General features: G+C 32.1%; 4 long non-coding RNA genes across 5 annotated transcripts; 1 reads left to right on the forward strand and 3 right to left on the reverse strand.

Annotated features, from left to right (window-relative positions):
* Positions 1 to 8641: 8641 nt before the first annotated feature.
* On the reverse strand, positions 8642 to 11094 carry LOC130015738 (uncharacterized). Its single transcript, XR_008791087.1, has 3 exons — positions 10907 to 11094; positions 9269 to 9341; positions 8642 to 8866 (listed from the first exon to the last, which is right to left on the reverse strand). It is a non-coding gene; the product is annotated as an uncharacterized LOC130015738 (long non-coding RNA).
* A 4475-nt stretch (positions 11095 to 15569) lies between these two features.
* On the reverse strand, positions 15570 to 16550 carry LOC130015737 (uncharacterized). Its single transcript, XR_008791083.1, has 2 exons — positions 16197 to 16550; positions 15570 to 15794 (listed from the first exon to the last, which is right to left on the reverse strand). It is a non-coding gene; the product is annotated as an uncharacterized LOC130015737 (long non-coding RNA).
* Positions 16551 to 22496: 5946 nt separating this feature from the next.
* LOC126655141 (uncharacterized) lies at positions 22497 to 24854 on the reverse strand. The gene is made up of 3 exons (XR_007632946.1): positions 24762 to 24854; positions 23124 to 23196; positions 22497 to 22721 (listed from the first exon to the last, which is right to left on the reverse strand). It is a non-coding gene; the product is annotated as an uncharacterized LOC126655141 (long non-coding RNA).
* A 222-nt stretch (positions 24855 to 25076) lies between these two features.
* Positions 25077 to 28199, forward strand: LOC126655025 (uncharacterized). 2 transcript variants are annotated; one of them, XR_007632852.2, is made up of 3 exons: positions 25217 to 25454; positions 27177 to 27271; positions 27982 to 28199. It is a non-coding gene; the product is annotated as an uncharacterized LOC126655025 (long non-coding RNA). The 2 variants fall into 2 exon arrangements; XR_007632851.2 differs by having other exon boundaries at positions 25077 to 25454; positions 27177 to 28199.
* The last annotated feature ends 43890 nt before the right edge of the window (positions 28200 to 72089 follow it).

A 72089-nucleotide genomic window follows, 5' to 3' on the forward strand; every position in this document is an offset into this window, starting at 1 on the left:
TTCTAATATTAGTGATGTTGGTTTTTCATTATTTTCTGAATCTAGCAATCATGATATGGATGCTTGTTTATGGCATGCTAGATTAGGACATATTGCGCAAGATAGAATGAATATATTGGCACGTGATGGTCTTTTAGGATCAAGCACAAAATTCATTTTTCCCATTTGTGAGTTTTGCTTATAAGAAAAAACAACTAGAAAACCTTTTGGAAAGGGTAAACGAGCTGAATTTCCTTTGCAACTTATACATTCAGACATTTACGGACTAATGAATGTTAGAGCAAGACATGGTGCTTCATATTTCATTACCTTTATAGATGACTTCACTCGATATGGTCATGTCTATTTGAGCACCCATAAATCTGAAGCATTAGATTGTTTTAAAAAGTATTTAAATGAGGTCGAGAATCAATTAAATAAAACGGTGAAAGCCTTAAGGACTGATCGAGGTCGAGAGTATATATCAGACCAATTTAAAGAATTGTTTGAAGAAAAAAGTATAATGAGGCAATTAACTACTCCTAGAACTCCGCAACAAAATGGTGTTGCCGAGCGTAGGAATAGAACTTTGCTTGAAATGGTTAGGTCTATGATGGCTCAAGCTAATCTCCCAATTTATTTTTGAGGTGATGCATTATTGACAACAGCCTATGTACTTAACCGAGTACCTTCAAAATGAGTATCCTCAACACCTTATGAGTTATGGGCTAAAATAAAACCCAATTTGAGTGAGTTGCGTCCTTGGGGATCTGCAGAATACATTCTTGATTCTTCCCACAAATTTGATAAATTAGGACTAAGAGGGAAGAAATGTATCTTTATTCGATACTTAGAAAACTCATTAATGGTGAGGATAATAATGGAAGAAAAACTTAAATTGAGTCCAGAGATGTCACTTTCATAGAAAGATAATTTTTCTACAAAGGAAAATGTGGATAGAGATTATCATCTTTATGCGATTCAAGAAGAAGGAGAAGTTGATTTAAATCAACAAATAGTTGAACCTCAAAGTGAGGTACCTAATCCTATTTTTGATAGTGGGAGAACACAAGGGTTGCTTTACCCATCTCAATTGAGTGGGAGAGTTGAGGAATCCGAACCAATTTCAATCGGTGAATATGATAGTTCTCACTTACGAATGAATATACGTCAGAAAACTCTGAAAAGGCGTTTTGCTATAGAAAATGAAGCCTATATCGTTACTCCTACTGATGATAATGAACCCAAAACAATAAAAGAGGCACTTGAGTGTCCTGCGAAGGAACAATGAAAAGTTGCATTGGAAGAAGAAATGAAATCTATGAAAGTAAATCAAGTTTTGAACTTGGTTGACTTACCGCATTGATGCTTAAAATAAAGCGTAAAGCGGATGGTTCCATTGATAGATATAAAGATCGCTTAGTAGCAAAAGGTTATACTCAACAAGAGCGAATAGAATATGAGGAAACTTTTTCACCTGTAGTCAGATTTTCCTTAATTCGCCTTATTTTGACAGTTGTGGCAAATTTAGATTTAGAATTGCATCAAATGGATGTTAAAACAGTTCCTTAATGGAGAACTAGATGAAGAAATCCACATGGAGCAGCCTATAGGTTTCGTTGTTAAAGGTCAATAGCGCAAAGTATGCAAGCTGTAAAGATCAATTTATGTCATGAAACATTCATCGAGACAGTGGTACCTTAAATTTTACAAGGCTATTTTAACCTGTAATTTTAAAATGATTGAAGAAGATCACTGTGTTTATATCAAAAGATCTGAAGAAAAATTTTCAATTCTATCTCTTTATGTTGATGATATTTTGATTGTTGGAAATGACAAAGAGTATTTCATAACCATTAAGAAATGGTTATCCACAAACTTTGACATGAAATATATGGGCGAGGCAGACTACATATTGGGAGTTAAAATAAAAGGAGATCGCTCTAAGAAACTTTTGGCTCTGTCACAAGAGGATAATATCCAAAAGGTTTTGGAGCGCTTCAATATGAGTACTTGCAAGCCAGTGGATACTCCAGTATCAAAATATGATGCTTTACGTATAACAATGTGTCCTAACAATCCGCAAGAACAAAAAGAGATGTCCACTATACCATATGCTGGTGTTGTAGGAAGTCTAATGTATGCTATGATGTGCACTCGTCCAGACATATGTTTTGCTGTTGGGCTAGTCGGCCGGTATTTATCCAATCCCGGACGTGAGCATTAGAATGCGGTGAAAAGGATATCCAGATATCTAAATGGCACCAAGAATTACTGTTTATGTTATCAAGGATCTGAAATGCGTCTCATTGGATACTCAGACGCTGATTGGGGAGAAGATCTTGATCAAGGTAAATCAACTTCTGGTTTTGTTTTCTTACTTAATAAAGGCGCCATCTCTTGGTGTAGTAAGAAATAAACGAGCATAGCTTTATCAACTATGGAAGCTGAATTCATAGCATGTTCTACAGCACTGCAAGAAGCTTTTTGGTTAAGAATATTTTTTGGAAATTTAGGTTATTAAAAATTAGAATGAAGGTTCTATTACAATTCATTGTGATAATCAAGCAGAAATTGCTTACACCAAAGATCAAAAATTCCATAGTAGAACCAAACACATTGATACCAAGGATAACTACGTTAGAGACATAATCGCTAAAAGAGAAGTGGTAGTATAATACATTTTTATGCATCAAATGGTAGCTAATCCCCTTACTAAACCAATCCCAAGAGATGTATTCCTTGCACATGTTAAATCTCTTGGATTAATTAGAATTTAGATAACTGTATTTATCTATGAATATTTCGTTGAGCTTGTATTGTTCTTGTAAGACGTTTGCAAAAATGAGTATTATGTTTTTGTCATTAATTTTCTTTTATATCATACATATCACATATATTATTTGTTAAAAGCTCAACAATGACGTCACACAGAGTTTAGATCGGCTCACTCACACGATCGGTCGCCTCTAGCGCTAGAAGAGCGAGTGGAGATGAAATATGATGTTAGGTTTATCGCCTCAAGAAAATGAGATGAGGTTATATACTATATTTATAACCGTTTTTGATTGCCCGAATCCAAGTGATCTGTGATAGCCGGATGCGAGTTCTCATTATTACCTGCTAAGAGTAAGAGTTTTGAGAACTCAAGTTAGGCGTTAAGAAATAACTGAACTAAGATCTGTACAGTATTTTATTTGACATCGAAGATATAAAGAATACTGTAGCACATGATTTATACCATGTGTGCTAGGACGACCAAGAAGATAGTGGGAGAATGATTCCCTTCTTCTTCACTGTGTGAGACCATATAAGGATGAATATATTCCTTATGATTGTACCCTTATACGTTTTACTACTATTTACGTTTTATTCATGGTGTTTGCTATCTTAGCTTCCTACCTATGGTTATGGATGATTTGACCTATTGAACATGTCTAGAAAAGCAACTATGTATAAAATTGTAAATTTAGAGTGACAAAGGAAGATTTGATTCAATGCATTCATTGGCGCCAATCTTGTCGTATTTTTAAAGAAATGTGACTTGATAATGAATACACAAATATATATGTTTATTTTAACATACTCCATGAGGGATTAGAGTTTATCATTTCAAAAAGGATAAATCTAGTGTAGGCGAGAATTGTTATAATTTATTTTTAAGGGTAGAAGCTGTTATGTTATTCCTAACAGATGCATAGCCATAAGCTCCCAAGTGCAGGTATACTCGCTAGGTCGCACGATCTGTGTACTAGTATGAAATTGTGATTATATTTTTTTTATAGAAAATCTTGCAATGAGGTCTAAACCGTCATGTGCAAGTGGGAGATATTGATATATGGGTCGGGTCGCCCATGACAGATTGACCCGAACCCAATTACCCAATATGGGTTTGCATGGGAGAGTGTTGCGACTTTTAATGAAAGGTTGCAACTCCATGAAAGGTGGTAACTTATTGGATAGCTACACCTATTCATGGAACCCAATTGATGTTTATATTTATATGTATTCTATTACATAGCAAACTAATTAATTGATTCATAATCAAACACCCCCAAAATATATATCAATTAAAGAGTAAATAAGGTGGTGGATAACAAGTATTTTTCCTAGTAAAAATACTTAAGGCTTAGTGACATAAATCATTCAAACTTGTGCAATCAACAAGAGGTATGTCTAGAACGATTCTATATTATTTCCGCACATTCCAACAATTCTTGTTTCGAAAGTCGGCAATGGTGTTAAAGTATAAACATAAGTATGTTTTACTTCATAGCGCTGCAGTAGTCAGTAGATGTCAATATAAGAATAATGTTTTGTATCGAACAGTATTTTGCTGTTAACTCTGATATGATAAATGTATGTTCACAGCTTATATAAAGCACTCTTTTTATCCGTTTGATTTCTTTGCCAATTATACATGAGTGGAATTGGTTATTGTTTTATGTATTGTACGATTTGAAACAGGGCAATACTTGAATGAGATATCGCATTATAAGACCCTATTTTCTAAAATTTTTTTGCATCGGTTTCAGGAAGAGATTTGATATTTTCAAACCTATGATCGTATTGCTTAAAGAGTTTTTCTGAAAACATTTTACATATGAATATATGTTTGATTTGTGAAAATGTTTTACTCGTTTTTAGGCATGCTACGGGTTTCAGAGCTACCCCTCCCATTCCCTATCGCTTTTCTAGTCCCTCGATTTTGGGTCGTGACACTTACTGTTTTCATCTATGTTTAAATTCTGGTAATTTATACTGTGAACTGCATGAATGTCGAGATGAGATAAAACGAATACATCCAGCAAAAACAAACGTAACTGTTAAGCCAAGTATAAGAGTTTCAGTTGAATGTCCACGAACCTGGTCTTTTGGTCGGCGTACGATAATCTTACCTATAAGCGAGTGATGTTATTCAGTCAGTATAAAAGCATTCCTAACTTAGCTAGGTGGCGACTCCATATTTTCTCAAAGCCCAGTCCGGAATAGAGTCCTGTCATATGTCTGGGCGAGCGGCCCCCGAACCCCGCTCCGCTCACAATAATATCAATCAAGGAAGAAAAAAATATACAAAACAAAAATACCAAATGTAATTTTAAAGGGTTCATTTTAATCGCGTCTTTTAATAGGTATCATATTAATTCAGCACTTTTCATTTCTTTTGCAAATCTATCACCGATGTGAAACTCCAGTGTCTTCCTCCTCCCAAATAAATTGCATAAATTGCATAATCCGATAAATATCCTAATTAAAACAAAACGCCTTTCTCTTTCTCTTTTCTGGTTTGTTCCGTTAGTCGAGTCAATAAAAATACATTGGATTTTCACATCGGTGATAAACTTGCAAAAAAATGAAAGGTGGTAAATTTATATCGCACTTTTCAAAGGTCGTGATTAAATGATAAAACGTGTAAATGTGATGATTTTATATGAAATTAACTCTAATTTTAATTGAGATATATATTTTAGTCATTGAGGACTTTCTTTTATATATTTATTAAGTTACAAAAAATTAATATTAAAGCTATTGAAAAAAATGACCAAAGTTAATTAATAGGATTGGAATTCCCTCAAGTTCATTTTGAATTTGAGGGAGCCATATTCACGATCTACACCATTCATTTGAACTTGAACGATGTAAATCAAAACAATACAATTTTAATTAAATTAATCTAACATGAACCTCTCAAGTTTATTTGAGGGAATCCCAATACTAATTAATATAGTGATCCTCCGTTGTCAAATTAAAATTTAAAACAATACAAAAAGAAAAAAATATAAAGAAAAGAAACAGACTGCTAGGGTTTAACTTATTTTCCAAATTAATATATATGTAGATACTGATGTTTAAAATAATTTAATGGAAGAGTAAGGAATCCGGTTGACTTTTTAGGGGTGATCTTATTCAAAGTCCCCAAAAAGATATGGCCATGAATATTCTAATTTACAATTAGTTTCAGATCAACGAGTAATTGTATTTTATTGTTGTTCATTATAATATTTGTTGTTCTATTATTTGATTATAAATTTCTTTTTGATGAGGAGTAGTTAAGAATATCTTTTATTATATATTCATATTAGTTGTTGCATATCAATTCCCACATGCAATTATATTGAAGTAACAATTATTGTCAAGATTCATACTCCCTTCAAATCATAATATTTGTCGCATTTGCCTTTGGCACAAGAATTTAAAAAATAATTAATATATCTTAATTTGTAAACACTTTTACTAAATTATTCCTACATTGAAAATTGTTTATATTTATGACTACCATTTTTATTTATTTATTGTATTTTTTCAATAAATTAATGGGGGTAAACATGAAAAAATAGCAATTAATGCTCTGTTAATATTATAACATGACAAATATTATGTACCAAAAAATTTCTCAAATGCGACAAATATTATAGACCGGAGTGAGTATATAATAAAAAATTAATGAGAGTTGAGAGTTTCAAAATAAAATAATTACATATTTGAAAGGTCATTTAATGCAATAGGCAAACAAATTGAAACAAAAAAAATATTTTTATTTAGATGATATATAATTTATTAATGTACTAATAAAGTGCAATTTTTTAATGTGTTATGGAAATAAGTTTTAATAAATAAAAAATTAGAGTGTATTTGTGATATATATAAAAATAATAATTAAAGATTCAATTAATAATTACTTCACTTATTATTAATTTTATTTTACTATTTATCCTTCATCTAATTAACTAGTAAAAAATTAATTGCCAATGTGGGCTTATCTTGAATGGCTAAGGCATCTCTAAGTGCATCAAGAGGTTGTGGGTTCGAACCACGTCTCGTTAACTAACAAACTAACAACTGATACTCTAAATAGTCGATTACCATCTTAGACAAAAAAAAGTAAAAAAAAATTTAAACCATAAAACCCTTTAAAATTAGACATACCAATATATAAAAATATCAATAGAGGGAGGAAGAGAAAAATTTCATGATGTAAAATCTTTTTAAGTTTATTTTTTCTATTTATTTTAATAATTTTATAAATATATAATAATTTATAAATAATACAAATTTATGTTTTTAAAAATTACTATTATTTATATTAATTTAATCAATTATTTATAAATTATAAAAAATAACAGAATATCACGGACTCCCAGCTCATTAAAATAATTTATTTATTATGAGAAAGAGCGTGCATGTGTGTACACACATACATTTGTGTGTGTTGGCAAATGAATTATGTTTCGACAACTAACTCGTTTTCTAAATATATTATAATCTTTGAATTTGCATGTCTTGTCCACCATTTTTGTAATATTTTTTAATTATATTCACAACTCATTCAGAAGCAGCATAACACAATATTATGCATTCATGTGTACAAAGCCTATCCTACTTGACATATATAAAATCATATAACATCATCTGAAACTAGTCCTGAATATATTTGTGTAGATAACAAAAAAACATAAACTAAACGGCCTAATGCCATTAAAAAAAAAACCGACCTTATAGTCCCTTTTCGATCCTACTTTAACGTTAAAAATTTGTCAATTTTACTTTATTTCGCATTTTTGTGTTTCACTTGTATCCTGAGATATTAAATTGACGTTTTTTTCATTTGAAAAAAATTCAGAAACCGTTCTCCATGTATAACATATATTAATTGTACATTTTTAAAATTTATTTAGATTTAGTTAAATTAATTAAAAATTTAAATTAGTTTGAATTTGATTATGATTTTTAGTTAGTTTTTAAAAATAAAAGACTTATTTGTACTTTTTTTGAATGGAAATAAATTTAATTTTATCTTTAAATATAGTTAATTGAATGATTTCATCATTTAAGTTAAAAAAATTAACAAAAACTAAAAATTTGGTACAATTGAAACGATAAAGTGTAAAATAGGGTAAAATTGACAAGTTTTCAACGTTAAGATAGGATCGAAAAAGGGTTAAACGGTCGGGGTTTTTTTTAAGTTATTAGGTCTAAAATAAACTATAAATTTTAAAGTTATGACATATTTAGCCAACATCTATAATTATGGATATATAAATTCATCTGTCCCATATATTATTTTAGTTAATAATTATTTTAATTGAACCTTTTCAAGTAATTTAGTGTTTGTTTCAAATGTTTCAAAATTAAATAATAATTTTCACTCTCAACAATTATTTTAAATGTTTGGTAAACTATTATAAAGAGCATTTATTAATCTTTTAAATCTCAAATAGTTTTTAGAGTTCTTTCCTGACGGATGATAGATTATCTAATTTTATATGATAATATTTTTTATTAACAGTTCTAATTAGTATTTAAAAATGGGGGGTCCATGAAGATGTCTATTTCACTCAACCTTATGGCTACGTGGTCGTTTTACTGAAAATGGAATCGCCATCTTGCAGGGTTCGGCATGTCTTTTCTACTAATTAAACATATCAATCGTTTATGTATTTATAAGATATCGTACATCAGTTCAAAAACATTCGAGTTCGTAGTCACAATTAACTACTTATAAAATTTATTAATTTTATTGATTTACCGGTAATACACCAAGTAGGCTGTCACAACCCAATTTCGTGGATTGTGACCGGCGCTAGGGTATGGGTATGGTCGTACCAAAACCCGTAGCAAGCCTTGCGGAAAAACAATAAACAATATAAATAATTTAAATATCTGAAAGGTTCAACAGCATGCCTTATATATAAATAAATAATATTCCAGAGTGAACATGGCAAATATAAATAGTCGCTCAATCGACAATCCCAAAGTACAATAATAAGTAATGTATAAACTAGTTCTACTGCGGTCTAAGAGTTCGAAAAATAGAAACTAGTTTAATAACATAAAAACCTCCGAGGAATCAAAAGAATCGGAGTGGACCAGCTCTCAAATCATAAACCTGGAAAATTTGGGAAAACAACGGGGTCAGATATACTGAGATGAGTTTGCAATACTATTTACATTTATTAAGTTTAAAACCCTTAAATCAAAACAGTTTATACTAATATAGTATGATTATGGAAAACAGTATTGAAATGATCCCAGCGTAAGTATGTCATAGCATACCGATAAACCCAGAGTAGACGGGAACCAATCCTCGACATATAAATATACCAGCGTAAGCAAGACTTTAGTCTGCCGTTTCCCAGAGTACTTACCGGTGCACACAGTCTCGATACAAGCCTATCGAGTAGCTCGTTTCAATCCAGATCCATAATCGTTTAAAACAACTCGAAAACATTTATAATACTAATATAAATTGCGGTACTTAATAAAGCGGTAAATAGCACTACAAACTCACTGCTTGCTTATCCACGTGATCTTGGCAAACAGCTAACCCTCCGTAGACTCCGAAGCACGAGCAGTCGACGGGTCTAAAATAATAAATAGGTTAATATCTGAACGACCCCTAACTCTAAGATTACTAGACACCACGTAGGACTAGCACAATTAAATAACCAGATAAATCACAGAGAAACACAATTCTCAAATAAATTATAATGCCGTAAATAAATCAAGCCTATTGAGCTCATATATACCATATAATCCGGAAGGGTAAAGTCAAATAATAATAAATAGAAATATTATATCCAATTTACTAATTCCAACGTAGCGAGTCAACTGAGTTAACACGGAGCTCAGTTTCTTCTCACATGTCGGGCAACCAATGTATAACCCGATCCAACCATTTTATATAAAAAAAATATAATCCACAGATTATAATATCGAAAATAATAATTTTAATAAAATGATAATTCATAATTGAAACGAAATTCAATAGCTTTATACTCAAGTAATCAATATTTAAAATAAATTTCTTAACCCAAATGATTTAAAAAAATAATTTAAAAGATAAAATGTAAATTAGTCAAATTGGCACACGAAGCCAATAATTTAAAATTAACATTACACAAGTAACTATTCATTTAAAAGATTACAAATTGTCGTTTTCAAAATATAATAATTTAAAAAATTTAAATTATAATCGATACTAATATTATTTTTAGATTTAAAATAATATTAGCAATTGACCAATAACAGTTGAATTAATAATCGAACGCATGACAAAAATTAAAATCAACCACCCAAGTTTTATAGAACAATTATTATGAACAAGAATGCAAATGCTGCCAACCACCAATTCATTAAGCAAGGTTCAAAATTATTATATGAAACCCACTAACAGTGACATTAACCAATAATAATCCAACCAACGTGAAATCTAAACCAACAATTGAATTATCAAACAATTGAATAATCAAAGTGCTAATTTCAAGGTACCAAATCAGCCCTAGGTCATACATTTACAACCGCATAAACTTGTCCAAAACAACGAGGAATCATGGCATGACATGCAATTCAATATAATACTTAAATTTAATCAACGATTCCAAACACCCAAAATATAACCAATAGTATACATGCTAATCCCACCCTCAAACATATATTGAATTATGATTAAATAATAAATTGGATTAAAATATAGTAAATTAAACTTAAAATACTTGTTTATACTATTTATAAATTCTAGGTTTTAAAACGTTAAACAGAAGAAACATTATTACTTTCCTCTAAATTAAATGACTAACCCAAATAAAATGAAACAAAAATTATTATCGGTATTTGTGCTAAAATGATAAATTGCAGTATAAACTTTTAGGTGAAAAGTGTTGAAATTTTAGGGACTAAAACTTCAATTTATACAAAAACAAATTGTAATGGATTCAACAATTTTCTTTTGTTTCTGTAAATCTTCATTTGCCATACCCATAAATAACAACCATTCGTATTCTACATGAATAAGACAAAAATTGGCAAATGAATACAGTAGATTAAAACAGCAAACTTTATAAGGATTATACAAAATTCAATTACATTGCTTAATATATATATTTAAATCACTATAATAATATAACGAAAAATGTGGTGAAGATAATACCTTTAAAAAGCTTCATTCTTGTCCCTTTTTCAAATTATAATTTTAGCTAATAATAACTTTGTGTTTTCCATATTTTGACGGCTACATTCATTCTTTTATGTTGTTTTTTTTATTCTTTTGTTTTCTTCGAAGAAAGCACTAGCCTTCTTTAAATACATCTCATTAAAATTAGGGTTTTGTTTAGAAAAAATAAAATGACAACCTTATCCCTTATCTTTTATTATTATTATTAAACTTTATTTTATCTTATTTATATTATTATTATAATTTTACTTTTTATTATTATTATTATTATTATTATTTTCGGGATTACACAACAAATGCTGAATTTTTTATAAGGCCCACAAATGACGACAGACCAAAACCAGAATTTATTCAACAAGTCAAATAAGACAACTGAAGCACAAAAACAACAAACCTAACGGCGGAACGTATATAAAAAAAACAAAAAAAAATACGGGATATTACATTCTCCCTAACTTAAAAACAAAATCGTCCTCGATTTTAACACAAAACCTAACAAGCACAAACCAACAAAATAGAGCGCATATAACAACCAAAATAAACACACAAGCAATAATTCCAACGTATCACAAGGATAGCAAAATATAGCATTTTTGCATAACAAGCTTTGTCTCCATAGTGTACTCCTCAACCGAGTGATCAACCCAACTGAAACCAAATGTATACCTTGAAATTCCAACTGATAAAGATCATGCATAATTAACAACTCAACACCAAGTATCCCGTATCAAAAACATTTAAATAAACCTGTTATAGCAAACGAACTACCTACTCTAATATATCAACTAGATATGACTCTCCACAAGACGAACAATCTTAACGAATCAAGAATCACGATATTACAGATCTACACTCTAAGAATACACCAATTTAACTCATGATAACAAAAGTTCCAAATTGTTAAACAACAAAATCATCCTGAAAGACTCTTACAATCCTTCAAAAGTATAAGGCCCGCAACTACACGGTAACTAAACATTGACCATATTCCACATATATTACACAGCCTAATATCACGTCGCATGCACAAAAGGTTCAACAACCGACCAAAACGATATCCAAATATTTCACAATAAAAAAAATTTCAATTAACAGAATCGACCATCCAACCCTTACTGGCGAAACTTATTAACCGCGATTCCCGTTCCTTGAATCAGCTAACTCATATATCCTAACCAAACTCAAATTCTCACAATCATTCCAACAATTTACTATAACCTCGTAAACAATAAGAGATCACTTAGATCAAATTCACCACTAACCGAGTCATTGGTTATGCTCAAGTCAAACTTACAGAAAAACAAAATTTTCAAAACACAAAACATTATGTTAATATTTTCCACTTCTCTTTTAAAGACGTTAACATCTTATACCTCTCTTTATATCAAAAAAAATGCTTTCACTGTTGGAAAACCTCAAGTTTTGTAAACACGTTAAAATTTTCAAAATATTCGTATTTTGAATTCGCAGTTACACCTTACTTTTAAATAAGTTTACAAATCTATAAAATCGATCAGTTGACAAAATTATTATTTTTTTAATTCAAACTTGATAAAATTTTATCCATTTGTCAAAATGGAAAAATAGTTGTAAGCAAAATCTCTTTGTTCACACAATATTTTTATACGAGTATACCAAATATTTAAACAAAATCAAATATGTAGAAACAAACTTCTTTGAAAATCACAGTGTATACACACACGTAGAGTTTAACCAAATCTCTTAATCCAAAAACCCTCAAATCATAAATCGGAAGTTAACACGTAAGCCTCTCAATCACCTCAAAATCCTATCACACTATTGCAACAAAAACTCGAATGCAACCTTATATCTAACACAAATTCCTACGAATCACAATTATTCAAATAACATAAAACTGATCATAGCAACACAATCATCCTTAATTCACCACAATCATCACAGAGTATTTGTCCAGCTACCTTTCGGTAAAAACATTAAAACCATTTGAAATCCATTAACTTTATAAATAAATCTATCAAAGTGTGACTCGCGAGTTCGTTTCAAAATATTTTTCTCAAATACACTTTATCGATAAAAATCCATTTTACATAATTGTGCGCCAGGGTGATGACATCTCTCATCCCCAAAGAGTTGCATCCAACTCTAATCATTTCTATGCACGTGATGCATGTCCTATTATGCATGGACCAATTATTTATTTTCTTTTTATTTAGTGAATATACTCAATGCTCAATGCAATTCCCTATCCGTGACATACAAAAATGCATGTTCATGATATGTCTGGGCACAATTACGTGATAAAAACATTTTAAATACTTTAACAAATTTTCATCTGAAATCAATTCCTCGATAAAATATTTGCTAGACATTACCCTCTATGAGATGTGCACTCGATAGCCTCAAAATATTTCTCAAACTCTATACTTGCAACCCACCAAATCATATAATACTATCATAACAATTCAAACTGTGTACTTCATAAAATTCCCCTATGCGAATATAATATCCAAATTAACCTCAACCAAACTGAAATTATACTTAAAGAGAAACGACATATAACATTTGTATCTACAAAACTCACCTTCAATTACGGAATTGCGCCGTCCAACACGACGAACGCACTAGTGTATTGATACACCAATTTATCTCCTCGGGCCAGAATTTCCAATATTCTTATCTAGGATAATCAGAAACCGCCAACTGTTCCCGATAGTCACTTTCCTCATCTTCTTCGATATCACTTCCCAAATGCCCTCGATCCATAAATCGATATATTAAACCAGACATTAGCCAAACAAAAATAAAATAATACACAGGGGCTAAACAAAGGTTCGACTTAAAATTCAATACCAATCATCAAGGTTAAGCCAAATCAACGCCTGATAGCAACAACATCTTGTGCTATCCGCACAACGAGGAAAACAAGATAAAGCAACTAACATAGCAAAACTTAACAAATATACGAAGCATACTAACACGGAACTACACCAACAAGTTATGGTTTCCAGTTAACCATAAATAAACCAAGCATGCCTTAACCCGCATTCAACCCAATCATCTTGCCATATAACAGTTCATAAACATGATAGGCAACTAACATGCTATTAAAAAAACGAGCATGTAACATCCAATTTGATCATTAAATATCTACCGACATGGCCAACCATATAACCTAATGATATCTCAAATATCAAAATAAAATATGCCACAGCATACTCAGAATTGTTATAATAAATCAACATTTGGTAATGGCATCAATCAAAAGGTAAGCTTTGAGAACTCTTTTCAAACATAAATCAATTCCGCAATAGTTTTCAAGTTCTAATCGAGCTCCACAGTTTTAAAATCATTTTTTTTTTTCTGAAAAATTTCTATATATAAAACAATGATTATATTTCCCAAAACATCTGAATCTGTAAAATCACCGAGTTAGCAAATCAATTTCCAAACTCAACTCCCAATTTGAGTGACCAAGTCACACCTAAAATAACCTTATAAAACGTATTCAAATTTTATAAATTCAGAAAAACATTTAAATAAAATCTCAATTTTGTTTTAAAAATAGGAGCTCACTTAACCCAAGCATCAAACATCAATTCAAAAACAAAAGTGTGAAAAATGTAAACAACAACAACCATTTTGTATACAACTAAACCAGTCAACCATAAAGTACCAAACATATGACCATCGATGCTCAACGTCGACATACCACTCGGTAAAATAACAACAATATTAAATCCTCAAAATGGTGAATCATCTCATAAATATTATTATTTGAAAATAATCATTTGTCAACACCAAGTCAAACGTAAGATTCTGAAATATGTGAAATTCATTTTACTTGCAAAGTATCCAAAAATCATTTTTTTATTATAACCATACTTCTCTTCCGATTCTCGTGTCAAAACACAAATCAAATTAAAAAAAAAATCAATAAAACCATCAAACCAGCGTGTGTTCAAACAACATAAAGGCACAAAACATGCTTAATGTTTTAACATGAAAATCCTTTAAAAGAAACATAAGGTCAACGCCTAACATATCCTCATATGTGCCAACATATAAAACAACCAACAAACACGGCCAAAGCCAAACTGTACTCACCAAGAGGTGAAAGCAATCCAATTATTACCAAAATCATCCAACGCACAAAATCAACAAATAATCACCCAAGGTAAATATTATATAAGGCACAATAGCCAATAAAACATCACTCGAGGTAAACACCATACACAACAGCCAACAGAACATCACCTGAAGTAAACACCATAAGGCAAAACAGCCAACAAAACATAACCTAAAGTATAATATAATCATACCAAAATAAAAATCAGTAAAACATAAGACCGACGCACAACGTTCCTATAGGTGAAGGTAGAAAGTTTTTAAAATGAAACGATGACGTTCAAGAGACAAGACACGAATCCTAATTCCGCAGTAGTTCCTAAGACTCAACATCAACTTATCATGCACAAAAAAAAATATTAAACACATAACATGCAAAAAGGCCTTGGTTTGAAACCAAAGCTCTGATACCAACTTTGTCACAACCCAATTTCGTGGATTGTGACCGGCGCTAGGGTATGGGTATGGTCGTACCAAAACCCGTAGCAAGCCTTGCGGAAAAACAATAAACAATATAAATAATTTAAATATCTGAAAGGTTCAACAGCATGCCTTATATATAAATAAATAATATTCCAGAGTGAACATGGCAAATATAAATAGTCGCTCAATCGACAATCCCAAAGTACAATAATAAGTAATGTATAAACTAGTTCTACTGCGGTCTAAGAGTTCGAAAAATAGAAACTAGTTTAATAACATAAAAACCTCCGAGGAATCAAAAGAATCGGAGTGGACCAGCTCTCAAATCATAAACCTGGAAAATTTGGGAAAACAACGGGGTCAGATATACTGAGATGAGTTTGCAATACTATTTACATTTATTAAGTTTAAAACCCTTAAATCAAAACAGTTTATACTAATATAGTATGATTATGGAAAACAGTATTGAAATGATCCCAGCGTAAGTATGTCATAGCATACCGATAAACCCAGAGTAGACGGGAACCAATCCTCGACATATAAATATACCAGCGTAAGCAAGACTTTAGTCTGCCGTTTCCCAGAGTACTTACCGGTGCACACAGTCTCGATACAAGCCTATCGAGTAGCTCGTTTCAATCCAGATCCATAATCGTTTAAAACAACTCGAAAACATTTATAATACTAATATAAATTGCGGTACTTAATAAAGCGGTAAATAGCACTACAAACTCACTGCTTGCTTATCCACGTGATCTTGGCAAACAGCTAACCCTCCGTAGACTCCGAAGCACGAGCAGTCGACGGGTCTAAAATAATAAATAGGTTAATATCTGAACGACCCCTAACTCTAAGATTACTAGACACCACGTAGGACTAGCACAATTAAATAACCAGATAAATCACAGAGAAACACAATTCTCAAATAAATTATAATGCCGTAAATAAATCAAGCCTATTGAGCTCATATATACCATATAATCCGGAAGGGTAAAGTCAAATAATAATAAATAGAAATATTATATCCAATTTACTAATTCCAACGTAGCGAGTCAACTGAGTTAACACGGAGCTCAGTTTCTTCTCACATGTCGGGCAACCAATGTATAACCCGATCCAACCATTTTATATAAAAAAATATAATCCACAGATTATAATAACGAAAATAATAATTTTAATAAAATGATAATTCATAATTGAAACGAAATTCAATAGCTTTATACTCAAGTAATCAATATTTAAAATAAATTTCTTAACCCAAATGATTTAAAAAAATAATTTAAAAGATAAAATGTAAATTAGTCAAATTGGCACACGAAGCCAATAATTTAAAATTAACATTACACAAGTAACTATTCATTTAAAAGATTACAAATTGTCGTTTTCAAAATATAATAATTTAAAAAATTTAAATTATAATCGATACTAATATTATTTTTAGATTTAAAATAATATTAGCAATTGACCAATAACAGTTGAATTAATAATCGAACGCATGACAAAAATTAAAATCAACCACCCAAGTTTTATAGAACAATTATTATGAACAAGAATGCAAATGCTGCCAACCACCAATTCATTAAGCAAGGTTCAAAATTATTATATGAAACCCACTAACAGTGACATTAACCAATAATAATCCAACCAACGTGAAATCTAAACCAACAATTGAATTATCAAACAATTGAATAATCAAAGTGCTAATTTCAAGGTACCAAATCAGCCCTAGGTCATACATTTACAACCGCATAAACTTGTCCAAAACAACGAGGAATCATGGCATGACATGCAATTCAATATAATACTTAAATTTAATCAACGATTCCAAACACCCAAAATATAACCAATAGTATACATGCTAATCCCACCCTCAAACATATATTGAATTATGATTAAATAATAAATTGGATTAAAATATAGTAAATTAAACTTAAAATACTTGTTTATACTATTTATAAATTCTAGGTTTTAAAACGTTAAACAGAAGAAACATTATTACTTTCCTCTAAATTAAATGACTAACCCAAATAAAATGAAACAAAAATTATTATCGGTATTTGTGCTAAAATGATAAATTGCAGTATAAACTTTTAGGTGAAAAGTGTTGAAATTTTAGGGACTAAAACTTCAATTTATACAAAAACAAATTGTAATGGATTCAACAATTTTCTTTTGTTTCTGTAAATCTTCATTTGCCATACCCATAAATAACAACCATTCGTATTCTACATGAATAAGACAAAAATTGGCAAATGAATACAGTAGATTAAAACAGCAAACTTTATAAGGATTATACAAAATTCAATTACATTGCTTAATATATATATTTAAATCACTATAATAATATAACGAAAAATGTGGTGAAGATAATACCTTTAAAAAGCTTCATTCTTGTCCCTTTTTCAAATTATAGTTTTAGCTAATAATAACTTTGTGTTTTCCATATTTTGACGGCTACATTCATTCTTTTATGTTGTTTTTTTTATTCTTTTGTTTTCTTCGAAGAAAGCACTAGCCTTCTTTAAATACATCTCATTAAAATTAGGGTTTTGTTTAGAAAAAATAAAATGACAACCTTATCCCTTATCTTTTATTATTATTAGTAAACTTTATTTTATCTTATTTATATTATTATTATAATTTTACTTTTTATTATTATTATTATTATTATTATTTTCGGGATTACACAACAAATGCTGAATTTTTTATAAGGCCCACAAATGACGACAGACCAAAACCAGAATTTATTCAACAAGTCAAATAAGACAACTGAAGCACAAAAACAACAAACCTAACGGCGGAACGTATATAAAAAAAACAAAAAAAAATACGGGATATTACATTCTCCCTAACTTAAAAACAAAATCGTCCTCGATTTTAACACAAAACCTAACAAGCACAAACCAACAAAATAGAGCGCATATAACAACCAAAATAAACACACAAGCAATAATTCCAACGTATCACAAGGATAGCAAAATATAGCATTTTTGCATAACAAGCTTTGTCTCCATAGTGTACTCCTCAACCGAGTGATCAACCCAACTGAAACCAAATGTATACCTTGAAATTCCAACTGATAAAGATCATGCATAATTAACAACTCAACACCAAGTATCCCGTATCAAAAACATTTAAATAAACCTGTTATAGCAAACGAACTACCTACTCTAATATATCAACTAGATATGACTCTCCACAAGACGAACAATCTTAACGAATCAAGAATCACGATATTACAGATCTACACTCTAAGAATACACCAATTTAACTCATGATAACAAAAGTTCCAAATTGTTAAACAACAAAATCATCCTGAAAGACTCTTACAATCCTTCAAAAGTATAAGGCCCGCAACTACACGGTAACTAAACATTGACCATATTCCACATATATTACACAGCCTAATATCACGTCGCATGCACAAAAGGTTCAACAACCGACCAAAACGATATCCAAATATTTCACAATAAAAAAAATTTCAATTAACAGAATCGACCATCCAACCCTTACTGGCGAAACTTATTAACCGCGATTCCCGTTCCTTGAATCAGCTAACTCATATATCCTAACCAAACTCAAATTCTCACAATCATTCCAACAATTTACTATAACCTCGTAAACAATAAGAGATCACTTAGATCAAATTCACCACTAACCGAGTCATTGGTTATGCTCAAGTCAAACTTACAGAAAAACAAAATTTTCAAAACACAAAACATTATGTTAATATTTTCCACTTCTCTTTTAAAGACGTTAACATCTTATACCTCTCTTTATATCAAAAAAAATGCTTTCACTGTTGGAAAACCTCAAGTTTTGTAAACACGTTAAAATTTTCAAAATATTCGTATTTTGAATTCGCAGTTACACCTTACTTTTAAATAAGTTTACAAATCTATAAAATCGATCAGTTGACAAAATTATTATTTTTTTAATTCAAACTTGATAAAATTTTATCCATTTGTCAAAATGGAAAAATAGTTGTAAGCAAAATCTCTTTGTTCACACAATATTTTTATACGAGTATACCAAATATTTAAACAAAATCAAATATGTAGAAACAAACTTCTTTGAAAATCACAGTGTATACACACACGTAGAGTTTAACCAAATCTCTTAATCCAAAAACCCTCAAATCATAAATCGGAAGTTAACACGTAAGCCTCTCAATCACCTCAAAATCCTATCACACTATTGCAACAAAAACTCGAATGCAACCTTATATCTAACACAAATTCCTACGAATCACAATTATTCAAATAACATAAAACTGATCATAGCAACACAATCATCCTTAATTCACCACAATCATCACAGAGTATTTGTCCAGCTACCTTTCGGTAAAAACATTAAAACCATTTGAAATCCATTAACTTTATAAATAAATCTATCAAAGTGTGACTCGCGAGTTCGTTTCAAAATATTTTTCTCAAATACACTTTATCGATAAAAATCCATTTTACATAATTGTGCGCCAGGGTGATGACATCTCTCATCCCCAAAGAGTTGCATCCAACTCTAATCATTTCTATGCACGTGATGCATGTCCTATTATGCATGGACCAATTATTTATTTTCTTTTTATTTAGTGAATATACTCAATGCTCAATGCAATTCCCTATCCGTGACATACAAAAATGCATGTTCATGATATGTCTGGGCACAATTACGTGATAAAAACATTTTAAATACTTTAACAAATTTTCATCTGAAATCAATTCCTCGATAAAATATTTGCTAGACATTACCCTCTATGAGATGTGCACTCGATAGCCTCAAAATATTTCTCAAACTCTATACTTGCAACCCACCAAATCATATAATACTATCATAACAATTCAAACTGTGTACTTCATAAAATTCCCCTATGCGAATATAATATCCAAATTAACCTCAACCAAACTGAAATTATACTTAAAGAGAAACGACATATAACATTTGTATCTACAAAACTCACCTTCAATTACGGAATTGCGCCGTCCAACACGACGAACGCACTAGTGTATTGATACACCAATTTATCTCCTCGGGCCAGAATTTCCAATATTCTTATCTAGGATAATCAGAAACCGCCAACTGTTCCCGATAGTCACTTTCCTCATCTTCTTCGATATCACTTCCCAAATGCCCTCGATCCATAAATCGATATATTAAACCAGACATTAGCCAAACAAAAATAAAATAATACACAGGGGCTAAACAAAGGTTCGACTTAAAATTCAATACCAATCATCAAGGTTAAGCCAAATCAACGCCTGATAGCAACAACATCTTGTGCTATCCGCACAACGAGGAAAACAAGATAAAGCAACTAACATAGCAAAACTTAACAAATATACGAAGCATACTAACACGGAACTACACCAACAAGTTATGGTTTCCAGTTAACCATAAATAAACCAAGCATGCCTTAACCCGCATTCAACCCAATCATCTTGCCATATAACAGTTCATAAACATGATAGGCAACTAACATGCTATTAAAAAAACGAGCATGTAACATCCAATTTGATCATTAAATATCTACCGACATGGCCAACCATATAACCTAATGATATCTCAAATATCAAAATAAAATATGCCACAGCATACTCAGAATTGTTATAATAAATCAACATTTGGTAATGGCATCAATCAAAAGGTAAGCTTTGAGAACTCTTTTCAAACATAAATCAATTCCGCAATAGTTTTCAAGTTCTAATCGAGCTCCACAGTTTTAAAATCATTTTTTTTTTCTGAAAAATTTCTATATATAAAACAATGATTATATTTCCCAAAACATCTGAATCTGTAAAATCACCGAGTTAGCAAATCAATTTCCAAACTCAACTCCCAATTTGAGTGACCAAGTCACACCTAAAATAACCTTATAAAACGTATTCAAATTTTATAAATTCAGAAAAACATTTAAATAAAATCTCAATTTTGTTTTAAAAATAGGAGCTCACTTAACCCAAGCATCAAACATCAATTCAAAAACAAAAGTGTGAAAAATGTAAACAACAACAACCATTTTGTATACAACTAAACCAGTCAACCATAAAGTACCAAACATATGACCATCGATGCTCAACGTCGACATACCACTCGGTAAAATAACAACAATATTAAATCCTCAAAATGGTGAATCATCTCATAAATATTATTATTTGAAAATAATCATTTGTCAACACCAAGTCAAACGTAAGATTCTGAAATATGTGAAATTCATTTTACTTGCAAAGTATCCAAAAATCATTTTTTTATTATAACCATACTTCTCTTCCGATTCTCGTGTCAAAACACAAATCAAATTAAAAAAAAAATCAATAAAACCATCAAACCAGCGTGTGTTCAAACAACATAAAGGCACAAAACATGCTTAATGTTTTAACATGAAAATCCTTTAAAAGAAACATAAGGTCAACGCCTAACATATCCTCATATGTGCCAACATATAAAACAACCAACAAACACGGCCAAAGCCAAACTGTACTCACCAAGAGGTGAAAGCAATCCAATTATTACCAAAATCATCCAACGCACAAAATCAACAAATAATCACCCAAGGTAAATATTATATAAGGCACAATAGCCAATAAAACATCACTCGAGGTAAACACCATACACAACAGCCAACAGAACATCACCTGAAGTAAACACCATAAGGCAAAACAGCCAACAAAACATAACCTAAAGTATAATATAATCATACCAAAATAAAAATCAGTAAAACATAAGACCGACGCACAACGTTCCTATAGGTGAAGGTAGAAAGTTTTTAAAATGAAACGATGACGTTCAAGAGACAAGACACGAATCCTAATTCCGCAGTAGTTCCTAAGACTCAACATCAACTTATCATGCACAAAAAAAAAATATTAAACACATAACATGCAAAAAGGCCTTGGTTTGAAACCAAAGCTCTGATACCAACTTTGTCACAACCCAATTTCGTGGATTGTGACCGGCGCTAGGGTATGGGTATGGTCGTACCAAAACCCGTAGCAAGCCTTGCGGAAAAACAATAAACAATATAAATAATTTAAATATCTGAAAGGTTCAACAGCATGCCTTATATATAAATAAATAATATTCCAGAGTGAACATGGCAAATATAAATAGTCGCTCAATCGACAATCCCAAAGTACAATAATAAGTAATGTATAAACTAGTTCTACTGCGGTCTAAGAGTTCGAAAAATAGAAACTAGTTTAATAACATAAAAACCTCCGAGGAATCAAAAGAATCGGAGTGGACCAGCTCTCAAATCATAAACCTGGAAAATTTGGGAAAACAACGGGGTCAGATATACTGAGATGAGTTTGCAATACTATTTACATTTATTAAGTTTAAAACCCTTAAATCAAAACAGTTTATACTAATATAGTATGATTATGGAAAACAGTATTGAAATGATCCCAGCGTAAGTATGTCATAGCATACCGATAAACCCAGAGTAGACGGGAACCAATCCTCGACATATAAATATACCAGCGTAAGCAAGACTTTAGTCTGCCGTTTCCCAGAGTACTTACCGGTGCACACAGTCTCGATACAAGCCTATCGAGTAGCTCGTTTCAATCCAGATCCATAATCGTTTAAAACAACTCGAAAACATTTATAATACTAATATAAATTGCGGTACTTAATAAAGCGGTAAATAGCACTACAAACTCACTGCTTGCTTATCCACGTGATCTTGGCAAACAGCTAACCCTCCGTAGACTCCGAAGCACGAGCAGTCGACGGGTCTAAAATAATAAATAGGTTAATATCTGAACGACCCCTAACTCTAAGATTACTAGACACCACGTAGGACTAGCACAATTAAATAACCAGATAAATCACAGAGAAACACAATTCTCAAATAAATTATAATGCCGTAAATAAATCAAGCCTATTGAGCTCATATATACCATATAATCCGGAAGGGTAAAGTCAAATAATAATAAATAGAAATATTATATCCAATTTACTAATTCCAACGTAGCGAGTCAACTGAGTTAACACGGAGCTCAGTTTCTTCTCACATGTCGGGCAACCAATGTATAACCCGATCCAACCATTTTATATAAAAAAAATATAATCCACAGATTATAATATCGAAAATAATAATTTTAATAAAATGATAATTCATAATTGAAACGAAATTCAATAGCTTTATACTCAAGTAATCAATATTTAAAATAAATTTCTTAACCCAAATGATTTAAAAAAATAATTTAAAAGATAAAATGTAAATTAGTCAAATTGGCACACGAAGCCAATAATTTAAAATTAACATTACACAAGTAACTATTCATTTAAAAGATTACAAATTGTCGTTTTCAAAATATAATAATTTAAAAAATTTAAATTATAATCGATACTAATATTATTTTTAGATTTAAAATAATATTAGCAATTGACCAATAACAGTTGAATTAATAATCGAACGCATGACAAAAATTAAAATCAACCACCCAAGTTTTATAGAACAATTATTATGAACAAGAATGCAAATGCTGCCAACCACCAATTCATTAAGCAAGGTTCAAAATTATTATATGAAACCCACTAACAGTGACATTAACCAATAATAATCCAACCAACGTGAAATCTAAACCAACAATTGAATTATCAAACAATTGAATAATCAAAGTGCTAATTTCAAGGTACCAAATCAGCCCTAGGTCATACATTTACAACCGCATAAACTTGTCCAAAACAACGAGGAATCATGGCATGACATGCAATTCAATATAATACTTAAATTTAATCAACGATTCCAAACACCCAAAATATAACCAATAGTATACATGCTAATCCCACCCTCAAACATATATTGAATTATGATTAAATAATAAATTGGATTAAAATATAGTAAATTAAACTTAAAATACTTGTTTATACTATTTATAAATTCTAGGTTTTAAAACGTTAAACAGAAGAAACATTATTACTTTCCTCTAAATTAAATGACTAACCCAAATAAAATGAAACAAAAATTATTATCGGTATTTGTGCTAAAATGATAAATTGCAGTATAAACTTTTAGGTGAAAAGTGTTGAAATTTTAGGGACTAAAACTTCAATTTATACAAAAACAAATTGTAATGGATTCAACAATTTTCTTTTGTTTCTGTAAATCTTCATTTGCCATACCCATAAATAACAACCATTCGTATTCTACATGAATAAGACAAAAATTGGCAAATGAATACAGTAGATTAAAACAGCAAACTTTATAAGGATTATACAAAATTCAATTACATTGCTTAATATATATATTTAAATCACTATAATAATATAACGAAAAATGTGGTGAAGATAATACCTTTAAAAAGCTTCATTCTTGTCCCTTTTTCAAATTATAATTTTAGCTAATAATAACTTTGTGTTTTCCATATTTTGACGGCTACATTCATTCTTTTATGTTGTTTTTTTTGTTCTTTTGTTTTCTTCGAAGAAAGCACTAGCCTTCTTTAAATACATCTCATTAAAATTAGGGTCAATTGATAAGAATTTGGACCAAAATAAATTGGACTTACCGAAAAAAAAAAATTAAGTGAAAAATTATTATTCAGAAGATTGGATTTGAGAGGAATTAAAATTAAATAAATAATTGGATATAAGTAAATAAATAATGCGGAGTCCATTATTTATCGCTAAATAAATATCGTCAAGGTTCCGTTTGATTTTAAAAGGAATTGGAATTAAATTGAAGTAATTAGAAGTTGAGGAGTGTAGTTGTAAGAAATGCCAAAGTTGAGCATGATTGTGGACATTTTCCCTACCCAAAGCAATAAGAAAATCACATATGGAAACCCACCTCCTCATTTGTATAGCATATCCACAATCAGATATGAAATTTATCAAACCAAACCTCTATTCCTTTAGAATTGCCGAAGCCTTCAATTCCTCTCCTTCACTATGAACAAAACCTACGGCAACCATCAAAGTTCCACCGTCCGGCCACCGTTTGTTATGATTTTAGCTTGATTGTATAGCTAACATCTGATGGATTAAGGTAAGCTCTTAACCTTTCAATTTGATTAAGGTTTGATTGATATTTTTAGAGTTTAAGTGGAGTTAATTTGTTGCTATATAGTTGTTGGAATTCAGTGTTAAAATTGCAGTTTTGTATTGATTTTGGGTGAGGTTTGCGGGCTGTTGTGGCTAGAGGTTTTAGGGAATTGGTTAAGGGTAAAGGCTAGCACGTCGGGGTGAGAATAGGGAGTCGGAACGGCAGCCAGTTGCTGCTGTAAAAAAGCAGCAAATTGTTGCTGCAAGTTGCAGCAACATCGCTGCAAAACTGCTGCAACTCGCAGCACTTACGGCAGCGATAAAGGGGGCTGTTTAAACGGTCCCCGACCAGCTAGGATAGGTTTTTTCGAACGTACATCGAGTCTTGAGGATAACGTAATTATATTGATGTTGAAATCATAGTTTAAAAGGGATTAAAACTGAGTTTATAAAATAGAGAAAGTGCAGCTCCAAAACAGTTTGTGACATCGACTTTTGACCAAATTTCAAATAACTTGGAGCGATGATTTTTGAGAAGGCTTGAGTAGTATATCATAAGGGATATACGGAGAATGAAACGTGATATTTGGATTAGGATTTGAATATTTAAATAGGGTTGAATTGATTGAAATAGATAGGGTGTTGAAAGTTATATAATCTGGAAAAAAATATAATCAAGTCATGAGGGCTACTTCACCTGTAAAAACGAATCTCGAACAATAATAATCTTACCCCGAAAGTGAATGGGATTTATATATGGCATTACATAGATGAGTTTTATAAAAAATAATAGTACGGTTGTTAAGATAAATAAAAAGTTATCGAGGTTCAAAGTTGAGTGAAAAATCTGAAAGTGATTTTCAAATTTATGCCTAATGAGAGGCTGTCTTTGAGGCAAGATTTGAAGATGATAGACATGTCGGATTAAGTTTGAGTCTTAATGAAAAACATAGGTGATGTTATAGAGAATAAGAATATCAATTTTTTTTTGGGTTTCGACGATGATACGGGCTCTGTTTCTGACCCTGAAACAGTAGCAAAATGTGGGGCTGTTATGAAGCCAAAAATAATAATTAAAGACCCAACTTTAGAAAATTATTGTGAACAAACCGTAAGTCGAAACTAGTCGAAGTCTTCACGGAAGTTGTAGATATGATTGTGAAGTATAAGAATGTCAAATTTTTTTTGAAGCGGAACAGATTTTCGGGTGATGTTTCGTGGCCCAAACAGCAGCCCTTAGAGGTGTTTTAGCTGTTTTGAATTTAATAGCTCAAAGTTGGTCGAAAAACATGAAATAAATTAGACGTTTTCAGAAGCTAACTTTCAGCAATATTTTGGAGACCTTAGAGATGTCGAATAAAGTCCTGGTTTAAATGAAAATTGTAAGTGGGAATGCGAACTATAGAAATGTAAAATTTATTTGGTAAATGGGCGATTTCAAATAAACATTTTTGATACCTGAAGTGGGCTAGAAAAGCCATTTTTGAACAAGTTAAAGTTAACTTAAAATGTTTAGTTATTTGAAGTGAATTGTTTTTGTTAATTAAATATGATTTTGAATAATACCAAAGATAATAAAAAAGGACGTTTTAAGATTATATCAAAAATAATTCGATACGAGAACGACGAGTTACGTTTATATATTAAACGTTAAACTCTAATCAATGTAATTAATTATAAAATAGAAATTTTTATTAAATGTTCTAACTATAGAATTATACGTTAGATACGACGGAATATCGACATACGAGCTTGGAGAATCAAGGGAGCTTGATAAGAATCGACGTTATCTTATTTATGTTGGATTGGATAGCGGTCACTGTGAGTTTAAAGTTTACTTTTGAGTATTGTTTATTGAACTATCTGCTTTATCTTTGTTATATTATATGCTTTTTCTGTCGCGTTATCCTTATGGTTATATGTTTATTAATTTGATTTGTGATGAACTTTGTTCTAACAATCCGAAGAAACGTGCTACCTATTGGGCGTCAATAGGACTGCGTGATCACCAGTACTGAGGTTAGATAATCCTGTGTCCTAGAGATTCGTATGAACTACTAAATCAGATGGCGACGGTGGCTTAGTTCCCGGCCAAAACTTAAAGGGAAGCTGTGGCGACGGTGGCATTGTTCCCGGCCCAGAGACCCAACGCAGATTTGTGGCGACGGTGGCTTTGTTCCCGGTCCAGATGCTGCTATAATTTCGCAGATTTCTGGCGACGGTGGCTTTGTTCTCGGTTCAGATGCTGCTATAATTTCGCAGATTTGTGGCAACGGTGGCTTTGTTTCCGGTCCAGATGCTGCTATAATTAAACTCATTAGGTTCTGTAGTTGGTATTTTAAGAATCTTTGGACTAGGGTTTCAGTCGGATCGTATGATGATGTGTTGTTGATGTTTGATTTATGAATTATTATTCGAGTATTTAAAAATATGTTAGATGCTTACATGATTTTTATTATAATACCATCTGTAAACGTAAACTCACTCAGTATTTCCCAAAATACTGACTCCCTCACTCTGATGTTTTTCAGGTAGTCAGAGTCGGATTAGACAAACCATCTTCATTGTGCCAGAAGTCGTCGGACTTGCACAAGTATGCGTTTCTGAAGCTGCAGTAGTCAGTAGGTGTCAGTTTAGGATTAGTAAATTGATTTCAAATAGTTGTTTTGAATGTAAACTCTAATATAATATTTCAATATTTATCGGTATATTACTTAAAAGAGTTTTTCCAAAAATGTTTCATATATTATATTATACTTTTAAATGTGAAAAATTATTAGTGGTTTTAGGCTTGCTACGGGTTTCGGAGCTACCACTCCCATTGCCTAGCGCCGGTCTCGGCTTAATAACTTGGGTCGTGACAATCCAACAAACTCTTAAAAGCAATTTTTAGATTCAAATCACTAATAGGATTTTATGAGAGTATAAAGAGATCACCTCAATCATTCATCTTACAAAGGCTCTATAAAATCCTCAAATAGTGTGTTTAGAAAAAGTCATACCTTTTTTCTTTGTAGTTTAAAGTAGCATATTGATCTCCATCATAAAAAATCTCCTTAAGAATTTTAATACCCAAGTCTTTCTTCAATTGATGACTTTCGGCACTTCCAAATTTGGTGACTTCTCTATCTCCAAATAATCTTCTTTATGTCAAGTAATTTCGCCTTGCAAAATCCTCCAAATAATACTTTGTCATAATAATCATAATCCAAAATTAATCTGAAAACCAAATTGGCTTTGATACCAATTGTTGTAACATTGATACCGATTCTTGAATCTTTGGTACCAATTGTCGTGACCGGTTCGTGACCGGATTGGTATGCGCAGCGGAATCGAAACCATTCGGTAGGTATTTAATTATGGATTTGATCAACAAATAACAATATAGCAGAATAATAAATAACACAAGAGATTTACGTGGTTCTGCATTAAAGCGTACATCCACGGGCAAAAGAATCGAGTCATCCACTAATCAGCAAAAAGAGTACAAAATTTGTGGAGAATCACCAAATAGAGAACATCTTTAGTAAATATGCCCTTAGAAGAAAAACCCACAAAGTGTTTCTCTTTCTACAAGAAGTACCCAAAAGGGTTAGAATTAACTTTTATTCCTCACACCAGTGTTTTAAAAACCGGACCGGACCGGTCGGTTCAACCGCGAACCGGCCAACTGTCCGGTCCAATTAACATTTAAAACCGGAAATCCGGTTAAACCGTATTAAACCGGTCAAAACCAGAAGAACCGGTCAGAACCGGAGATTCGAGAAACCGGATTTATTTCAAAAGATTAAAAGTACAAGTATAGAAATGAATAGAACATAGAACTGCTACAAACTTTACTCTTCCTTCACTTTTTATTTTGTTTTTTCAGTCCAAATTATTTCTTCTTTTTGAATTTGAAAACTAAAGTTTCCAGAAACAGCTCACATGGAATTGAAGTGACGGGCAAGCCAACTGCTGGTTTGTAGAGAAGACGAAAGTCACGAAACTAAAATCATTACATCTAACATATCCTTCACAAATAATACTAAAGATCTCTAAATTTTGATTAAAAATCAAAAGATAACAATTACAAACAATATAAAAACATAAACTTTTATTTAATAAAACAGATCTAACAAAAAAAGCCCCAATCAACCCAAGTCAGCAATATCAGCAATGACAAGTTAGTTTAATCAAAACCCTGAATCAGTTTATTGACAAAAAAATCAATTTCAGTTTTATCTATGAACTAATAAAAGTTATCAAACTTCTGTTTTTGCTTACACAATAGACTTATTTTAAGACAAAGAGAAGCAGAAATATGCTTTTGTTAGGTTAAAAATGAAAGAAAGAAGCAAAAGTTGAAAGAGGGTAGGATTGAAAAGAAAGAGTAATGCCCAATTTATTGGCTCAATGTGCAGAGCTGGTGCCGTGTCCCTAAACTAGGGTTTTCACTTTATAATTAATTCAAACGGTTCAACTGGCGATTCAACCGGTTGAACCGGTTGAACCGTGAACCGGTGACTATACCGGTTCAGTCACCGGTTCGGTTTTTAAAACACTGCCTCACACCACACACACCCCCTTTTTCCCCTTATTCACATTAATTTCTACATTGTGTGTTCGGTTTTTGGTGTACTCTAAAAGGTGAACTAGGTAGTGTATTTATAGGGAGTAAATAATCTATATGACATTAGGAGTATTAATCTTAAGGGTTAATTCCTAAAAAAATCACGAACTTTACACGAAGTTTCATTTTAATCATGAACTTTAAAAGTTGTCATTTAAAGGCACGAACTTTCATTTTGTTTCAAATCTATCGCCAAAGTAAAATTCGGTGTATTTTATCGAACCAAAAATTCCTAATCCTATATACTATAACTAAAAGATAATAAGATTTAACGTTGATTTATAATTTGGGTCTTTTATTAATGGTTTATTGAAGAATTTAGTCAATAAAAATACACTGAAATGATAGATTTGAAACAAAATGAAAGTTCGTGTCTTTAAATGACAACTTTTAAAGGTCATGATTAAAATGAAACTTCGTGTAAAGTTGGTGATTTTTTTAGGAATTAACCCTAATCTTAATTGGATTTATACTTCCTAATTAGCCAATGATAACAAAGTTATCCTTCTTCCAAACACTTCATTAATAGAGTCCTAATGCAAATAGAAATTAGAATTATAGGCATATTCCAACAGTCCTCTAGGTAGAAAAATATTTCTAACGGCTAGGGATCGGGTTAAATATGAGGGTTATTTTCTTGTGAAAATTTGGTATTTATTCCTCTTTCAAGTATAACATAAAGACTCGAGGCCACTTAGTCCTATAAGGACATATGGTTATATATAGCTTAGAAATCTTATTTCCTTGCTCGCGTTTTACCTTTCACTCTTTCTTTCCTTACTTTCTCTCTCAATTTTAGAAGCTCTCTTTGATTTTTATTAATTTCTATAATATGCCTCGACGGTGGCCTTATTGAGAGCAATGTATGGATTATGACCGATATTCCAGAAAATATTGCAATGGATATGGGGAGTCCAATACCCCATTTATTTCACCTACAGCGTCAAATTTACTCTGATTCATGTCTGAGGTAAGTTAACAAAAATAGTTTTTTAGATAAATATTTTAAAGGCTTAAATACTCGAAATACCCCTCAAAAAGGCGTGACAATAGGTTTGGGAAGTCAAAAACATGTAGTCTGGATAGGACAGCCAAAGTTGAAGGCTGCGGCAACTTGGCAAACAATTAATTTTTTCACGCGTGGTGTTTATTTTTCTTTTTCTCTATATCGTAATTAATGAACATGGTGTCCTTGCAATTTCAGGACCAAGTTTTGTGCATCCGACAACTTTTTCAATCGGGTGTGTATTGAGATGAATGGCTTCGACCAATTTATTTGGAGTCTATTTCCGAGTCTAAGATGTTTGATACGCTATTATTGCATGCGTTGAGGAAGCAGTGGATGGACAATACACATACTTCCAATTTTTTAGTAGGGAGAAGACTATTATCCCATCTGACTTTAATTTGATCATAGGGCTAGAATTTTGTGGGCATCTGGGGCCTTTCGATAACGTTATCTTTTCGTATCATAATCGTGCTCGGTATATCTTTGAGATGTTGGGTGTAGTTCTCGAGGAAAATTGTCGTTTCCTCAGCACGACGATATGTATCACTATTATTACTTCTTCCTCTAGGGTCCGATTATGATTTTGATCGGGTTGCTTGAGCCTTCTTTGACTATCTGTTGAGGACCACCCTATTCTGCAACTCAGGGAGTACCTTGCCCCTAATTATCTTACAGGTACCGGAGCATTTAGACGAGGTTCATACTTATTATTGGGGCTATGATGCACTTTGTTATCTGTATACCATTATTAATAGAGTCATCTGAAGAGAGTCTTGTCTAATGGTATAAGGTCTTGGATAGCGTGTTTCAGAGTGATACATGTATTAGTATGATGTCCCAATGTTTGGTGAAATTTGCATTAAGTGTTAGGGTTGTAATTTGACATTTGGGATTAGAGGGTTTTTAGGTGGTCTAGGTTGTATGAGATCTTCCTACAGCAGCCTATCCAAAACCTTAGTGAATAGTAATGAGGAATTCTGAAAACTCTTTGCCTCTTGGTCCCTGTCTCTAGACAAAATTCACATTAGCACTTTTGCCCCCAAATTAATAGGTTAACCAAACAGTCCTATCGGCGTGCTTTGCTTCTTCTCAAATTATAATTCTTCTACTCATATTCTAGGCATCAAATAGATCATCAAATATCTTAATATTCATGTCTTAGAGACGCTCAACCCAATATGGGAATATTTTCTTGACTACAATCCTAACATGATCCTTCTTAGAGGGTTTCAATAAGGTGGCGTTATTCACCTATATAGCTCTTCTGGTTTCTGCTTGGTCAATTCCAAGTCAAGCCGAGACATCTCTAATTTAGAGTCATATTATATAGCTTAGAGCCATAATTGTATTGGTTAATTCATGGTACCAGCCGGTTACATTCCCTTCTAAAAACAAGACCCTAACATATTTGTAATACCCCAAAATATTTTAAGATAATTCGTCGTGCCACGTGTCGAGATTTCCGATAAACTAAATTAAGGAGAATTTAATTTAATTATATCGGGAATTTGGAATAATTTTATTAAGTTAATTAGCGGGATTTGAGGATTTAACTTTGGAAATTAATATAAAATAAATTATAAATCCCGTGACGGAATTTATTTCGCCAAAGTCCGCGAAATAATTTATAGTATTTATGGTAAAAGTTTCGAGTCAATCGGAGACTGTTTAAAATTTGGACGCGGATAGGTTTTGGACTAAATTAAAACTTTTAAAAAGTTTCAAGGATCAAAGTGCAAATTAACCGTTATATATATAACATTTCCTTCATGATGAAGGATCTAGAGTCAGGAACTTCATTTCTTCATCTCATTTCTTTCTCTCGCCGTTTCCGTTTTTTCGTTGCGCGGTTTCCGTTTTTTCGTCCGTTTCCGACGTTTAATAACTCAAAACGATCGTATTTCGACGGGTAATCACGGTAAGCTTGACGTTTTATCGTTTAAACGGATATATTTTGAGTTATATCGATTCAAAGTTTTAGGCCACGAAACGAATATATATCGTTTAAATCGATATTAGAATTGAATTATAGTGTTTTGGAGTTAGATTATGTGTTTGGAGTGTGTTTGGGCGTTTTTGAATCGAAAACACGTCGGAAAAGTCCCAAAATTGATTTTCGGGACGAAGTGTGCGGCACGCCCGCATAGCGGGACGTTCGCCCGCATATGCGGGGCGTGCGCCCGCATAGGCGGGGCGTGCGTCCGGAGCCCGCTCCTCGGGGCGTGCGTCCGTCGCCCGCACAATAATTTTTACCGATCAACCTAGTTTTGAGAAAAATTCGTGTACACGCATATCGAGACTTGAGATTAATTAATACTTGATTAATTATCGAATAGTTTGGGATATTAACCTAACGAGGTTAAACGAGAATTGATTTAGAAGTGACATTTTATCCATAAACGGGTTTGATACCGTTTATCGGGATATACGTGAGAAGCACGACGGTTAATGAGAGTTCAGTGTGTCGAGTATCGAGTCTAGAGTCAATCTTAGAATAGGATTTTAATACAAGTCAAATATTTTAAAATTTGTTTTAGATCCAGCGAGGCAAAAAGCAACTGGACCAGTGGTTCGTGAAGCTTGACGTTCTAAAGCCCCGACGTATTTTTGGATAAGCGTTTTCTGTGAGTTTATACGATTTTCTTTTAAAGTATTTATTTAAGCAAATATTTTATATTGCTTTATGTTTGTTTTGCATAATTACGATGCGAATTCTTTTTATGAATTGCATATGCTTGATTTGAAGCCAATATTGATCCGATGGAACGTGCTACCTATTGGGCGAAAATTGTTGGGTTTTATTGGTTCATAACGCAGCGGAATTTCAAAAATTTATCTAAAAACCCAAACCAAGATCCATGTAATTCGAATTAAACAGAACAATTACTTACTTGTATGTCGAATTCAACAGCAATGTAGGAAGGAAGGAGGTGGTTCACTTTGGTGATACCTGGCCTCGGATCAGAAACGCCTCCAAAAGAACGCGTCCTCTACGAGTATCCACACGAACAGACCTTAGCCAAAACTAGTGCTTGTGTGCTAGCACTATTGCTTCACAAGCAATTTCGAATTTTAGTGATTTTGTGAATAATGAATTTCGTGATTCTCAAACCAACTGCTTAATGAGTATTTATAGTGATAAATAACACTAGGGTTTGAGACAAATTCGAATTTCAATCTCATTGCAATTCTACAAGTTTATGTTTATCAAAAACTCCTTTTTGATAATTATCCATATATATTAATTACTATATTTATTATCTTCCAAAAAATAATAAATTAAGGAAAACACTTATCCTTAAATTTCGAATTAATATATATATTTATTAATATATATATATATATTACGAATTATATATATATATAATTAATCACTTAATCACATTGGGCTTGTACAACCCATAACTGTTTTGGGCCTGTTCTTAGTGTGCGACCCTGTAGGTTCATATAACGTTGGCAGTAGGCTCGAAATCCCTATTTCAGCCCACAAGTCATAAGTGGCCTCTAGCAAGACATTATGACTACCCAAGTTATATGAATATCGATAATCCGATTTAACCATTTACAATAATATTTTAATCCCTTTGTCTCTCGATATCCAGATTGAATATAAGGCATAGTTATGTCATCCTTATAACATTCAATCATTAGTTTCTTGACTCTAAGTAGACTGAAAATGATAACTTCTTATCAATTAGCATGGCCATGCATTTACTTCAGTCTATCTTCTTCAAGGGGCCCATAGATATCTTACTCAAATAAATGAGGGACAAATTCCTTCTCAGTCACTCACATTTCCCACATAGTTACTTTCATATCCAATGACAATCTATTCCATTATCCTGTTAAAGATAATGTAAGACTGTATCAAAATATGAAATAGCTATGTAGAAATCCATGATGATTTCAAGGTCAAAGGATTATACTAATAGAACTGTAATGAGAATTACTTATGACAGTGATCTATGTAGTATTCTCACAGTGGGTCATCCAGTGCCTTATTTCTCAAATAGCACCTATGATTTGACTTAATATCTCATATACATGATTAGTAAAACATAATCATCAGTCAACATCATACTAGTCTCAATGTTCTATTAAGACTAGGGATAGATGGTATATAATTCTTTTATTAAACCTAAGGGTTCTACTATCAAGTCACATACTCGATGACCTTAGAAAGAATTAACCATTCAAGTATTTTAATCATTAATATAAAATGATAAAAACTGCCAATCAATAAATAATAAAATGATAAAGTCAAAACATGGTCAAACATGATTGACCTAGTGCATATCACTAACAAAAATAGGACTGCGTGATCTCCAGTTTTGATGTGACTCAGCTGGGAGCTGATGATGATTATGAAATTTACGATTGGGTATATGATTTTGATACGAGTGAGCACTCGGTTACGGTGTAATCTGGAGTCCCCGTATCAAGTGGCTGGGCCACCAGCGAGTTGGACTCGCAAGTTGATATTAACGATTGGGTTGCTTGATTGATATTTAGTATGTTTGAGGATTAAGGTTTCAGTCGGATCTTGTACTTGGCTGCATACGGTTGAATATCGTTTCATGTTTTTATTGAATACTTATTAGTAAATGTATGAACTCACTCAGTATATCCCAATATACTGACCCCTCACAGATTTTCTTTCAGGATAAAGACGCTTTGAAGCATCGGACTTCTATCTTACTTCCAGAAGTCTGTATTTTTGAGTATGTAAAGAAACAGTACTTTACTCTTAGAGCTGCAGTAGATAAGTATTTTGCAAGTCAGCTTGTAATGTATAGTTTTCTGTAAATATAACTTTAATGTTTTAAAGTTTTTAAATGTTTTACGCTTGCTGCGTTATTTATATTGTGATTGCCAGAGGATATGTATGTCTGGCATGTGTTTCAGCATGACACGTATTTATGTATGCCATGCATGACGTTTATATTCGCGAAAAATTATTTTACGTTTTTAGGCTTGCTACGGGTTTCGGAGCAACCACTCCCATTTCCTAGCGCCGGTCTCGGCCCTGAGATTGGGTCGTGACAATATTGGCCTGAATTTGCTCCACCTTCATGGCCAAATCTTGGATAGGATCGAGATGTGCCGTCCTGAGATTCTTCAAGAAGCATTCAGTTTCTTCCTTCTTGAGGTTCTCGCTCCCTATTTTTTCCTTGCGCTGCTCCTCTATAGGGCATTGATGAACCAACTTTGAGTACCACTTTGTTGTTTAAACACTTCAATTTTGAGTCTATCACACTTTTCTCTATGTTGCTTCCCAACTTCATCTTTTTTTCTTCATCTCCTTAGTATAAGTATTGACAGGAGAAAAATTTGCTCTCTTGGCAATAAAGATCGGATCATTCTCTTGACTACAAACCGCCTCGGCTCGGGGTTTCATATGCTTAATGAACCACCTCTTCATTTCATCATTATAACCTTTTAAAATTCATTCCTTAGTTAATCCATGCCGACCTTAGCTAATGTCTACATCTCTTCGGTTGACCCAAACATACTTGATGAATTCTTTGATCTATAACTTCTGCTAGCGGAGGATCTGCTCAATTGTTTGATGATATGTCAGACTATTTGTTGTGCTGTTTGCAGAGTCTTATGAGACTTTATAGGAATCATAATTATGGTCAACTTTCCGCTTTGTCTTTCCCAAAGATGTCACGACCCGATTTCGCGGGCCGACACCAATACTAGGGAATGAGAGGGGTAGCTTCGAAACCCATAACAAGCCTAAACCGTTAAATTTTTTTCCTTTAATACACATTGTTTACACAAACTTTTCCTGAAACACATATTTTATTTATTAAAACATTAGTGTTTTAAAAGGAAAAATATAATTATTACATTATTATTAGTACATCAGAAGTTACCTGTGCTGGATCGTCCTTCTATCCCCTTCACAAATCTTCTTTCTAATGGTAAGGACGTTCTTTCATTACTGCATCTGCCTCTCTCGCTTCTCTTACAGCTATTTTGTATGCTTGTGTTTCTACTGGTGTCCTTACCTTGGTGGTTATGCTAAAATTTTCTTATCATATCACAGATTTACAATTATTAAGAGTTTGATCCAAATTTGCTTATATTGACTTCATTGATGCCTTAGGAGAGAATTGTAAATTCTACATAAGTAAACTCATATAAAAATATGGGTTGGCATGTTTATACCCAAATTCTAATTTCAAAGAGTAGCTCATGTTTATCGAGGTGTAATTTATAAAGATCTTCTATTGACATGATCATTTTTTTGTTGATTCTTTAGATTTGGACATGATCTATGAAGTGGAGCTATTGGATTTTCAAACTATGACATGATTTTCACCAACGGTTTTCTAATCCCATGTGCGGCAAGATGAAAAGGAGGACAAGGCGGTTCTGACCTTGGCGGAAATGCGCTCAATTTTGATTGACAACTCCACTACTTAAGTACTATGGTGGTGGGAAGGAAGTTAAATTAATAAATTTTTTGTTTATTTAATTTTTTAATAATATTTTAAAAAACAATTAATTATTAGAACTTATTTAAATATTTTTAAAGTTAAATGACTTGTTTGTAATTTTTCAAATAGAAACAAATATGATATATAACCCTTCTATTTAGTTGTTTTTAATTTTTCCATCCTTAAATTAAATAAATCGTCAACTGTACCCTTGTTTGGGGTAGAGTTGAAACGTGAAAATACAAAAAGGGGTGCAAACGGTTTTTTCTAGGTCGGGGTATGAACAAAAAACTCAACATGAGTGGTTTTTAAATAATTGAGCCATAAAAAATTAAGAGTTTAACAATTTATAAAAAATTGGATTTATTTTACTATTAGATCTAATTTAATGTAAGAGTATGGAATTCTATTGATTTAGGGTGATCTTATAAAAACTCCTAAAAAGGATATTGCAATTAATATTCTATATTTAATTAGGTTTAGATCAACTACTATTTGTATTTATTGTTGTTTTTTTATTTATTGTTGTATGGTTTAGTTATAAATTTCTTATTGATAGATTGTAGTTAAGAATATCTTATATTATATATTCATATTAGTCTTACATATCACAAGAAAATTGACACTAGGGATATCGAAACTATAAGAATGTATTATTGGTGATCAAATTTTCATTTTTTTATTACTAAATGTTAATTTCTTTTTAGTTTGACTACCAAACTTCAACTTTTTTAAAATTTAGTTACTGATGGATCAGAAAAGACGGATGAGGATATGTTTGGGGATGTGCAGGTATGAATGATGTGCAGATATGGATCAGGTTACTTGTGAAAGATAGATTCAAAGAGAAGCGATGGGAGAACTTGGGCTTTGGGCTCCGAGTTCGCTCCGATACTTAAGTTAGTGGGGTATGTGTAACATCCCGTAATTTTAAGGGATTAAATCATTTCACGTGTCTAATATTTTATTAGATGGGAATATATAAATTAAATTTAAAGATAAATTTAATTTACAAGTGTCCCTAAAAATATATTGTGGTCATAGGATTTCAAATTTAAATTTTAAAAATTTAATTTTGGATATTTATATAGTTAACGGGAATAAAATAAACTTATGAATTGGGTGCAGAATAATTCGTATGTTCCGAACGAATATTTTTGGTGCCAATATTCGCAAAATAATTTAAAAAGGTTATCATGAAAATTTGATAAAATTTAAAAGTAGAAATAATATAGACCTAATAAATCGAAAATGATTTATTAAAAATAAAATATAAGTCGGATGCGAATAAAAATTATATTTTTATTCGTTTTATATTTTATTAGATTTTTGAGTAAATTTTCAAAAAATTCGGAAGTCGTTTCCATTTGAGCTACGGACGACTAACTAATAAATTGATTTAAAGTGCATGATTGAGCTAGTACTAAAGAGTACATTAACCATATCATATATATATATATATATATATATATATATATATATATATATATATATATATATATATATATATATATATATATATATATATATATTTTAAATCAAATGAGATGAGCAGTAGAAGCTCATTTTCTCATCTCATAAGCTCAAGAAAGAGTTACTTGCTCTCTGAAGCATTCGAAACCATGGGTTTCGATTCGGATCGACCGTTTCTCGATTCTAACTTCGTTTCACCAAAGATTACTCGAGTAATCGAGCTGTCAAGCAGTCAGACCAGGACTCTAGGGAGTCTGTCACACATACAACAGGGCAAGTAGTGAACTTAACCGTAATGTGAGTTTACGTGTTTACTTTTGAATATCAGTATTCAACTGTTTTAAATCCACAATCGCAGTAGTATAAACGTAGCCAAGAGAGATCTATCGGAACGAGTTACCTATATGGCAGCAATAGGGCTAGGGCTGCGTGATCACCGGCACTAATTCTAGAATTACTTTTGTCGTGGGTGTAGAGATAATATGTCGTGTTAAGTCATTGAGAAAGTGGATGCCCTGACTTAACGGGTAAATCCTGAGACGACAGTAATATAGTTACGGTCATGGGTAAAACCGTGATGGAAGTTTCATGATTACGGTCCAGGTACTTGAGATACAGAATTAGACGGCAGTGATTCAGTTCACGGTCATTATTCTATGGTCTATAAGCTCGTGATGTGAGTATGTCTGTTAGGACATTTGTGGACTAGGGTTTCATATGAATCGAAAATTTGGTAATATTTTATAATATAACTAATTTATATACATTATGCGATTTTTGTATTTAATTGTAAACATGTTTACTCACTCATAAATATTGGTATTTCTGACCCCTTTGTTACTTCCGATTTTCAGGTGATTAGCTTTAGGGTCAGTCGAGCATCCACATACCTTCAGGGAAGCTCTTCTTTTTTATGTTGTACATATGGTTTTGTACTCTTAGTATTCTGCAATAGTATAAGTTTGATATGCCAGCAGTCGTGTCACTAGTCCACTGTTTATATACTCTGATAGGATCTAGTGCATGTGTATATACCTTTTTGGTGGCTGCGAAGTGGCATTGTGTATATAGTTACCGAGTCGGCGTCGTGTTTTTGAAACGCTAAAACAATATGTTTTATATACGCCGGCTTTGTGTAATCGGTCCGCTGTGTATATTTTATATGTTTAATACCACAGTTTTGAAATGCAATTGTGTTTGCATTATTTTGTTAAACATATTAATTGTTGAAAGGAGTAGCATGTGGTTTGGAACAGGGCTGCCTATGTGTTAAGGCAAGCGAGATATAAGTCCCTGGTTTCCAGTGTTTACCACGCCAGGTTTTCAGAAGGAAGCGAGGGTTGAGATAACGTAGTTACCTAACCAGTACTTCTAAAAAAGTATTTTGCTTATATGTATATTTCAGAAAAATGTTTACGTTAAACGAGAAAGGTTTTAACGGTAATTTCCGAAAACGGATCGTACGCGAGGTACGTTCCAGTAATAATATTTGCGAAAAATTTCTAAAGGTTCTAGGCTTGCTACGTGTTTCAGAACAACCGTTTCTATTCCCTAGCGCCGCTCGTGTCTTGGTTTAGGGTGGAAATCGGGTTGTGACAAAGGTGGTATCATAGCAACGTTAGTAGTACTCGAATGTTCGAAGTACTGTTCCTGATACTGTTAAGTGAGTTGTGTTAGGAATTGTGAGGATTCCTAGTAGACTATTGCACAACATAGGATTTGAGTCATGTCTTGATCAGTTTTCAGTTGTTGAAAACATTCATCTATAAATAGCAAACCGTATACATGTGTTGTATATGTTGATATTTTGATCAGGAACATATGAGATGTTCTTGTGTTTGAAACACGTTGCTAATGAGGGAACATGTGAGATGTTCCTGTGTTCAAGACATGCTATCAAAAGTAGAAGTAATCCCCCCCCCCCTCCATAAGATATATCTGGTACAGATATGGAGGAACCTAAGACCAGCTGCACCTGAATAATAAGCTTAACTGGTAACAGCAGAAGCATATTTTGGAGTTGTTGGTGTTCACCAATCATAAGCCTTCTAGACCACTAAAAATTGTTAATACTCTAATACTGCTCGCTATAAATATACGAAACAGAAGGTTCTATATTTCTGCAAATGGAAAAAAGACCTTAGCATAGATCTTAAAGCCGGTAATCATTTAATTAATTATCCTTCCAAAATTAAATAAAAGTATCATATCCTAACTTCGTTGAGATTAAATGAGAAAAACAACTCCAAATATCTTCATTTTTAACACAAGATGATAAAATGCCTTTCCAACGATGAGCAAAATTAAAACCATTGACAAAATTCAAGATCAAACCAAAAAAAATCAAGGTGCTATTTTAAATAATGGCATACCAAAGAGACTTGGTATTCACTATCAAAAACTTCCACACCCATTTTAATAATACTCGGATTCTTCAGGCGTAAATAGATTATATTCAGACCTCCATAAATATATGGAATGAAAACGTCACACCAAGCAACCTATCTAAAACCTCGAATATCCAAAGACCAATTCCATAACAAATTAAGAGATTATAAAAGAACACATGTAGTATACATGAATACTGCCGGGAATAGATTTTATGAAAGTTAACCTGCCTGCCGGAGAAAGAAGATTACTTCCCGAATACGAAAACTAAGAAGAGAAAATTGAGACAACCTGATCCCACATTTTTGCATTTATTGTCCTTGAAGTTAAGGGAAGCCCAAGATATGTAATGGAGAATTTCTCAATTTTGCAATGAAGAATATCAACTGCTTAGATAACGAACTGATGTCAACATTAATACCATTAATAGAAGTCTTTTGATAATCAATATGAAGCCCAAAAACCTGCTCAAAGCATCTCAGAAAATGCAACAAATTCAAATTATTCTTAAATCATTAGGAATAAATAATAAAGTGTCATCCCCAAACTGCATGATAGAATTCGAGTCCTAAAAATACAAAAGTCTGTATATTTTTTTAAAAGTTTTCGATGATCAGACCAAAGCTTGCAAACATAATTTACATAAAATGTTCAATGTTTACAAAACATTAAACATCGCCTACAAACGACGTAAGGAAACTAGGGTCTTACTGCGTGGTCTCACATACCACCTAACCCTGCCATATACACATAAAAAACAAATAGTTTTGTAGAAGCGTATTCAAAACTTTTACATGTCAGAGTTTTACAACAATTGCTTTTATATGTTGATGTTGTTTGTCACTAGGTCAACACTAGGAACTACTGCAGTTATAGGATTTGAGTCATATCATCGACTTGTCTTTGTTGTTTCATTACAACTCTAAGCTGACATACGTGTGGTCGATATGACATGGTTAATGCGTTTTCCTATGGTTTGCTTTGAGGTTAGAAGGTAAGCTAAGCATTTTCTTGTTGTTTTGGTTAGATGGCTGACCAAAGATACCTTAGAACCCGTGCTGCTGTGGCACAAGAAGTGGCACAAGAGGTGGCACCAGGGGTAGAACAACAACTACCAGAGGTAGCCGGGGAGGTTCAGGATGAATATTTTGTCCATGGAGGACAACAGTAACCAGTTGATGTAGTTGGAAGAGGTAGAAGTCGTGGAAGAGGCAATGGTAGAAGCAGAGGTCGAGCTGCCAATAAACCAAACCTATAGATACATGCACTAGGAATACCACAACCGGAAAATCATGATGATTTTCATATGGATCAATATTTAACTGGGATTGCAACTATGCAAACAGTTCATGCGGAGAACCAAGCTATGCAACGAGAGCAGTTGCTTCAGCAATAACAACACGTAATTGGGAATATCGATCGAGATATTGTCATGTGCTACATACGTCTTAAGCCAACCAAGTTTGAAGGTACTGGAGATGCCTTAGACTTTCTAGAAGAAATGGAGTGTAACGCTAGAAGTCTTCAAGCCAAAGAAAGACAGTCCTTAATATTGGTAGAGATCTCAATGAAAGGACAAGCAAAGAATTGGTTTCAGCGTGTAATTCAACCAACCATGGAATAGATGACATGGGTTGAATTCGTCAATCGCTTTAGGGAGTTCTATCTTCCCTACTTAGTAACTGAGATGCAACGTGAGCGATTGTTGAACTTAGCCAAGGGTGATAGATTGGTGTAGGATTATGTTACGGATTTCACTCGATTAAGTCGGTTTGCACCAGATCTTATGGTAGACCCGGTAAAAGTAAACACAAGGTTTGTAAAGGGTTTCAGACCCGAGTTTGTGAGCCTGATGTCAAGTGTGAACAGGGATTTAGTTCAGATTATCGATAGTTATCGGCAGATGGAAACTTCCCTGATTCAATTTGGACGACTTCCAGATCCTTCTGGTCAGATACCAACCAGAATTGAGCAAGCCCAGACAGTGCAAAGTGCACCAGTGTAGTCTTTTGTTAGGAATTTTCCTAGACCTCAACATATTCGAGATCATAAGAAGAGTCGACATGCTTTTCGACTAGTAAATTTTGGAGCACGAGTTGGTGCTAGGACGACAAGTGGTGTGGGAGCTGAAGTACCTATTTGGTAGTCATGTAACAAGAGGCATTATGGAATATTCTATCATGCTACATGAGCGTGCTTTAGTTGTGGTCAACATGGTCATTTTTCTAGAGAGTGCCTAAGGCAAGTACCTCAAGGATCAACAACTACTATTTTTCAACCCTTCTATAATTAACAGAGACCTGCATCATCTGGTTACGGTCAGGCTGCAAGTACCCTGTCTGGTCAGAGAGGCCGAGATTATGGAAACCGAGGAGGAAGGAATGGTGGAGGACGCGGAGCTGGTCAGACTTCACAAGCTAGTGGAAGTATGGCCAGAGTCTTTGCACTAAATCCTCAGGAGGCTCAGGCTTCCAATGCGGTTGTGCAAGGTACATTCCTTATCGCTTCTCAAGATGCCTTACTTTTGTTTGATCCGGGTGCAACACATTTGTTTGTTTCACCCAGTTTCGCGGTTAAGTTGGGAAAACAACATGCAAATTTACAACGTCCTATGTCAGTAGCTACTCCGATAGGCGAAAGCATAAAAGTTAGCATAGTTTATTCATCTTGTCTTGTGAGTGTTCAAGGATAAGAGTTGTTTGCTAACTTGATTCTGTTAGAAGTTTTGGCTTTTAATGTGATACTAAGGATGGATTGGCTAGCTCAGCATTATGCTAATGTAGATTGTCGTACTAAGATAGTAATGTTTAGTCCGCCTTTAATTGAACCTATTTTAATCCATGGTGAGAAGTTGGAATCACCAATATGTATAGTTTCAGCTATTAAAGCCTACCAGTTGTTAAGGAAAAGGTGTCAAGGATTTTTGCCATAGTAAATGATGTAGAAAAGAAGAGTGGTTCGGTACAGGATGTACCCATAAAATTGAAATATCCCGATGTTTTTCCAGAAGAATTGCCTGGAATACCTCCGGATCGAGAGATAGAGTTTTTTTATCGAGTTAGCTACTGATACCAAACCAATATCTATACCACCTTATAGGATGGCACCATCAGAGTTAAAAGAACTTAAGGATCAACTAGAAGAGTTGCTTAATCAAGAATTACATCATTCGGAGTTGTCTAGCTCAGGTTATGAAGTTTTGAAGATTGGAAAAACTGCATGTTGCATTAGTTTACTTACAGATTTGACCCTTCTGCCTTAATTTGATATTTCGGAACCCTTAGAGATCTCTGATTAATTTCTGTAATCCATATAAAATAAACTAGACATCTCAAGCTTTCCAATGAATCAAGAACCAAGTCATTTGGATGTGTGTGCAAGGAGTTATGGATTTCCGAGGTTGCTGGTCGCGCAAAAGATATTGGCGCGCGGCACAAATGAGGAACTCGTCGGGATTGCTCTCTGGAATGAATGTTGGGCGAATTTTAGGGAAGTGCCGAGCGGAAAAATGGGGGAACTCGCCACGGACACCTGAGAATGTAAAATTGACCGAAAAACTCATCCGAAACGCGCTAAACTCATCGGGGATCAATCCTAGTTCGACTTGGACTTGTTTTACAACATAATAGGTGGAACCTTCTACTTCTAGAAGGTTGAGAGCATTAAAGATCAAAGTCCAATTTGAATTAGGAGTGTTTCTCAACTCTTGATCTTAATCCTAAAAGGACCTAAAAGGAGATTGACTTAGAGCAAAACTCAAAGTTTCAAGACCTCTATAAATAGAGCTCAACTCAAGACTATTCAATCATTCAATTCATTATGTAAATACATCATTCTATTCTTTGTTTATTAATTTAGTTTAGTTTAGTTTTAATTTTTAGAATAGTTGTTCTTTAGCTTAGCTTGTAAAATCATCCAAGCACAATTTGGATTTCAAGATTTCATTGAAGAAGATTATTTTCAAGCCAAATCAAGTTTGATTTCTTCTCCATTCTCTTTAATTATGCAATTCTTATTTGTTTACTTGTTTCCTTTTACTATGTCTAGCTAATTTAATTAATCTAGAGTATTGTAAGTAGTATGGGTGTATGATTTAAATCCTAAAAACTAATTTACATATCTTTCTTGCAATTCTTATTATTAGGATTAATGCTTGTAATAACTTGATCACCAATTACATGATTGAAAATCGATTTGTGAGTAAACGTCATTAAAGCAAGTTGGTTGGAAAAGGTAATAAGAACGTAGTTATAAAACATGAGTCCGTCCACTATGTTTGCGTTGGGTGGCATGTGAGGATAACTTTTCTTAATGCTTTGTATATGATTGTTGCATTATTTTCTATTGTCCTCTAAGCCGTGACAGTAAGGACGATTCAGGGTAATCGAGTTATAAACAACAGGTTAACATCGTCTACGAAATAGGGGGTTAACGAGGTTAGATCTATCCGCCATTGTAAAGAATGATTAAAATTATGATTGATATGAATTAGAATTGTAAGGCATCAAGAACCCATATGAAAGCAATATTCTAGGTTTTCCTTCTATCATCGTATTTCCTTATTTTATTTTCAGTTTTAGTTTAATTATTTAAAAATCAAATCAATCAAATTCGTTAGTTCAAATAATAATTAGTTAACTATTTTGGTACTAAATACAATTCCTTGTGGGTTCGACTTTTACTTATCATTATATTACTTAATCACGATATTGTATACTTGCAATTTTGTGCATCAAGTTTTTGGCGCCGTTGCCGGGGAATTGTTATTTATATCAATACAACTTAATTAATTATTGCTTTGAACACCTTTTATTTTCTTTTTTTATTTATGTTGTTTATAAGTTTTCATCATGAATTTTGGTGAATAAACTTATCCATATGAGAGCTTTAATGCACAATACTCTAATATGATGGATTATAATATGCAATATAATCAATTTCAAGTTTGTGAATGGTGTCAAGGAAATCATGATTGGACATATTGTCCATATTATTCACCAACACTACCTTCACCTGATTATTCTTATTGTGTTAATGATTCTTTTAACTCGTTTTCTAGTTTTGATGATACTAATATTCAGGTTGTGGTTGATGATCAAAAGGATAAATCAATATATGGGCAAGCTTTAGAGTGGGCTCGTAACAACAATATTGAACATCTTAGTCATCCGTGCTTAGAAGAAGACGATCCGGCTACTTGGAATTCAAGAAGCAATGAGCACATAACTTTAATCAGAAAACATGTGTTTGCACAACTTTCAAAAGATGATGATTGCTTATCGATCGAGGATGAGATCGAGTCTAACCTATCATCTCTTTCTTGTGATTCTAACTCATGTTTTGTAGGTGAAATTGAAATTGAAGGAAAAACACAACCACTCCATAGTGAACATATTGAACAATTTAAAAAATATATGGAGGAATCGTGTTATTTGGAAGTTCATCCTATATCTTTAAGTGAGAGTAGGAAAGATTTAGAGGATAAACAACCAACTATAAATGTTGCATATGAGGATGATTCGTCTTATAAAGAGAATGTGAAAGAGAGCATATTTTCTGAGAACCCACAAGAAGAACCTTATATTCTTAAATTTGTTATTGATCCAAAGGTGATTCAAGTGGAATATGCTCTCTCTTACCAAGTTAAAAGAGGACCGACAAGAGAAAAGAGGGAAAAGATGTTGCCAAGAACACTCCCTCACGTTCGAATGTATTCTTAATGAATATATGCGAAGAGTCTAGCTACAGACTCTAACTAAAGCGCTACTTGGGAGGCACCCCAAGACATATCCTTTATTTTTTTTTCTTTTTAGATTTTCCCTTCACATTATTATCATGGAATTTTTTATGTCTATTTTATAGGTAATTAAAGTTGGAAAGCAATGACGACTAATGTAACAAAGAAGATCAAAGTCATCAAATTTAGAAGTTACATCAACTAGGGTGCACACTAGGTAAGTAATCTTGTTTTCTCTTATTTGATTTCTTATATTTATACATTGAGTACAATGTGATATTTAAGTGTGGGGGTATTAATTTATTGTACATTATGAATTTTTTTTTTCTATTTTTTTTTCTGTTTTATTAGAATATTTAATTTTGAAAAAATTTTAATTTTTGAACTTAGTTTTTGATTGTCCAAAAATAGGATAATTCATTAATTGATCAAATGGAACTTGAGAAGCATGTTTAGATATTCCCGTGTCAAGTTGAAATTATGATATCTTTAAGTTTGTTGAAAGTATTTGATTGAAATCATGAGCTTGGTTTTGTTTTAATAATTTTTATTAACTTTTGAGCATAACATTTAAGCACAAATTTCTCTATTATTTGTGATTTAAAGATAGCCAAAATTTCAATCTCTTATCAAAGTTAATTTTGCTTAATTTTAATTAAGTTTTTTTAGATTTTTGAAGGACTAATCACATGATGCTTTTTACAAAATACACTTAAGAATGTGAGATTTTTGAGCCTAAAGTATCAATAGTTTTTCTTGAGTGTGCTACTTGGTATTTATTTGCTAGAACTTGCAATTTTACATCGATTTGCGGCCAAATGAAATAGGTGATGACATGAGTGTGATTTGGATATTTAGAAAACCCTTTCTTTTCCCACTTAAAAAGACTACCAATTTCCCATTAGGATTAACCAAATTTGAGCCTAGCCTTTTCTTGTTATTATACACATGTTTACACCTTTTATCCTTCTTTTATTTTCCTCTTTTGATAACCCAATGAGTTAAAATTTTGAGCAAGAAAATTGAAAGAAAAAGACATATGTTTCACTAAGCATAGTTGATAAGAAATTCAAAGATGAGCAACAAGAGAAAAGAATCAAAGAGAATTGAGAAAAAAAAGAAGCTCTTAAAAAGAAAAAAATATATAGAGCAAAGAAAAAGAAAAAAAAATTGGTTTGAAAAGCAAATATAGCAATTGAATTCTTGTTTTGAGTTTCATGAGTAAATTAGTGATTGTTATTGTCTTGAGATTGATAAAGAGAAATTTGTTTGAATTTTAACTCATTTAACCTCATTTAAGCCTTAAATCCTACCTTGCACCTTAGCCCCATTACAACCAAAATTAAAGACCCATTGATTCATGTTGTCATTTATTTTCAAGTGGTAGAAGTTTGTTTGAATTGCAAGCCTATGGTTCAATTTATATCATGATAGCGAGGAGTGAATTTCTACCCTAAACACTTGTGTGATTTGAGAGATACCTTGTGAGAAAAAAGTTTGGTTTAAAGTTTGAATGTGGTTGAGAATTTGAAGTTCTTTAATGTGTTCATACATCTAAGTAATGCTTGATAACGATTGAATTGTGATATTTTGTGTTGATTTTAACTCATTAGTAACTTTGTGTTTTGTGAACTTTTTGTTAGCTTGAGTTAATGCATGATTATTAATTTAGTTCAACGTCATTCGAATTCATGATATGTTTCCAAGTGATCATTAGTTTATTGAGTTCGGTTTTACTTAGGGTAGTTATTTATGTTGGATGGTGAGAATTGTTTTGATGTGATTATTTTACTTGAGGACAAGTAAAAGCTAAGTGTGGGGGTATTTGATACGCTTAATTTGTATAGTACCTTTTCTAAGTATAATATGTGTATTTTATATTATTTTGAGGATATTATGCTTGGAAAGGTGTTATTTGGTAGGCGGTTTATGCAAGAAATCCATGAGACAATAACTAAAGGAAATTGCAAAGAAACGAAGAAAATATATCGAATTGGTGCTTGTTTATTAACCGGTTGTTTTATCCTTCTTTAAGACCTCAAATGAGAAAGTGTTCTTCATATGAATTGTAGTAGACATCCTAACCTTTCCAATACATCAAGAATTACATTATTCGGAGTTGTCTAGCTCAGGTTATGAAGTTTTGAAGATTGGAAAAACTGCATGTTGCATTAGTTTACTTACAGATTTGAACCGTCTGCCTCAATTTGATATTTCGGAGTCCTTAGAGATCTCTGATGAATTTCTGTAATTCATATAAAATAAACTAGACATCTCAAGCTTTCCAATGAATCAAGAACCAAGTCATTTGGATGTGTGTGCAAGGAGTTATGGATTTCCGAAGTTGCTGGTCGCGCAAAAGATATTGGCGCGCGGCACAAATGAGGAACTCGCCGGGATTGCTCTCTGGAATGAATGTTGGGCGAATTTTAGGGAAGTGCCGAGCGGCAAAATGGGGGAACTCGCCACGGACATCTGAGAATGTAAAATTGACCGAAAAACTCATCCGAAACGCGCTAAACTCATCGGGGATCAATCCTAGTTCTACTTGGACTTGTTTTACAACATAATAGGTGGAACCTTCTACTTCTAGAAGGTTGAGAGCATTAAAGATCAAAGTCCAATTTGAATTAGGAGTGTTTCACAACACTTGATCTTAATCCTAAAAGGAGATTGACTTAGGGCAAAACTCAAAGTTTCAAGACCTCTATAAATAGAGCTCAACTCAAGACTATTCAATCATTCAATTCATTATGTAAATACATCATTCTATTCTTTGTTTATTAATTTAGTTTAGTTTAGTTTTAATTTTTAGAATAGTTGTTCTTTAGCTTAACTTGTAAAATCATCCAAGCACAATTTGGATTTCAAGATTTCATTGAAGAAGATTATTTTCAAGTCAAATCAAGTTTGATTTCTTCTCCATTCTCCTTAATTATGCAATTCTTATTTGTTTACTTGTTTCCTTTTACTATGTCTAGCTAGTTTAATTAATCTAGAGTATTGTAAGTAGTATGGGTGTATTATTTAAATCCTAAAAACTAATTTACATATGTTTCTTTATTCTGCAATTCTTATTATTGGGATTAATGCTTGTAATAACTTGATCACCAATTACATGATTGAAAATTGATTTGTGAGTAAACGTCATTAAAGCAAGTTGGTTGTAAAAGGTAATAAGAACGTAGTTATAAAACATGAATCCGTCCACTATGTTTGCGTTGCGTGGCATGTGAGGATAACTTTTCTTAATGCTTTATTTATGATTGTTGGATTATTTTCTATTGTCCTCTAAGCCGTGACAGTAAGGATGATTCGGGGTAATCGGGTTATAAACAATAGGTTCACATCGTCTACGAAATAGGGGGTTAACGAGGTTAGATCTATCTGCCATTTTAAAGAATGATTAAAATTAGGATTGATATGAATTAGAATTGTAAGTCATCAAGAACCCATATGAAAGCAATATTCTAGGTTGTTTGTTATTATTGTTTGTTTTTATTATTTGTTATTTTCTGTTTTTCTTAGTTTAATTTAAAATATAAAAACACCTCATCTTTAATTGCTCAAATAATAGTTTAGCTAACTATTTTGGTACTAGATTCATTCCTCGTGGGTTCGACACTCTACTTACTCTTTATTACTTAATCACGATATTGTACGCTTGCAATTTTGTGCATCATCGGGTCGTCCATGACGGATTGACGCGAACCTAATTACCTAATATGATTTTGCATGGGAGAGTGTTGTAACTTTTTAATGAAAGGTTGCAACTCCATAAAAGGTGGTAACCTATTGGAAAGTTACACCTATTCATGGCACCCAATTGATGTTTATATATATGTATTCTATTACACATCAAACTAATTAATTGATTCATAATCAAACACTCCCAAAATATATATCAACTAAGCCGATGCCCGCGCGTTGCACGGGTTTGATAATAAAAACTAAAACAAATATCTTTTTATATTATCTTATTTAATACATGAAAAATTTAAAAAGTAAAAAAGTTAAATAATTTTTTTTCATGGAATGATTATATATAGTTGTAATACCAAGCAAATAAAGGAAAATAATATCATTCGAACATGATTTCTAACTATAGACTAATAATTTGCGTGCCTTTTTTTCTTACAATAAAAACATATCAATTGAGCAGATTCCAACTATAAGTAATTTTATTTTTTGTGAAATATAAATATATTTTGCATTTTTTAATATATCAAAAATACATATCTTGCTTTTAGTGTCTAAGTGCATACATGTATATAAGATAAGAAATTATGTATATTAAATTTTGTTGATGTTTCTCATTTATATATAGAAGAATAGTCTTTTTGTATTTCATAACTTACAAATATGATAAATATAAAATACTTTTAAGATTTCATAATAAATGATTTTAAAAACTTATAATTAATTGAATTTATGACTAATTAGAAATAATAATTGATTTCATAATTTATAACATTAATGATGTATGCAAAACTCTTTATATTTATAACTTTTTAAACATTAATAAAATATTTTAAACATTAGAAATATTCGAATATACAATATACTAAATATTAGAAATAAATTAGACTCTTTACATTTTAATTTTATAATTATATAAATTTAAAATTACTTTTTTAAAATATATTTTATGTCATAATTAATAAAAGTAAATAATAAAACAAAACTCTTCAAATTCTATAACTTATATTATACTCTTTGATTTTATAGCTATAAATTTTTTGTGTTTTTAAGAAAAAGATAATTAAATTATATAAATAAGAATTAAAACAAATTTGAATATAATTGTACACATGTATGAAATATAGGAAGACACTTGGAAAAATTGTGTGCAAGCTCATTTGGAGTTAAAGATTATAATATTATAATAATAATAATATATATAGATATAGATAGATAAATTAAAGAGTACATAAGGTGGTGGATAGCAAATATTTTTCCTATTAAAATTACTTAAGGTTTAGTGACATAAATGATTCTATAACGATTTTATATTATTTCCGCATATTCCAACATTGGTATCAGAGCCTATAATGTTTATTTCCATGCATTGATTGATTGAAATTCATGATATTTGAAAAATGATTTTTTTTGTTAAATGTATCATTATTTGTTATACATTGTGTGAATTTTGAATATCTAAATTCTGTGTTTTATGATGTATAACTCATATATTTTTAAAAGTATGTTGTTCAAGCTTTAAAAAGGTATAAAGAACACGAAATTTGGATTACTATAGTAAAATTTATGATTATTCAAAGTTGGGTAGTTGAAAATTTAATTCTGGAAATTTTAAATTTTTTGTGTTTTTCCAGAAATATTGACGTAATTTTTCGACCATTTTTATGAATGATAATTTTTTAAAACTTACGTATATGAAAACTACGTAAAGTCATCTTTAAAATGACATAAAGATCATCTAAAACGGACTTATACTGTGAAAGTTATGAATTTTCAAACATGCCTTCATGAATTGTAAAATATGGAAATTTTCAGATTAGGGTTCTTGTTGTGGAAGATGAAGTGTATTATACATTTTTTTCAATTGAATTTGAAATTCCAACTCCTATCAAATGATGTCGGAATTTAAATCCGATTGCATCATTGAACTCAGAATAGTCATAAGCAGGGGGTAGAAAAAATCTTGGAGCCAGAAACAGACGCTTAGGCGGCACGTGTAACCCATGGTTCGTTGCACTGACTGCATAAACAGCCCCCACGTGCATGGGAGGCGCGTGGGGGCGCGTGCGTACGACTCCGGGGCTGAAATTTTTCACGATAACCGCTGGAAAAATTTTAAAATTAATTTCTGAATTTTTCATATATTAATTCCTCGGCCCATGGTTTGTATTTATTATTGAATATAAGTTAAAAATTCAAAATAAATCATTTTTAACAGAAATTAAATATAGAAAAATATTTAATTTGTTTAAAAAAAATTAAATAATGTTGAGTTTCAGTGGGAGAAAAATATTTTTCTACCTATGTGTTTTGAATTATTTATGATCATTTAATTGATTAAATGCAAAAAAATTTGGAATTTTCAATTGGAAAAATTATAAAAATTGTATATAAGTGTTGGAAAATTATTTAATTATTTAATTTTAATTTTCTAAACTTAATTTATACCCCTATAGTAATAAATCTTTATTTTTGGTGAATATTCTTGAATTATGGTGTATATAAATTTTAAATTGGAATTTGAAATTTATTTTAATAAAAGTCTATTTTTCTCAGATCTCTCATGATAAATATGTCTCGTTTGAGGAGATTTGCGAGACTCGGAAAGTATAACAGAGATCATCGTAACAAATGGGTTCCTGGCATGAGCAGAATTCAAAGAACTCTTATAGCTTTGAGGTCTCAAACGGGAAAAGATATATTGCAATTATTGAAACTTAATCTCGCAAACTATAAGATGGAACCAAAAAGCGACATTATTGATCATATTATAACTGTTAATGGAATGTTTCAGACCATAACTCATAGTGGAGAAGTTTTAAGTAACAGGTAAAGATATAAAGGCTTACGTAAGACACTTTCAGAGTATTTCCAACAAAAACTTGATAGTTTTTTGTTCTGAAGAATTTAACGAAGATTTGAATCATCTTCGTAAAAATTCAAAAGGCATGTTAAATGGAAAGACCGATAATTATGAAAGATTAGTCTATCTATTTTTAGATGATTATACTTGGAAGAATTTGAACAAGTCTTCGACTTTGCCTGTTAGCTCCACTTTAAGGACTTCTAGAAATCCAGTCTCTAGATATCCTTGGTTAAAAAATATGAGTTATACTATTTTGGAAATGAAAAAGGTTGAAGAATCGATTCCTAGAACAGTTAAATATGGATAGTATAATGTATTTTATTTTGGGTTGTTGTTTTATTATGTTTGTTGAAATATTTGTGAATTATTTGTAGTATTATTCCAATAAATATTTTATGAAATGGCATTTTTTGATTGATAGAATTTGTTGTTCTCATCTAAGAATAAAATGGCGCAAAATTTAAATTAAGTAAAAGAAAATTTAATGTTTGAATTATGAATTTGATTGGGAACATAGTGAACTTTTGGTTCTAGTTCATATGAATATTTTTTCAATAACTTAGTTTTAATTTGCGACTAGATTAATATGATGATGTGTGTGATTGCATAATAAATTAATTTCTGCATTAAATATGTCTCTTTGCAGTTATTATTGAATTGAAATGGCTTCAAAAAACATCATAGCTGAGCTCAATAAGGGTGAAAAACTTAATGGTGACAAATATTACATATGGAATATGAAAATGCATTATGTACTTGAGGAGCAAGAAGCTCTCGATGCTGTTAATAATGCAATGGATGAACCAATGGCCGATGAGGTTAATGTCAACGATGCGCAATTTAAGCGCGACATGGCTTCATACACTATTTGAAAGAAAAAGGATTCAACTGCAAGAGGAATCCGTACAAGTTCCATGAATGATGATTTGGTGTATGAGTGTCAGCAGTATTCTACTTCTAATGCCATGTGAGAAGTTTGGAGGAACTACTGTCTTCAAACTAAGACAGTTGACTATCAAATTCGACACTTATAAAAAAATCCCAAACAAGCAAATGAAACAACATTTGAGGACATGTCGAATATGATAATGGAGCTGAAATCAGTTGGACATAACCTCACTAATGAACAACAAGTCTAAGCGGTCATTCGATCTTTGCCTAATAATTGGGAGCATATGAAAGTGAATATAACTCACAATGAAAATATTAACACTTTTGGTGACATTGCGCGCCATTTGGAACTTGAGGATGAGCGCCTTGAGGCTGCTAAGCCTAATATTCAAGCATATGTTGCGGAATCTAGTTTCAAACAAGGTGGTAATAAGCGCAAGTGGTCTAAATGGAGTTGGAAAAATAAAGGCAAAATGGATGTAGCTGGATTGGGACCAAAAGGTGGAAACAAGCACCAAAAGCACAAAAGAGGAAAGCGCGGTGGCAAAAAGGATAAGACTAAGTCGACCTGTTACAATGTGGCAAAATGGGTCACTATGCTCGTGAGTGCACTGAGCCTAAAAAGGTAATGTCTTATCTTACTTCTTTAAAAAGAAGTTTTGTTTCTAAAACTGTTTTGCTAACCGAATCTCATCCTATGTGGACTACAGACTCAGGAGCAACTGACCACGTATCTAGAGACAGAAATGAATTTGTGGAGTTACGTTGAATTCCGAGTGGCTCTAAATGAATATATGTTGGCAACAACGCAAGAGTTAAAGTCAAAGGAATTGGTACATGCAAATTGATTTTGCAAGAAGGATGAATTCTTTATCTACATGATGTCCTTTATGCTCCTGAAACACTACTAAAATGTTGGCTTTTAGCGACGGATTTTTCCGTCGCTAAAAGCATGAAATCCGTCGGGAAAATATTTCCCGACGGATTGAATCCGTAGGGAAAACATTTCCCGACGGATTGAATCCGTCGGCAAAATCCTCGTCGCTAATTTTTTGGCGACTGACCAAAAAATTTGGCGACGGATTTTTCAGAAATTAGTGACGGATTTAAATCCGTCGCTATTTACCGACGGATTTTAGCGACGGATTTAAATCCGTCGCTAATTGAAAAAAAATAAAAAAATTTAAATCGTAAAATTAAATTATTATTATTTAATCAGTCACACACCCGTCACCCTCTGTCACCCACCCGTCGCCCAACGCCCTCCGTTACTCATCCGTTGCCTCCATCACCCATTCACAATTTTTACAAACTTCCCAGTAGGTCACCCATCCTCCCCATTGCTCCCACTCATTGCTCTTTAACTTTAAAGTTCTCCCGCGCGTAGCTCCACCTGAACCAGCTCAACTTCTTATTATATATATATGTATATTTATATTTAAATGTAACTAAAAAATAACAAATACTTCCTCTCACATTTTAAGATAATTATTTTTTATAATTAATAGTTATTTTAAATAATTATTAATAAATAAATAAATAACAATGTTTTTAATATATTTTATAAATATTTATGTTATATTTAAATAATATTATATTTAATTAAAAAATAATATTTATTTTTTCTTAATAATTATTTTCCTAAATAAAGTTTTGATAAAAAATTTGTTTTTACGATTTAAATTTTTTTTTTTTAAATTAGCGACGGATTTAAATCCGTCGCTAAAATCCGTCGGTAATTAGCGACGGATTTAAATCCGTCGCTAAAACGGATTTAGCGACGAATATTAAATCCGTCGCTAAATCCATCAAAAATAATTGGCGGGAACACTCCCGCCAATTTAAATGACAATTTAGCGACAGATTTCATATCCGTCGGTAAAAAAAATTTAGCGACGGATTTTGAATCCGTCGCTAAAATCCGTCGGTAAAACACAGTTTTTTAGTAGTGAAATCCGACAAAATCTGGTCTCCGTTATTGGTTTGTTAAAATTAGGATTTGCTTTATATTTTCAAGATGATTATGTTAAGATTTCTAGTGGTAATTTGTATTATGGTTGTGGATTTATTGTGGATGGTTTTATGGTGTTAAACACCAAATGTTATTCTAATATTAGTGATGTTGGTTTTTCATTATTTTCTGAATCTAGCAATCATGATATGGATGCTTGTTTATGGCATGCTAGATTAGGACATATTGCGCAAGATAGAATGAATATATTGGCACGTGATGGTCTTTTAGGATCAAGCACAAAATTCATTTTTCCCATTTGTGAGTTTTGCTTATAAGAAAAAACAACTAGAAAACCTTTTGGAAAGGGTAAACGAGCTGAATTTCCTTTGGAACTTATACATTCAGACATTTACGGACTAATGAATGTTAGAGCAAGACATGGTGCTTCATATTTCATTACCTTTATAGATGACTTCACTCGATATGGTCATGTCTATTTGAGCTCCCATAAATCTGAAGCATTAGATTGTTTTAAAAAGTATTTAAATGAGGTCGAGAATCAATTAAATAAAACGGTGAAAGCCTTAAGGACTGATCGAGGCCGAGAGTATATATCAGGCCAATTTAAAGAATTGTGTGAAGAAAAAAGTATAATGAGGCAATTAACTACTCCTAGAACTCCGCAACAAAATGGTGTTGCCGAGCGTAGGAATAGAACTTTGCTTGAAATGGTTAGATCTATGATGGCTCAAGCTAATCTCCCAATTTATTTTTGAGGTGATGCATTATTGACAACAGCCTATGTACTTAACCGAGTACCTTCAAAATGAGTATCCTCAACACCTTATGAGTTATGGGCTAAAATAAAACCCAATTTGAGTGAGTTGCGTCCTTGGGGATCTGCAGAATACATTCTTGATTCTTCCCACAAATTTGGTAAATTAGGACTAAGAGGGAAGAAATGTATCTTTATTCGATACTTAGAAAACTCATTAATGGTGAGGATAATAATGGAAGAAAAACTTAAATTGAGTCCAGAGATGTCACTTTCATAGAAAGATAATTTTTCTACAAAGGAAAATGTGGATAGAGATTATCATCTTTATGAGATTCAAGAAGAAGGAGAAGTTGATTTAAATCAACAAATAGTTGAACCTCAAAGTGAGGTACCTAATCCTATTTTTGATAGTGGGAGAACACAAGGGTTGCTTCACCCATCTCAATTGAGTGGGAGAGTTGAGGAATCCGAACCAATTTCAATCGGTGAATATGATAGTTCTCACTTACGAATGAATATACGTCAGAAAACTCTGAAAAGGCGTTTTGCTATAGAAAATGAAGCCTATATCATTACTCCTACTGATGATAATGAACCCAAAACAATAAAAGAGGCACTTGAGTGTCCTGCGAAGGAACAATGAAAAGTTGCATTGGAAGAAGAAATGAAATCTATGAAAGTAAATCAAGTTTTGAACTTGGTTGACTTACCGCATGGAAGCAAAGCCATTGGAAACAAATGGATTCTTAAAATAAAGCGTAAATCGGATGGTTCCATTGATAGATATAAAGCTCGCTTAGTAGCAAAAGATTATACTCAACAAGAGGGAATAGACTATGAGGAAACTTTTTCACCTGTAGTCAGATTTTCCTCAATTCGCCTTATTTTGACAGTTGTGGCAAATTTAGATTTAGAATTGCATCAAATGGATGTTAAAACAGCTTTCCTTAATGGAGAACTAGATGAAGAAATTCACATGGAGCAGCCTATGGGTTTCGTTGTTAAATGTCAATAGCGCAAAGTATGCAAGCTGTAAAGATCAATTTATAGCCTGAAACAGTCATCGAGACAGTGGTACCTTAAATTTTACAAGGCTATTTTAACCTGTAATTTTAAGATGATTGAAGAATATCACTGTGTTTACATCAAAAGATCTGAAGAAACATTTTCAATTCTATCTCTTTATGTTGATGATATTTTGATTGTTGGAAATGACAAAGAGTATGTCATAACCATTAAGAAATGGTTATCCACAAACTTTGACATGAAAAATATGGGTAAGGCAGACTACATATTGGGAGTTAAAATAAAAGGAGATCGCTCTAAGAAACTTTTGGCTCTGTCACAAGAGGATTATATCCAAAAGGTTTTGGAGCGCTTCAATATGAGTACTTGCAAGCCAGTGGATACTCCAGTATCAAAATATGATGCTTTACGTATAACAATGTGTCGTAACAATCCACAAGAACAAAAAGAGATGTCCACTGTACCATATGCTAGTGTTGTAGGAAGTCTAATATATGCTATGATGTGCACTCGTCCAGACATATGTTTTGCTGTTGGGCTAGTTGGCCGGTATTTATCCAATCCCGGACATGAGCATTAGAATGCGGTGAAAAGGATATCCAGATATCTAAATGGCACCAAGAATTACTGTTTATGTTATCAAGGATCTGAAATGCGTCTCATTGGATACTCAGACGCTGATTGGGGAGGAGATCTTGATCAAGGTAAATCAATTTCTGGTTTTGTTTTCTTACTTAATAAAGGCGCCATCTCTTGGTGTAGTAAGAAATAAACGAGCATAGCTTTATCAACTATGGAAGCTGAATTCATAGCTTGTTCTACAGCTCTGCAAGAAGCTTTTTGATTAAGACTATTTTTTGGAAATTTGGGTTATTAAAATTTAGATGAAGGTGCTATTACACTTCATTGTGATAATCAAGCAGAAATTGCTTACACCAAAGGTCAAAAATTCCATAGTAGAACCAAACACATTGATACCAAGGATAACTACGTTAGAGACATAATCGCTAAAAGAGAAGTGGTAGTACAATATATTTTTATGCATCAAATGGTAGCTAATCCCCTTACTAAACCAATCCCAAGAGATGTATTCCTTGCACATGTTAAATCTCTTGGATTAATTAGAATTTAGATAACTGTATTTATCTATGAATATTTCGTTGAGCTTGTATTGTACTTTTAAGACGTTTGCAAAAATGAGTATTATGTTTTTGTCATTAATTTTCTTTTATATCATACATATCACATATATTATTTGTTAAAAGCTCAACAATGATGTCACACAGAGTTTAGATCGGCTCACTCACACGATCAGTCGCCTCTAGCGCTAGAAGAGCGAGTGGAGATGAAATATGATGTTAGGTTTATCGCCTCAAGAAAATGAGATGAGGTTATATACTATATTTATAACCGTTTTTGATTGCCCGAATCCAAGTGATCTGTGATAGCCGGATGCGAGTTCTCATTATTCCCTGCTAAGAGTAAGAGTTTTGAGAACTCAAGTTAGGCGTTAAGAAATAACTGAACTAACATGCGTAAGTATTTTATTTGACATCGAAGATATAAAGAATACTGTAGCACATGATTCATACCATGTGTGCTTGGACGACCAAGAAGGTAGTGGGAGAATGATTCCCTTCTTCTTCACTGTGTGAGACCATATAAGGATGAATATATTCCTTATGATTGTACCCTTATACGTTTTACTACTATTTACGTTTTATTCGTGGTGTTTGCTATTTTAGCTTCCTACCTATGGTTATTGATGATTCGACCTATTGAACATGTCTAGAAAAGCAACTATGTATAAAATTGTAAATTTAGAGTGACAAAGGAAGATTTGATTCAATGCATTCATTAGCACCAATCTTGTCGTATTTTTGAAGAAATGTGACTTGATAATGAATACACAAGTATATATGTTTATTTTAACATACTCCGTGAGGGATTAGAGTTTATCATTTCAAAAAGGATAAATCTAGTGTAGTGCGAGAATTGTTATAATTTATTTTTAAGGGTAGAAGTTGTTATGTTATTCCTAACAGATGCATAGCCATAAGCTCCCAAGTGCAGGTATACTCGCTAGGTCGCACGATCTGTGCACTAGTATGAAATTGTGATTATATTTTTTTTATAGAAAATCTTGCAATGAGGTCTAAACCGTCATGTGCAAGTGGGAGATATTGGTATATGGGTCGGGTCGCCCATGACAGATTGACCCGAACCCAATTACCCAATATGGGTTTGCATGGGAGAGTGTTGCGACTTTTAATGAAAGGTTGCAACTCCATGAAAGGTGGTAACTTATTGGAAAGCTACACCTATTCATGGAACCCAATTGATGTTTATATTTATATGTATTCTATTACATAGCAAACTAATTAATTGATTCATAATCAAACACCCCTAAAATATATATCAATTAAAGAGTAAACAAGGTGGTGGATAACAAGTATTTTTCCTAGTAAAAATACTTAAGGCTTAGTGACATAAATCATTCAAACTTGTGGAATCAACAAGAGGTATGTCTAGAACGATTCTATATTATTTCCGCACATTCCAACAATTCTTGTTTCAAAAGTCGGCAATGGTGCTAAAGTATAAACATAAGTATGTTTTACTTCATAGCGCTGCAGTAGTCAGTAGATGTCAATATAAGAATAATGTTTTGTATCAAACGGTATTTTGCTGTTAACTCTAATATGATAAATGTATGTTCACAGCTTATATAAAACACTCTTTTTATCCGTTTGATTTCTTTGCCAATTATACATGAGTGGAATTGGTTATTGTTTTATGTATTGTACGATTTGAAACAGGGCAATACTTGAATGAGATATCGCATTATAAGACCCTATTTTCTAAGATTTTTTTGCATCGGTTTCAGGAAGAGATTTGATATTTTCAAACATATGATCGTATTGCTTAAAGAGTTTTTCTGAAAACATTTTACATATGAATATATGTTTGATTTGTGAAAATGTTTTACTCGTTTTTAGGCATGCTACGGGTTTCAGAGCTACCCCTCCCATTCCCTATCGCTTTTCTAGTCCCTCGATTTTGGGTCGTGACACTTACTGTTTTCATCTATGTTTAAATTCTGGTAATTTATACTGTGAACTACATGAATGTCGAGATGAGATAAAACGAATACATCCAGCAAAAACAAACGTAATTGATAAGCCAAATATAAGAGTTTCAGTCGAATGTCCACGAACCTGGTCTTTTGGTCCGGCGTACGATAATCTCACCTATAAGCGAGTGATGTTATTCAGTCAGTATAAAAGGCATTCCTAACTTAGTTAGGTGACGACTCCATATTTTCTCAAAGCCCAGTCCGGAATAGAGTCCTGTCATATGTCTGGACGAGCGGCCCCCGAACCCCGCTCCGCTCACAATAATATCAATCAAGGAAGAAAAAAATATACAAAACAAAAAAACCAAATGTAATTTTAAAGGGTTCATTTTAATCGCGTCTTTTAAGAGGTATCATATTAATTCAGCACTTTTCATTTCTTTTACAAATCTATCAGCGATGTGAAACTCCGGTGTCTTCCTCCTCCCAAATAAATTGCATAAATTGCATAATCTGATTAATATTCTAATTAAAATAAAACACCTTTCTCTTTCTCTTTTCTGGTTTGTTCCGTTTGTCGAGTCAATAAAAATACATCAGATTTTCACATCGGTGATAAACTTGCAAAAAAATGAAAGGTGGTAAATTTATATCGCACTTTTCAAAGGTCGTGATTAAATGAAAAAACGTGTAAATGTGATGATTTTATATGAAATTAACTCTAATTTTAATTGAGATATATATTTTAGCCATTGAGGACTTTCTTTTCTATATTTATGAAGTTACAAAAAATTAATATTAAAGCTATTGAAAAAAATGACCAAAGTTAATTAATAGGATTGGAATTCCCTCAAGTTCATTTTGAACTTGAGGGGGCCATATTCACGATCTACACCGTTCATTTGAACTTGAACGATGTAAATCAAAACAATACAATTTTAATTAAATTAATCTAACATGACCCTCTCAAGTTTATTTGAGGGAATTCCAATACCAATTAATATAGTGATCCTCCGTTGTCAAATTAAAATTTAAAACAATACAAAAAGAAAAAAATATAAAGAAAAGAAACAGACTGCTAGGGTTTGAAGAGTTACTATAAACAAATGATTATTAATCACAACTTATTTTTCAAATTAATATATATGTAGATACTGATGTTTAAAATAATTTAATGGAAGAGTATGGAATCCGGTTGACTTTTTAGGGGTGATCTTATTCAAAGTCCCCAAAAAGATATGGCCATGAATATTCTAATTTACAATTAGTTTCAGATCAACGAGTAATTGTATTTTATTGTTGTTCATTATAATATTTGTTGTTCTATTATTTGATTATAAATTTCTTTTTGATGAGGAGTAGTTAAGAATATCTTTTATTATATATTCATATTAGTTGTTGCATATCAATTCCCACATGCAATTATATTGAAGTAACAATTATTGTCAAGATTCATACTCCCTCCAAACCATAATATTTGTCGCATTTGCCTTTGGCACAAAAACTTAAAAAACAATTAATATATCTTAATTTGTAAACACTTTTACTAAATTATCCCTACATTGAAAATTGTTTATATTTATGACTACCATTTTTATTTATTTATTGTATTCTTTCAATAAATTAATGGGGGGTAAACATGAAAAAATAGCAATTAATGCTCTGTTAATATTATAACATGACAAATATTATGGACCAAAAAAATTTCTCAAATGCGACAAATATTATAGACCGGAGTGAGTATATAATAAAAAATTAATGAGAGTTGAGAGTTTCAAAATAAAATAATTACATATTTGAAAGGTCATTTAATGCAATAGGCAAACAAATTGAAACAAAAAAAATATTTTTATTTAGATGATATATAATTTATTAATGTACTAATAAAGTGCAATTTTTTAATGTGTTATGGAAATAATTTTTAATAAATAAAAAATTAGAGTGTATTTGTGATATATATAAAAATAATAATTAAAGATTCAATTAATAATTACTTCACTTATTATTAATTTTATTTTACTATTTACCCTTCATCTAATTAACTAGTAAAAAATTAATTGCCAATGTGGGCTTAGCTTGAATGGTTAAGGCATCTCTAAATGCATCAAGAGATTGTGGGTTCGAACCACGTCTCGGTAACTAACAAACTAACAACTGAGACTCTTAAGAGTCGATTACCATCTTAGACAAAAAAAAAGTAAAAAATTAATTTAAACCATAAAACCCTTTAAAATTATACATACCAATATATAAAAATATCAATAGAGGGAGGAAGAGAAAAACTTCATGTTGTAAAATCTTTTTAAGTTTATTTTTTCTGTTTATTTTAATAATTTTATAAGTATATAATAATTTATAAATGATACAAATTTATGTTTTTAAAAATTACTATTATTTATATTAATTTAATCAATTATATATAATGAATTATTTATAAATAATAAAAAATAATAGAATATCACGGACTCCCAGCTCATTAAAATAATTTATTTATTATGAAAAAGAGCGTGCATGTGTGTACACACATACATTTGTGTGTGTTGACAAATGAATTATGTTTCGACAACTAACTCGTTTTCTAAATATATTATGATCTTTGAATTTGCATGTCTTGTGCATTTTTATGATATTTTTTAATTATATTCACAACTCATTCAGAAGCAGCATAACACAATATTATGCATTCATGTGTACAAATCCTATCCTACTTGACATATATAAAATCATATAACATCATCTGAAACTAGTCCTGAATATATTTGTGTAGATAACAAAAAAACATAAACTAAACGGCCTAATGCCATTAAAAAAAAAACCCGACCTTATAGTCCCTTTTCGATCCTACTTTGACGTTAAAAATTTGTCAATTTTACTCTATTTCGCATTTTTGTGTTTCACTTGTATCCTGAGATATTAAATTGACGTTTTTTTTATTTGAAAAAAATTCAGAAACCGTTCTCCATGTATAGCATATATTAATTGTACATTTTAAAAAATTTATTTAGATTTAGTTAAATTAATTAAAAAATTTAAATTAGTTTGAATTTAATTATGGTTTTTAGTTAGTTTTTAAAAATAAAAGACTTATTTGTACTTTTTTTGAATGGAAATAAATTTAATTTTATCTTTAAATATAGTTAATTGAATGATTTCATCATTTAAGTTAAAAAAATTAACAAAAACTAAAAATTTGGTACAATTGAAACGATAAAATGCAAAATAGGGTAAAATTGACAAGTTTTCAACGTCAAGGTAGGATCGAAAAAGGGTTAAAAGGTCGGGGTTTTTTTAAGATATTAGGTCTAAAGTAAACTATAAATTTTAAAGTTATGACATATTTAGCCAACAATCTATAATTATGGATATATAAATTCATCTGTCCCATATATTATTTTAGTTAATAATCATTTTAATTGAACCTTTTCAAGTAATTTAGTGTTTGTTTCAAATGTTTCAAAATTAAATAATAATTTTCACTCTCAACAATTATTTTAAATGTTTGGTAAACTATTATAAAAAGCATTTATTAATCTTTTAAATCTCAAATAGTTTTTAGAGTTCTTTTCTGATGGATGATAGATTATCTAATTTTATATGATAATATTTTTTATTAACAGTTCTAATTAGTATTTAAAAATGGGGGGTCCATGAAGATGTCTATTTCACTCAACCTTATGGCTATGTGGTAGTTTTACTGAAAATGGAATCGCCATCTTGCAGGGTTCAGCATGTCTTTTCTACTAATTAAACATATCACTCGTTTATGTATTTATAAGATATCGTACATCAGTCCAAAAACATTCGAGTTCGTAGACACAATTAACTACTTATAAAATTTATTAGTTTTATTGATTTACCGGTAATACACCAAGTAGGCAAAATCATGCTGTACATGCCATAACAATATCATCTCAATAGAACAAATATAGAATAAATACTAGAAAATAAATAGCTAGAAATAAATGTAAACATGCATTACATTATGACTGTCATATGACTTAATATACACTGACATAAAAAGAAGGAAACAAATACTCCTAGACAAATGTTAACTCTGGAGTTTTTAACACAAACCATGTAAATTTTGACTTTATTAAAATTTCCATGCACAAATACCTAAACCGGATGTAAAAGTAAGGTTGATTTATTAAATATTGTCTTTAATGCCTATACATTAAAATTTCCTCCTCCAAACAATGTCTTAAATTATGTTCGGATCATCTGATGATGTTCTGTCCAAGATAATATCATTTTTGCGCTTATCTATATTCTAATTTCTTGGTGTTGTTCGCCACTATGGAGGTTTAAGTTGCATTCTCGTAATTTTCGAATACCTTGGTGATGTTCACCAATAGGCACTTAAATTTTGGTCTTCAGGGAGAGAGAAAATATTCTCAATGAAATGTGGTCCTTATAGGGCTATTGAATCTAAATAAAAATTGTCCTTGTTGTAACATTGATACCGATTCTTGAATTTTTGGTACCAATTGTCGTGACCGGATTGGTATGCGCAGCGGAATCGAAACCATTCTGTAGGTATTTAATTATGGATTTGATCAACAAATAACAATATAGCAAAATAATAAATAATACAAGAGATTTACGTGATTCTGCATTGAAGCGTACATCCACGGGCGAAAGAGTCGAGCCATCCACTAATCATCAAAAAGAGTACAAAATTTGTGGAGAATCACCAAATAGAGAACATCTCTAGTAAATATGCCCTTAGAAGAAAAACCCATAAAGTGTTTCTCTCTCTACAAAAAGTACCCAAAAGAGTTAGAATTAACTTTTATTCCCCACACCACACACACCCTCTTTTTCCCCTTATTCACATCAATGTCTACATTGTGTGTTCAGTTTTTGGTGTACTCTAAAAGGTGAACTAGGTAGTGTATTTATAGGGAGTAAATAATCTATATGGAATTACGATGTATTAATCCTAATTGGATTTATACTTCCTAATTAGCCAATGATAACAAAGTTATCCCTCTTCCAAACACTTCATTAATAGAGTCCTAATACAAATAGGAATTAGAATTCTAGGCATATTCCAACAATCTCCACCTTGACTTGAATTCTCCAATAAAATGTGATTACTGTTGTGCTCCACCTTCTCCATTTAAGTCCAAACTGAACTTATTCCAAAAGAGGTTTTTTGAGGAGGACCATACAAGCTTCAAGAACGTCTTGAACTTGCTGAAACCAAAATGACTTGAAGATTTACTATCTTCGGATGTATCAATCAAAATTTCATGAAGATTCGAATTTTGTTGGTCTTAAAACTGATACCAGAAACAAACGTCATTAGTAGCCTATAACGATTAAATAAAAAAAAAAGGTTGAAGTCGTAGCATATCCCTTAATCTTCATAAGTCGACCAACCCAATGAGCATACATCACAAGTGCAGCATCCAATCTCACTTCATCGCCAAATAACCCATAAAACTCGTAGTTTTATATATTGAGATACCAGACATGTGCACATAGAAATCATGTTGAACAAACATTATTGTTCTAACTGCCTCATTATGCATCTTGCCCTTGACTGAACCAATATCCCAAAATTCTGCATGTATTGACCGTTACTCATAACTACACTCCACTATCAACTCAGTTGTAGACGGAAAGCCAATCGAAATTGGCACAAATGTGATATAAACAACCTGAATCTGCATAAATTTCGGATAAAAAAACAATTATGCTGCAATTTTAAGCATAGACTGGTTCTCTAACCTGATTCGCCTGTAACTGCTAGCATTCAGTCCTCATCTAATTATCTCCAAACAAATTGACTTATGAGTGATCCAATAGTGACGATGTTCAAATTACAAACGTTGTAATCCATCTTGTGTCTAAGATTGCTACTTATTCAAAACAAAATCTCTTTTTGCAATGTCATGATTTTATCAAAATCTGACTATGCCCAAACGAACTCTTAAAAGCAATTTTTAGATTCAAATCACTAATAGAATTTTATGAGAGTATAAAGAGATTACCTCAATCATTCATCTTACAAAGACTCTAAAATCCTCAAATAGTATGTTTAGAAAAACTCATACCTTTTTTCTTTGTAGTTTAAAGTAGCATATTTATCTCCATCATAAAAAATTCTCCTTAAGAATTTTAATACCCAAGTCTTTCTTCAATTGATGACTTTCGGCACTTCCAAATTTGGTGGCTTCTCTATCTCCAAATAATCTTCTTTATGTCAAGTAATTTCGCCTTGCAAAATCCTCCAAATAATACTTTGTCATAATAATCATAATCCAAAATTAATCTGAAAACCAAATTGGCTTTGATACCAATTGTTGTAACATTGATACCGATTCTTGAATCTTTGGTACCAATTGTCGTGACCGGTTCGTGACCGGATTGGTATGCACAGCGGAATCGAAACCATTCGGTAGGTATTTAATTATGGATTTGATCAACAAATAACAATATAGCAAAATAATAAATAACACAAGAGATTTACGTGGTTCAGCATTAAAGCGTACATCCACGGGCGAAAGAATTGAGCCATACACTAATCATCAAAAAGAGTACAAAATTTGTGGAGAATCACTAAATAGAGAACATTTTTAGTAAATATGCCCTAGAAGAAAAACCCACAAAGTGTTTCTCTCTCTACAAGAAGTACCCAAAAGGGTTAGAATTAACTTTTATTCCTCACACCACACACACCCCCTTTTTCCCCTTATTCACATTAATGTCTACATTGTTTGTTCGGTTTTTGGTGTACTTTAAAAGGTGAACTAGGTAGTGTATTTATAGGGACTAAATAATCTATATGGCATTAGGAGTATTAATCCTAATTGGATTTATACTTCCTAATTAGCCAATGATAACAAAGTTATCCTTCTTCCAAACACTTCATTAATAGAGTCCTAATGCAAATAGGAATTAGAATTATAGGCATATTCCAACAGTCCTCTAGGTAGAAAAATATTTGTAACGGCTAGGGATCGGGTTAAATATGAGGGTTATTTTCTTGTGAAAAATTTGGTATTTATTCCTCTTTCAAGTGTAACATAAAGACTCGAGGCCACTTAGTCCTATAAGGACATATGGTTATATATAGCTTAGAAATCTTATTTCCTTGCTCGCGTTTTACCTTTCACTCTTTCTTTCCTTACTTTCTCTCTCAATTTTAGAAGCTCTCTTTGATTTTTATTAATTTCTATAATATGCCTCGACGGTGGCCTTATGGAGAGCCATGTATGGATTATGATCGATATTCTTTGCCGGAGAATATTGCAATGGATATGGGGAGTCCAATACCCCATTTATTTCACTTACAGCGTCAAATTTACTCTGATTCATGTCTGAGGTAAGTTAACAAAAATAGGTTTTTAGATAAATATTTTAAAGGCTTAAATACTCAAAATACCCCCTCAAAAGGGCGTGACAATAGGTTTGGGAAGTCAAAAACATGTAGTCTGGATAGGACAACCAAAGTTGAAGGCTGCGGCAACTTGGAAAACAATTAAGTTTTTCACGCGGGGTGTTTATTTTGCTTTTTCTCTATACCGTAATTAATGAACATGGTGTCCTTGCAATTTCAGGACCAAGTTTTGTGCATCCGACAACTTTTTCAATCGGGGGTGTATTGAGATGAATGGCTTCGACCAATTTATTTGGAGTCTATTTCCGAGTCTAAGATGTTTGATACGCTATTATTGCATGCGTTGATGAAGCAGTGGATGGACAATACACATACTTCCAATATTTTAGTAGGGAGAAGACTATTAACCCATCAGACTTTAATTTGATCATACGGCTAGAATTTTGTGGGCGTCTAGGGCCTTTCGATAACGTTATCTTTTCGTATCCTAATCGTGTTCGGTATATCTTTGAGATGTTGGGTGTAGTTCTCGAGGCAAATTGTCGTTTCCTCAGCACGACGATATGTATCACTATTATTAATTCTTCCTCTAGGGTCCGATTATGATTTTGATCGGGTTGCTTGAGCCTTCTTTGACTATCTGTTGAGGACCACCCTATTCTACAACTCAGGGAGTACCTTGCCCCTAATTATCTTACAGGTACCTGAGCATTTAGACGAGGTTCATACTTATTATTGGGGCTATGATGCACTTTATTATCTGTATACCATTATTAATAGAGTCATCTGAAGAGAGTCATGTCTAATGGTATAAGGTCTTGGATAGTGTGTTTCAGAGTGATACATGTATTAGTATGATGTCCCAATGTTTGGTGAAATTTGCATTAAGTGTTAGGGTTGTAATTTGACATTTGGGATTAGAGGGTTTTTAGGTGGTCTAGGTTGTATGAGATCTTCCTACAACAGCCTATCCAAAACCTTAGTGAATAGTAATGAGGAATTCTGAAAACTCTTTGCCTCTTGGTCCCTGTCTCTAGACAAAATTCACATTAGCACTTTTGCCCCCAAATTAATAGGTTAACCAAACAAACCTATCGGCGTGCTTTGCTTCTTCTCAAATTATAATTCTTCTACTCATATTCTAGGCATCATATAGATCATCAAATGTCTTAATATTCATGTCTTAGAGACGCTCAACCCAATATGGGAATATTTTCTTGACTACAATCCTAACATGATCCTTCTTAGAGGGTTTCTCCTTCAATAAGGTGGCCTTATTCACCTATATAGCTCTTCTGGTTTCTGCTTGGTCAATTCCAAGTCAAGCCGAGACATCTCTAATTTAGAGTCATATTATATAGCTTAGAGCCATAATTGTATTGGTTAATTCATGGTACCAGCCGGTTACATTCCCTTCTAAAAACAAGACCCTAACATATTGGCCTGAATTTGCTACACCTTCATGGCCAAATCTTGGATAGGATCGAGATGTGTCGTCCTGAGATTCTTCAAGAAGCATTCAGTTTCTTCCTTCTTGAGGTTCTCGCTCCCTATTTTTTCCTTGCGCTGCTCCTCTATAGGGCATTGATGAACCAACTTTGAGTACCACTTTGTTGTTTAAACACTTCAATTTTGAGTCTATCACACTCTTCTCTATGCTGCTTCCCAACTTCATCTTTTTTTCTTCATCTCCTTAGTATAAGTATTGACAGGAGAAAAATTTGCTCTCTTGGCAATAAAGATCGGATCATTCTCTTGATTACAAATCGCCTCGGCTCGGGGTTTCATATGCTTAATGAACCACCTCTTCATTTCATCATTATATCCTTTTAAAATTCATTCCTTAGTTAATCCATGCCGACCTTAGCTAATGTCTACATCTCTTCGGTTGACCCAAACATACTTGATGAATGCTTTGATCTATAACTTCTGCTAGCGGAGGATCTGCTTAATTGTTTGATGATATGTCAGGCTATTTGTTGTGCTGTTTGCAGAGTCTTATGAGACTTTATAGGAATCATAATTATGGTCAACTTTCCACTTTGTCTTTCCCAAAGATGTCACGACCCGATTTCGCGGGCCGACACCAACACTAATTACCACCAAAACAATTACCACAAATCACAAAATCAATTCTATGTAATTTGGATAATCAAAACCTTAATGTGTTTAAGAAATCAAAACCCTAAACACCCATTAATGGTAGTATATGCATGAAACTTTTCATGGCGAATCAAAAGCGTTATAACCGCTCTGATACCAACTATAAGCAAAATACTTTAACCTAAATCAAATAATTGCAAGATCTATAATGCAATTTAATTCAGCCATATTTACATAACTTGATCCATTCTTTCAAACCTTAGTGAATAGATCGAAAATAATCTTTGTTGCGGAAACCTTCTTCTTCGATCAATAGACGAATTTCTCGCATTTCTTCCTTTAACATTTCTTGCTTTCTTGATGATTAGAAAACTGCTGTAATTTTGTATTGTGCGTTATTTTCTTTTCACTTTAAGGTGACTCTATATATGGGAGAGGTGAAAGGATTGAAACCCTAATTCTAACCCTCAAGTCCAACAACCATCACATTGGGCCCGTACTGTTAGAATTAATCATTAGTCACATGAGCCATAAATTGGATTAATTAAATAAATAGAACCGATGTTGCCATAACCTAGACGAGTCAGACCCCGTTCCTATCACAATAATATTTAATCAATAAAATATTATATAAAATTATCATATAAAATAAACAAATATATAAGATCATTAAGTTCAATGCATATACTACTTTATTTGCTCCTCTGTCCATTTCTGCATTTAATAAATGAAATCTGTCATACTAATTATAACTTAAATTTATTTTTTATCCAGAAGTATCTTCACTGAAATTTAAAAATATTAGTATTACATAGGCAATCCTTGGAAATATTTGATGCCACTTACAAGTAGACATGATCTTCCGAGTCCAGTCATCTTTGAATATAATATTTGCCACCAAAACTTTTTTTTAAGCAATGTTCATGCTGTATTTTTTATAATAGAGATAAGTAATATTAAAATTTGGCGTTTCAAGATTTCTTACCGTTTATTCTTTAAAAAAAATTATTAAAATTTGGGATACTTATTTTGACCTATAAGAGTGGACCATAGTTATTAGTTGTTTTTTTTTTTTTGAAAGGACCATAATTATTAGTTCATATAGTTCCCTAAAACAAATTATTTTTTTTACAATTTTTATGTTATCTAACTATTTTTCTCTTCCATTAAATTATGATATGTCCAATAATTTATTGTTAATAGTAGAGTGTTCTTTAGTCTCTCAACTTA

Source organism: Mercurialis annua, linkage group LG7 (genome assembly GCF_937616625.2).
Source record: "Mercurialis annua linkage group LG7, ddMerAnnu1.2, whole genome shotgun sequence".
Taxonomy (NCBI): domain Eukaryota; kingdom Viridiplantae; phylum Streptophyta; class Magnoliopsida; order Malpighiales; family Euphorbiaceae; genus Mercurialis; species Mercurialis annua.